This window comes from Microcaecilia unicolor, chromosome 7, assembly GCF_901765095.1.
Source record: "Microcaecilia unicolor chromosome 7, aMicUni1.1, whole genome shotgun sequence".
Taxonomy (NCBI): Eukaryota; Metazoa; Chordata; class Amphibia; order Gymnophiona; family Siphonopidae; genus Microcaecilia; species Microcaecilia unicolor.
In genome coordinates, this window is record NC_044037.1 from 112,686,607 (window position 1) to 112,758,695 (window position 72,089).

Here is a 72,089-nt window from a genome sequence, read left to right on the forward strand (position 1 = left end):
TATAATCGGAAAAAAAAAAAAAACAGATAAACATTTCCTTATATAAAAAAATTGCAAAATAGATGTATGGAACTAGAACGTCTCTAACCAGCGACAATAAACTTCCCCACTGTTCGAAAATACACACCGTAGAATGTCTATAGTCACTAGATGTCATTCATTCATTTTTAAGTATTTATATAACACTTAGACCTAAGCGGTTTACAGTTTCATTTTACAGGTACTGGGTCTGTCCCTAGTGGGCTCACAGTCTAAGTAGTACATTGTATATGTACCTGGGGCAATGGAGGGTTAAGTGTCTTGCACAGGATGTCCCCTTCATGTGCAGCACATCTATATATAGCTTTGCATGTGGAGGAATGTCCATATCTGTACAAGTTGTATAAGCATTAAGCATGTCTCTAAAGCGAGAGCCTAATTACTCCCCCGAGGAGATCTAGCTCCTGGTGTACCTGTGCTTAAGGCACAGAAAGCACCTCTTGAAGAGGCACCACCACCTGCCCCCCCCCAGGAATGTGGCCATTAGGGCCTGGACTTACATTAGAGACACCATGGCAAGGTAAGTGTCCAGCAATGGCTGGCCCCTTCCCTCCCAGGTCACAGCACAATTAATGTTATCTCCTTTTCCACTTTCTACCCCCAGGTTGCCAGCATTTCCCCTTCCACTCTCTACCTCACCCCACCAAGATCAGCATCTCCCATTTCCCTCTTTACATCCTTCCCATGGCCAGCAACTCCCTTTACTCTGTCTACCCCAACCACCCAGGTTGTCAGCCTCTCCCCTTCCCCTCTCTACCCCAGTACCAAATGTGGCTAGCATCATCCATTCCAATTTCTACCCCACCCAAGTTTCCAGCAACTCCCCTATTAATAATAGATCTGTATTTTTATTTCTGAGTTCTTTCAGGACCCTGAGGTGTATACCATCCAGTCCAGATTATTTGCACTTTAAGTTGTTGATTTGGTCTATTACATCACCAAGATTTGTTTTAATTCCTCCAAATCATCACCTTTAAAGAACATTTCTGGTATGGATAGCTCCCATATAGTTAAAATGTGTTTATTTGTTCTGCTATAGCCATGTCCTGGCTCCCACATAGGCTTCCTGCTTCTAATATATTTGAAAAGTTTTTAATATGAGCTTTTGCGGCTACAGCAGAGGTTCTCAACCCAATCCTTGGGACACACCCAACCAATCTGACTTTCAAGATATCCACAATAAATATACATGAGATAAATTTGCATGTGATGCCTCCATTGTATGCAGATCTATCTCATGAATATTGATTATGGATATCCTGAAAACCTGACTGGCTGGGTGTGTCCTGAGGACCGAGTTGAAAACCCCTGCTCAACAGCAAGCTTCTTTTCAAATTATTTTTTTGCTTTCCTTATCAATGCTTTACATCTAACTTGGCAGTGCTTCTGGGTTAACCCAGTTTGGGCTCAGGCCCACCAAGCAGCAGTGCACCTTGCAGGATCATGGAAGCCCAGCCGGCACTGTCATCTCCTCCCTAAAGTGTCTCTTCCATGGGTCACCACACGCTGCCTGCGCTAACCCAGAAGCCTCTCCTCTGCTGCAACTTCCTGTTTCTGCCAGAATAGAACGCGGCAAAGTGGAGGGGTGGATGTTTAAAATAAATATGTACTTCCTATTTTACAAGGGGAATACATGTATGTTTGAAAATATTTCTCAGTTAATATTTACACCTCTCTAGGTGAGAAAAGAACCGGCTCTGAACGACAGATCTGAAATTACCTGCTGGTATCATAGATTTAAACTTACTCAGCAAACTAAATCTAAAACATCAGAGAGTGAATTTCTCCTTTAAACCATTTGTTTTAACACAGAGATCCCTCAGTTTTCAAGGTGATAGAATGCATGTACTTTCAGTTTGAAAATTAGTGCAAGGTCTATAAGTAAAAATTACCCATGAATTTTGCAACAATCTGGCCATTCTTAAAATTACTCTCAAATGAAGTAGGTAAAAACAGGGCCGCCGAGAGGGAGGGACAGGGGAGGCAAAATTCCCTGGGCCCGGGTCCCCCTTGGCGGCTGGGGGGGACCCAGAGGAGCAACTCCAATGCTGCTCTTCTGCCCAGCTGAGCGGCGGCTTTTCCTTTCAGGACGCATGCTCGGTTTTCCTCTCGGAACGCAGGGGCAGGCAGTCAGCAGAACAGCAGCGCTGGGGGAAGACGTCTTCTGCTGGTGGAGCCTCGGGATCCACACCAGCCAACAAGGTATTTCGGCAGCGATCAGGGGTGGCGGCAGCCACCTGGGGGGGGGGGCAGTGGTAATGATTGTGGGAGAGGGCGGCCGCGATCCGAGTGGAGGGGGGCCCGGTTCAATCTCTTAGCGGCCCTGGGTAAAAACAAAATTCCAGAGCAGTTAAACTTTTCTGAATTATTTTACATTTTGATTTCAATTCTGCTACTTGAAACTTATAAGGAACATAGTGATTTAAAAAAATTGATTATTTTTCTCTTTCTGCAGTTAACAGTCGGATTGTGGGAGGAGAAGATACTATGATTGGGCATTGGCCATGGCAGGTTAGCGTGACCTATCAAAATAGTCCTGTCTGCGGGGGATCCCTAATTGGCAGGCAGTGGGTGCTGACAGCAGCCCATTGCTTCCCCTTGTAAGTATTTGCATTCTGTTCTTTGCTTGGGCATTTTCTCCTTAGATTGGGAGAGTGGTAGAGGTTAGATGATCTGGTTTCCACTCTTGGCTCAAGTTTCTGCTCTTTGACCTGGGAATGCTGCAGAGGTTAGGAGGCCTGGGGTCTACTCCTAACTTAGGGCTTCTTTTACAAAGCCACACTAGTGATTCCCGTGAGCAGGGCTTTTTTTGAGGGGGTACTTGGGGGTACTGAGTACCAGCACCTTTTCCATTGTCTGCTAAAATTGACCCATGGACCCCAAGTTTTAATGAAAGATCTCAGGCTCTACACAACAATTCTGATTTGTCATAGATTCTGTGACTGGTTGCAGGGGGCCTGGCTATTGTGGGGTGGGCCTATCAGTGATCACCTCACCCCTGAAGGGGCCTATCATTTGAGTACCTGCACCTTTTTTGCTAGTAAAAACACACTGCCCGTGAGGCAAATAAAAGGAAGCACATAGGAATTGAATGGGCTTCCTCTTATTTGCTACACCGAGAATCAGTAATGTGGCTTTGTAAAAGAGGCCCTAAGCCTCCTGTTTATGGGCTGGGAATGCTGCTCATACAGCTTGAAGTATAGGAAGATGAATTTTATTCTTGTCTGTCCATTTTCTTTCTTTGAGCCTGGCTAGACCAACCCTTACCAGTGGGTTATATCCCCCAACCAACAGTTGGAAGTAGAGAAAGGGCAGATAGTTTCCAGTGACCTTACCAATATAACAGCAGGTGCATCCTGAAACTAGTCAGTATTATCTAACATAGGCCCAAAACAGAAAGAAATAACCATGAATTCTCTGACTTCTATGGAAATCAAACTCAAACTTGCAATACCAGACTGTAGTGAAAGGAAGCTTCAATAGGAGTATGCTCAGGTCCACTGCAGTCAAAATGAACAGTGGAGTACTCCCCAGCACCCCCCCCCCCCCCTTCCCCCAGTCTTCTGGGACAGTCGGACTCAAGGAAAGGAAATTAACAGGTAAAAAAAAATTTCACCTTCCTTATCATTCAGCTAGACCAGTCCACACCAGTGGGATATACCAAAGTTCAGATATCAGGCAGGAGGAAGACAGAACTCTCTGCATTACCTTGGCCCACAGATTCAATTTATAAACACAAAGGGATGAAGGGAGGCCCAAATCACAGCTTGAGAGATGTCCTTTGGGGAAACCACTTGGCCTGGACCCTATTCAAATGAGCCCCCAGGCCAAGCAAAACCACTTTATTCACCATAACATAGGCTGCCTCAATTACAGCCTTTGAACCAATTGACACCTTAGAAGCCACCTCTCCTTTTTGCAGCCCATAAAATGGTCTGACTTCCTGTATTTGTTTGTGACCACAAGGCACTTCAACAAAACCCTCCTTACATCCAGTTTGTGTAGAGCATGATCCACTCCTTCCCTAGATTCCTATGGAAAGGCAGCCGGTGAAATCACCTGGTTCAAGTGAAAGTGAGAAACAACTTTCAGAAAGAAGGGAGGGTAGGGCCAACGCAACCCAGTAAGCGCGGTAAGCATGGCAGGGGGGGTGCCAACCTCTGGTGGGCACCACAAGTCATGCTTTCCGCCACTGGGCAGCTCATAATTACAGTTCTAGCCCCAGCCCCAGCAGCAGGCAGCTCTCGTGTCTGTTTTTAGGCTGCTTGTATCTCCTCCCAAATTAGCTTAAACCAGCCATTCTCTACTGGAAGGACTAAGACAAACCAAAACTACAAGATAATGAGAAAGGCAATTCTTTTTTTATTATTTACCAAGAGTAATTTACAATTACAAATGCTAGTTTCTCATGGAGGGGTGCAGGGGACCCAAACATGTGGTCTACCTCGGCTTCTCCCCCAAAGTAATGCTCTGATACAGCTGTTTATATACCTTTTGTGTTAAGCAAGGCTTTAGCACGTATCCTCCTGAAAAATCATTCTGTTCTTACCATCTATCCCACCTCACTAAATCTCACATTGTTCTGTTCATCCATAATTGCACCTTTCCCAGGCCCATTTGCATATAGGAATGTCTTATCAGATCATAAGTCCCTGGGCCTCACGATTTATAGCTTTTATAGTGTTTACTTAGGTGCTAGCAGACCATGAGCTCTGATTCAGTACAGAGGTCAACTAAAAGAGACACTCAAGGCCTGCTTTTACAGGTCTTAACCATGGTTCATATTTCATAGGTCATAACTAGCACTATAGAAATGATAAGTAATAGTAGTACCCATAATATACACTCCCCAACAGCCCTGCTTTCATTCCTGCCACCCTGAATTTAAATCTTTTATTTTACCTCAAATTGCAGCAGTGGCTGTGGCAGTGAAAGCAGCAGGCTCGCCTCCAACCTTCCCTTCCCTCTCAGTGTCCTGCCTTCCTCTGATGTAATTTTCTGTTTCCACGAGGGTGGGACTCTGAGAGGGAAGGGAAGGCTGGAGGCGAGCCTGCTGCTTTCACAGTCACCACCACCACTGCAACTTGAGGTAAATTAAAAGATTTAAATGCAGGGCAGCAGGAATAAAAAGGGGATGTTGTGGAGAAGAGGGCGGGCAAGTGGGGCTGGGGTTGGAACTGGAACTCGGGGGCTGAAAAGGGGGGTAGGTGAGGGCTGGGGTGAGTCACTGGACATAGATGGGAGGGAAGGATAGGGGCAAAGGAGAGTCGCTGGACATAGATGGGAGGGGAGAGCAGGGGAGAGAGGAGAAATCACTGGACATGGAGGGGAGGGCAGAGGAGAATCACTGGACATGGATGGATGGGAGGATAGGGGCAAAGGAGAAGTGCTGGACAGATGGGAGGGGAGGGCAGAGGAGAATCGCTGGACATGGTTGGGAGGGGAGGGCAGGAGAGAGAGGAGAAATCACTGGTCATGGAGGGGAGGGCAGGATAAAGAGAGGAGAACTGCTGGACATGGAGGGATGGAAGGGGGTAGGAGAGAGGAGAATTGATGGATATGGATGGATGGAGGAGAGGGCAGGGGAGAGAGGAGAGTTGCTGGACATGGATCGATGGAGAGGAGAGCAGAAGAAATGCTGGGCATGGATGGAGGGAAGGAAAGACAGAGGAAGAGAGGAGAAATGTTGGACAGGGATGGAGGGAAGGAAAGACAGAGGAAGGAGATGCACATGGATAGAAGAGGAGAAATGTTGGACAGGGATGGAGGGAAGGAAAGACAGAGGAAGGAGATGCACATGGATAGAAGAGAAGGGAGAGAGGAGAAATGCTGGACATGGATGGAAGCAATGTGTTTCTTTCTGTTTTTCTGGTATTGTACTGCAAGCATGTCTAACATCTTAGGATTTCAGGTTAATTTTTGAAGAGGGCTATCTCTGTTTTGCATTTGTGACTGCAAGGCCAAGTGTCTGAATAGGGATCTGTTTGTTAGGTTCTGAGATTTTGCTAACATATTGTTTCAGATTTGGCAAGACTGTACTAATTCCTGGTCTGTATGCTAATTTTGGTTTGTGTCATTTTGGGTATACTGGAGCTGTAATAGCTTACAGAAATTATTTATAATGAAAAAAAAAACACAGTTATTTTTCTTTTCCTATACTGGTATAATATTTTCAATGATACCTGTTTATATGCACCATGGCTGGTAAAAGAGGCATGGCTATTGTGGGTGTGGCTACTGTAGGAGCAGATCCATAGTGATCCCGCCTCTGGATGGGTAGGGAGCGCCGACTAATAGACTGCAGGAGGGCACCAGAAACCCTAGCACCAGCACTGAGGGAGGGTACCAGTGGTGTTGCTAGAACTGAATGGGCCCTGGGTGGAAAAACTGAGATGGGCCCTCTATAATACAATCTCTTTCAAGTTTTGGGACGGGGGGGGGGGGGGGGGGGGAGGAAACACCCTTTCAGAGCTCCAGTAAACAAAGCCTGCATAAAGCAAACACATTTCAGACTATATATAAATTGAAATGCAAGATAACAGAGATGTGTATTTCCCACAAAGGAAACAGCAAAGATGACTTAATAAAACGATGATGCTGTATGTGGTCCAGAAGGTTTATTGAACAACAATAACAACTCTATGGTCAATGCAATGGCTCGACACAGCCGTGTTTCAGCCCATTGGTCTGCCTCAGGAGTCTTTTTGTGTTATATATAAATGAGTAGATGGATGTTGCTTGCTATGTATGTTTCAAGCTAAATCACTGTGGATATGCTTCAGTCTCGTAGCAACTGGTTTTGAATTCTAACAAGACCATAAGAAATTGCATCAGAGAGGCAGGACACAGTCAAGGAAAGGCTCTGCTGGCCAGAGAGGCAGCTTACAGTGCTGTAAGCATTTGGAGGACTGGCGGGAGGGTGAGAAGCTGGAGAAATGATGGACCTAGGTGCATGGAGAGAAGAGGATGGGAGAGTTAAGCTGCGGGTGGTCCCTACCATTGGGTGGCCCTGGGCATTTTGACGAGCTTGCTCAATGGTAGCTACTTCCCTGGAGGGTACCGTACATAGAGTCATCTTTAAAGGATCAGAAGGGGTCCCAACATGAAAGAGCCTGGAAATTTGAGATGTGATGAGCTGAAGCAAATGGCAACCAGAAGCGCTGTCTTCAGTATAGGTTCTTAACATCAACCTGAGGGACTCAAATGGAGTCTTCGCAAGATCCTTCAGTATGAGAGAAAGATCCCACTGGTTTATTATTGATCTGAGTGGCAGTTAAGCTGTTTGCCCCCATCCTCCGGCTAAAATCAGACTATGTCTGGTAAGACCACCATGGACCTGCCCCCCAGAAACCTCAAAAACAGGCACCTGAAACTTGAGGGAACTCAGGGCCAGCCCTTGACTGAGGACATCCTGGAGGAAAGAAAGAATTGCAGAACATCAGTCTTCAACAGGGATAACATTTTCCGATCATACCACAAATCGAAGGACCTCCAAACCTGAACATAAGCCAGGAACACACGGAGGCCTTTCCTATATCATAACAGCATCACAAATGCCTGTGCTGGATAGCCCCTCCACTTCAAACGCTGCCTCTCAAGGGCCATGTCATAGAAAGGATCCAGATGTTTCATGACAACTGACCCCTGGTATAACAGTATGCATCCTCTTGGAAGAGGAAGAGGCTGCCCCACCAGGAGTCAGACCAGATTCATGTACCACAGTCACCTGGGCCAGTCTGGAACCAGGAGGATGACCAGAGAGGGGTGCCATGTAACCTTGTCCAAGATCCAGTCCACCAAGGGCCAAGGAAGAAAGATGTACAAGACACCCTGGAAGGGCTAAATGTACACTGATACATCGATCCCCTCAAAGCCCAACACCACCCTCTGAGTGAAGAAGTGGGGACACTTTGCATTGTCTGGGGAATCTGCTAGCATTGAACCCAATTCAAGAAAATTAAGATTTTTTTTTAATGGAGGAGGGACATGGAGAGTGGGTGAGTGGGGTAGGGGGTAGGGGGTGACCATCCCAACCTGGCCCTAACTGGCAAGTGCCCCACAGGGCCTGTACCAAAAGCAAGAAAGGCACCAGCCCCATGCAAGAGTACCTGACCACAGGGGCTAACACATCCCAAGCTCAACTGAGAAGTAACATAGTAACATAGTAAATGATGGCAGATCCAGTCTGCCCAACAAGATAAACTTTATATGTATACCAGAGTTTGATTTGTCCTTGCCATTCTTAGGGCACAGACTGTAGAAATGTGCCCAGCACGCTTCTTGTACTAAGATCTGAAGCTAACATCGAAGTCCCTTAAAATTTACACTCCAGTCCATCCCTATCTATTCAGTCACGATCAGGGCGTAGACCATAGAAGTCTGCCCAGCACCAGTTTTGTTTCCCAAAGTGTCTGGTAAAACCAACCCTAGTATACAAAACAAGCCCTAGGACTCAACAAAAGAACACCATGGCTGCACAAAAGTAGCAGATTCAACATAATATGTATTATAAAACCTTTATTAATCAAACTGAACACCGACATGGCTATATTTCAAAATGTATCTTCTTCAGGGTGAAACACTAAAAAATAAAAATATACATGCAAATAATTAATATAGGGGCTGATTTTCAAAACAGAAAAACATCCATAAAATGGCATAACAAGCAGATAGACATTTTTCTAGCAGAAAAATGTCTAAAGCATATAATTGAATAAAGGAAAAAAATGCTCAAGACTTCTAGTTGTTTACAAGAAAACGTTCCCAGTGGGGGAGTTTCGTGGGCATGACATGGGTAGGATTACCATATTTTGTCCTCTGAAAAAGAGGACACATGCCCCGCCCCCTCTTTCCTGCCTGGAGCTCTGTCCTTGCCCTGCATCCTGTTGCTGTGACGGTCTTGGGATTCAAAATGGCCACCGAGATTTGAAGTCTCGCGAGGCCGCTTCGACTCTCGGTGGCCATTTTGAATCCCGAGACAAATCCGGACAAACGGGCAGACTGGCAAAACCTGTCCGGACATGTCCTCAAAAAGAGGACATGTCAGGGTAAATCCGGACATATGGTAACCCTAGACATGGGCAGTGTTATGGTGATGAACGCCTCCAGCCCATAATGGATAGCAAAGTGAGCTTCCTGGAGGTGGGATTTAAAAGTGTCCAGAATTAGACCTGTCTTTAGACCCATTTGTGATTTTGCTGAGTTGGAGAGTGGAGAGGAGGAAGTGGTCGTTTGTGAGAAAGAGTGGAGAGTTGCTGAGTGCTTCGTTATCTTTGTCTGTTTGTCCCACTCTGAACCTTTTGACCTTTACATTTCCTGACTTGCCTCCTCTGTGTCTCATCTCTTCAACTCCTTGTTCACACTTGCTAACCCCTAAGCCACACCCATCCCTTCCTCTGTATCTCGCCCCCTTTCCTCATCCAAACCCTGACTGTCCCCAATTTCCCACACTACAGAATGACATGGGAACAGAATTTGTCCCCGTCTCCACCCCCGGTCCCCGCAGGCCCTGTCTCTGTCCCTGTCCCATCTTTTCAGGCCCTGTCTCCGTCCCCGTCATTGCCCAATCTCCGCAGGCTCTACCCTCATTTGCAGAAGTCTCAAACACTTGTGATTTTATATTTAAATCTTTTTTATTAAAGTATAAAAAGGAACAATATTTTGTGCAACTGTTGTTTATACATCAAAATAGAAAACAATAATAACAATGAGCAACTATAATAACCCCCCCCCCCCCACCTCTACTCTTCCAACCTTAACAACAGCTGACTTCTACTACCCCGAGGAACCCTAATCCACCCTGCTAAAATATCCAGGGGTACAAATACAACCGCTTTGTATACCCTAGCGGGGGAGAAATATTCTCTTCGAAGCTCTGTTATGATTTTTAATCTGTGGATGAATAATAAGTCATCCACAATCTCAGGATTCAGTCTAGCTCTCTTGTCTTCCACAGTCCTTACCTGCAATAAAAAATGTCTTCTCAGAAGATGTACTGGTAGTAGGAATGCACAGGATCCTCTGTGCCAATTTTGCCAGTTATGGCCAGCACTTTCGCTTGTTTTCCAAAAAATGAAAACATTGTCGTCTGCAACACTTGACATAATAACAGTCCAATTCGTTAACAGCCTTCAAAGTAGAGAATGACAAGTTTATCCCTGTCCTCATCCCCGCCACATCACTGTGGGCTCTGTCCCTATCCCTGCAGTCCTCTGTCCCCGTCTCCATCCCCATGTCATTCTCTACCATACACCTCCCATTCTACATCCTACCTGCTTGTCCTCTGCAGGGGCGTAGCTATGGGGGGCCATGGGGGCATGGGCCCCCACAAATTTCATCCAGGCCCCTGATTTGCCTGGCAGGGTCCCCAACCCCCGCCAGCCAAAGCCTTCTTCAGCACCAGTCTCCAGCGCAACTGAGAAGGAGCATCAGCGTGCACAGGAGGAGCAAGAAGAAAAGAAGAGCATGGCAGCGAACGCGGCCTGCACCGGAGACCGTGCTGAGAAAACTTCGCTGGCGGGGGTTGGGACCCCCACCAGCAAAGGTATTTGTGAGGGTAAGTGGCAAGAGGTGTGCAAGGGCTGTGGGGGGGCGGGGCGAGGAGTGAGGGCTAGGCGTTAAGGGGGCGAGGAGGTGAGGCGAGGCGGTAAGGGGGCGAGGAGGTGAGGGCGAGGCGAGGCTAAGTGTGGCAGTGGGGGGGGCGGTGGGCTGGCACTCAAATGTGCCCCCAAGTCTTGGGCTCTGGCCCCCTCCCACCGTGAGGCCTGGCTACGCATGGGAGGGGCAGGTGGTGGTGCTTTAAAATTTGTCTTCCATGCCTGAGGCACAGAAGAACCAGCAGCTCTGTTTCAGGGATGGAGAAATTGGGTTCCCAATGGATAGACATGACCGTGCCCACTGAGGGATGTTCCTCAACATGCAGAAGTATTTATGCATGTTTTGCATGTGGAGGGAACATCCTGGTGCTGCCATGGCAGTTTTTCTGGACGTGAAGACCAGTACCACTGATGGACATTTTGTGTAGTGTATTTTCGATTTCCGGAAAATGTTTATCGCCAAACATCTTATCTTATAGAGCAAGTCAGTGCTTGGTACAATTACAAACCCTATAAATTTATTTATTTATTATTTATATGGGTTTTGATATACCACCAAATAGATCCAAACAGGCGACTAAGCAGTTTACAAAAAAAAAAAAAAAAAAAAAGTCAAAACAAGGCCATGCAGAGGAGTTTGCCACAGAAAATAGAAGGGGAGGTAGAGAGAGAACCTAAGAAAGAGTAATCTGAGAAGGAGAAGGCTCAAAAGCCAAGGAAAAGAGCTAGGTCTTCAGAAGAACTTTGAATGAAGGCAGAGAAGAGGTGGACCTAGAAGAAGAAGGAATAGAATTCCAAAGTTTGGGGCTGAGGTAACTAAAAGCAGTGTCACAGGAGATGGTGGTGGAGGGCAGAGGAAGAGGGGACACACAACAGGTGATCCGAAGAGGAGCGTAGAAGACAGGATGGGAATAAGGGATCAGAAGCTGGTGCAGAAATGCAGGAAAATCACATAAAGACACATAAAAATGTGTTTAACATCTGGAGAAAAGGTGATATAGACTAAGGACTATACCAAATATTCATATTCAATTTGATTCGGCCACGAATAATGCCCCAAATACATTATTTGTATTTGGCCTAATAGTGATTTAAAATTGAATACAAATAATCCGGGGCTCTACTGTGCCAAATCCTACTGAAATAAACACTTGATCTCTAATTTCACATAGTTTTTTTTTATTATTATTTATTATGTTAAAGCTCATTGCCCGGTATTCGTATTTGTAGAGCTAAAAGTGGGTGACAACAGGGCAGATTAGGGCAGGTGAAAAATTAGGAACTTAGCACTAGTTTTTAGCACTAGACTCATGAGTTAGGCTCATAAATCTAGGCAAATGAATAGCTGGCTTAAATTTATAAACATACCATTAAAGCTCCTAAATTAAGATGAATTTTCAGCTGCAAAGTTATGTTCCTAAGGGCCCTGTTTACTAAGCAGTGTTATAGGCATGTTAATGTTTTTAAAGCGCGTTAACCATGTACGTGCATTAATCATTACATGCCTACAATATCTCTATAGGTACCTACATGGTTAGCGCACGTGCTAAGTGTAGGCGCGCTAAAAACACTGACGCAGCTTAGTAAAAAGGGCCCTAAGTTTGGTGTGAAAATAGGGCACAAATTTATAAGCCTAATTTAGGAGTTCAGTGTTTTCTGAATATTGGCCCATAATGTAAATACTTTGGGGTCCTTTTACTAAGCCGGCAGCTAAAGCCCACCGTGGGCTTACCATGTGCCAATCTGGAACTACTGCCAGCTCAATGCAGGCGCCATGCAGTTAGTTCCACCCCCAGTGCACAGCATTTCCGGCACTAGCGGAAAATATTACACAAAATATTTCTGCTGGGGTTATCCGGTGGTAATCAGGCAGTGCCAAGTGCTACCCGGTTACTGCTGGGTTAGCGCGGGAGCCCTTACTGCTACCCTCAATGGATGGCAGTAAGTGCTCTCCCCCTCCCCCGCCCCCCCCCCCCCCCCCCCCATGGCCACGCAGTAAGAGCAATCTTACCATATGGCCATGTCTTTTTCGGCCTTTTAACCCACTGTGGGAAAAATGGCTTTCAGCACGTGGCAAAAATGGCCCCACTGCTGCGCAGGCCCTTTTTACTGCAGCTTAGTAAAAGGGCCCCTTTGTGATGTGTATATGTATATTCTCTAAATACTATCTTATTAATTTTCATTAGGAATCACCCAGCACAAAGACTATCTAATCAAAATGGGGATCAGTCAGCTCAACTATCTAGATTATAACCTGGTCGTGAAAGGGGTTGCTAATGTCATTATCAACCCAAGTTACATGGATGTAGGATCAAGTGGTGACATTGCACTGGTAAAGCTGGATTCCCAGTAGAGTACAATGATAATATCAAACCTGTGGCTTTACCGTCATCATCTTCTCAGTTCCCAGCTGGCACAACGTGTTTATTACAGGCTGGGGATACACTCAGCAAGGAGGTAAGAAACTCTGCCTTATTACTTGAATGGCTTTCCTATTGGAATACAGTCATCCTAACTATGCAATTCCTTTCATTGATTTAAATAGTTGTAATCTCCTAACCATATCATTTCCCTGTTTAGATTTTGATTGTGCCATTCCCCTAATCATGTCCTTCACCTCCATAGTGTTCAATGACATGATATACCTCTGTCATTTCCCTTCAGAGATTCCAATGACATCATCTTATTGGCTACATTATTTAACTTGATAGAGTAGCCTATAACGCAATGTTAGGCATTGACTATGTACCAGCTTAGAAGCAACCAAGCCCCTATACCATGCTAGCTCAGACAGAAGAGTATTCCTCAAAATATGCTCTAACATTAGTTCTGTACAGACTCAGAAGTGATCCCAAACACTATGCTAGGACAACAGATTAGAAATGACTCAGAGGAAAGAGCGCTTCTAAGAGCACTGCATTGCGATTTAAAAATCTCTTTATCCGGTTTCTTTAGACCCTCTTAGTCCAGGGACTCTCCAGGTTGCTTCAGTCCCCATTATTGGGCAGAGAACATGCAACTGCTTGTATCATATTAATCCCAGTGACAGTGGACCTCATGAGATCTATCAAGATATGATTTGTGCTGGGTACCTGGATGGAAGGAAGGATGCTTGTCAGGTAAGTGATGTCATACATAAGTACATAAGTACATAAGTAGTGCCATACTGGGAAAGACCAAAGGTCCATCTAGCCCAGCATCCTGTCACCGACAGTGGCCAATCCAGGTCAAGGGCACCTGGCACGCTCCCCAAACGTAAAAACATTCCAGACAAGTTATACCTAAAAATGCGGAATTTTTCCAAGTCATTTAATAGCGGTCTATGACTTGTCCTTTAGGAATCTATCTAACCCCTTTTTAAACTCCGTCAAGAACCGCCCGTACCACGTTCTCCGGCAACGAATTCCAGAGTCTAATTACACGTTGGGTGAAGAAAATTTTCTCCGATTCGTTTTAAATTTACCACACTGTAGCTTCAACTCATGCCCTCTAGTCCTAGTATTTTTGGATAGCGTGAACAGTCGCTTCACATCCACCCGATCCATTCCACTCATTATTTTATACACTTCTATCATATCCTCCCTCAGCCGTCTCTTCTCCAAGCTGAAAAGCCCTAGCCTTCTCAGCCTCTCTTCATAGGAAAGTCGTCCCATCCCCACTATCATTTTCGTCGCCCTTCGCTGTACCTTTTCCAATTCTACTATATCTTTTTGAGATACGGAGACCAGTACTGAACACAATACTCCAGGTGCGGTCGCACCATGGAGCGATACAACGGCATTATAACATCCGCACACCTGGACTCCATACCCTTCCTAATAACACCCAACATTCTATTCGCTTTCCTAGCCGCAGCAGCACACTGAGCAGAAGGTTTCAGCGTATCATCGACGACGACACCCAGATCCCTTTCTTGATCCGTAACTCCTAACGCGGAACCTTGCAAGACGTAGCTATAATTCGGGTTCCTCTTACCCACATGCATCACTTTGCACTTGTCAACATTGAACTTCATCTGCCACTTGCACGCCCATTCTCCCAGTCTCGCAAGGTCCTCCTGTAATCGTTCACATTCCTCCTGCGACTTGACGACCCTGAATAATTTTGTGTCCATCGGCGAATTTAATTTACCTCACTAGTTATTCCCATCTCTAGGTCATTTATAAATACATTAAAAAGCAACGGACCCAGCACAGACCCCTGCGGGACCCCACTAACTACCCTCCTCCACTGAGAATACTGGCCACGCAATCCTACTCTCGCTTCCTATCTTTCAACCAGTTTCTTAATCCATAATAATACCCTACCTCCGATTCCATGACTCTGCAATTTCTTCAGGAGTCTTTCGTGCGGCACTTTGTCAAACGCCTTCTGAAATCCAGATATACAATATCAACCCGGCTCCCCATTGTCCACATGTTTGCTTATCCCCTCAAAAAAATGCATTAGATTGGTGAGGCAAGACTTCCTTCACTAAATCCGTGCTGACTTTGTCTCATCAGTCCATGTTTTTGTATATGCTCTGCAATTTTATTCTTAATAATAGCCTCCATCATCTTGCCCGGCACCGACGTCAGACTCACCGGTCTATAATTTCCCGGATCTCCTCTGGAACCCTTCTTAAAATCGGAGTAACATTGGCTACCCTCCAGTCTTCCGGTACTACACTCGATTTTAGGGACAGATTGCATATTTCTAACAGTAGCTCCGCAAGTTCATTTTTTAGTTCTATTAATACTCTGGATGAATACCATCAGGTCCCGGTGATTTACTACTCTTCAGCTTGCTGAACTGACCCATTACACCCTCCCAAGTTTACAGAGAATTTGTTTAGTTTCTCCGACTCCCCCGCTTCAAAATATTCGTTCCGGCACCGGTGTCCCCCCCAAATCCTCCCTCGGTGAAGACCGAAGCAAAGAATTCATTTAATTTCTATTCTCCGCTACGGCTTTGTCCTCCTTGATCGCCCCTTTAACACCATTTTCGTCCAGCGGCCCACCGACTCTTTGGCCGGTTCCTGCTTTTAATGTATCTAAAAAAATTTTTACTAGTATTTTTTGCTTCCAACGCTAATTGCTTCTCAAAGTCCTTTTTTGCCCTCCTTATCTCCGCTTTGCATTTGGCTTGGCATTCCTTATGATCTATCCTGTTACTTTCAGTTGGTTCTCTTCTCCACTTTCTGAAGGATTGTTTTTTGGCTCTAATGATTTCCTTTATCTTACTGTTTAGCCACGCCGGCTGACGTTAGTCTTTTTTCCCTTTTTTCTAATACGTGGAATATATTTGTCCTGAACCTCCAGGATGGTGTTTTTAAACAGCATCCACGCCTGATGCAAGTTTTTACTCTGCGAGCTGCTCCTTTCAGTCTTTTTTTCACCATTTTTCTCATTTTGTCGTAATCAATCTTTTCTATAGTTAAACGCTAGCGTACTTGATTTCCTAGTTTCACTTCCTTCAATGCCAATATCAAAACCGAATCATATTATGATCACTGTTATCAAGCGGCCCTCGTATCGTTACCCCCTGCACTAGATCATGAGCACCACTAAGGACTAAGTCTAGTATTTTTTCCTTCTCTTGTCGGCTCCTGAACTAGCTGTTCCATGAAGCTGTCCTTGATTTCATCAAGAATCTTATGTCCCTTGCGTGTACAGATGTTACATTAACCCAGTCTATATGTCCTAAAAATTAAGTACTCAAAAAGCAGTTAGTTATCTTTTTAGATGTGTTTCATCTCTCAGGGAACAGAAAGTGGGAGAGCGACCAAGGATATCAGAGACTGGAGGATGTTCTTAAAATGAAAGTTTATTAAGAGTTTCGAAACTCTTAATAAACTTTCATTTTAAGAACATCCTCCAGTCTCTGATATCCTTGGTCGCTCTCCCACTTTCTGTTCTCTGTTGTCTTTACCGTGGGGCGTTTGAGTTCTCCGCTTGCCAGCGGATTTTCTCTCACTTTCATCTCTCAGGGTCAGTGTCTCCAAATGGGTTTATTTTGTGCATATCATGACTGTAATGAACCCTCTCTCCTAAGCCAGGCTATATGATGATCTCAATCTTTCACATTACTGCTAACTTTCAATGTAGTACTTGCATCATGCCAATGAGAGCTTGTTTCTAGAGTCCATAAGCTGTAATATCTATAGGAACTTATCAAGATGTGCTTGGAAATTGCTTCTAATCAAGCCTGTGACACTCCGCGCAATAGGAAATATTTCTGTATCTCTGCCCCATTTTCTTGATCTCTGACTACATTGCTTGGTACTTGAAGATCTTCTGTTTCTCCACGTTGTGGCATAGAATAATTACTTGTATAACAGTACAGAGAGGGTCCATAGTACAAAACACACTCCAAAGTACAGCAAAAAAGCACCAGGAGCCTTCAGAAATGGTACACAGTTCTATTTATTGAAAAAATAGATATTCAAGTGTAGACCCAACATGGGCCGTGTTTCAGTGCACAGTGCCTGCGTCAGGGGTCAATTTTGCTCTAATAGGAGATGAATGCTATATGCCACAATCAAAATTTCTTCCTAATCAACTAGGAAGATATCCTGTCTTCTATAAAATAGTGACTCGATGCATTAAGGTCATAAAGTACCTCTGTTTCTAAATATTCAAAATTGACCCCTGACTCCTGGTGCTTTTTTTGCTTTACTATAGAATAATTACTTGGCACTGATATGTCTATTATCAATGCCACTCTCCTGGTTTTCACCTTTACAATATAGCTGGTTTTCTTGCATTGAGTTTGTTTATGTAAAATATTCATAACCCACCTCTCCTCAGTTTTAAGCGAGGCTTGAAGTAAACATATATAATAAAATCATGATATAAAACAATCACAATAAACCAATGACAAAACAAAATCACAAAACACATATAGTACAAATTAACTGCAAAAAATAAACATTCAGAATAAAAAATAAGATCAAAAATATAATAATGAATAAGGTTATAATGAAGGCCTCAAAAACATAAAACAAAGAACAGAAATCCTGGCCAAAAAAAACACAAAACCAAAAAACCTGTTTTCTAGAACCACAGTAGGTCTCCAAGACTCACACCTTAGTAGGCAATTTATTCCATTCCAATGGCCGAACAAGAGAAAATATTCTGTTGTATGTCTGTGCCAACTGATATGCTCATGCAGAGAGTAGCTGCAAAGTCCTAGTACCCTCAAAGTATAGGGCCCTCAATGATGTATACAACTGTAGTACCATAAGGCAGGCCTAGTCAAATTTTCTTAGGCTCTAGGAGCAAGCTCATAAGTCTAGGAACCAGACTCAGAACGACTGGAATTATTTATGTCCATTTATAAATTGCACATTCATAATGTACTCTTTGTGATGTACAGCAATAACTACTGCTCTTCTCCACCCCAGCCTATCTGGCAATGGAGAGAGGCTTTAGGTTGTGGTTGCTGAGGTTGAGGTTAAGGCTGAGACTGAGGCTGCTAGGGGTGAATGGGTGGGGCACCCACCACCCCCAAAAGCTATAACCTTAGCCTCTCTCCATTGTTCACCTGCCTCCAGCAGGTGCAGATTTTAACCCCTCCCCATTGCTCGTCCAGCTGCTCCCAGCAGCCATAGCCTAAAGCCTCTCATCACCTACCCCAGTAACCCCAGAAGCAGCCTTAGTGTCACGTCTGCACCCCCAGCAGTATTCTCTCTGTATCTCTCTTCTCTCTCCCACAAGCAGTAGACTTTCTCAATGCCTCTTGCCCTTCCCTTCCCCTGGCAAGAGCGTTACAGTTCTTCCTCCCCCTCCCCCCCCACCCCAGTTCCGGAGTAGCCTTTCTAGATACCAAATTATAGTTACCTCATTCCTAGGGTCCACCTTAGGGGTCAACACTCAAGAAAAAGATCTAGGTATCATTGTAGACAACACACTGAAATCTTCTGCTCAGTGTGCGATGGCAGCCAAAAAAGCAAACAGGATGCTAGGAATTATTAGAAAAGGGATGCAAAATAAGACCAAGAATATTATAGTGCCTCTGTATTGCCCCATGGTGCAACTTCACCTTGAGTATTGCGTTCAATTCTGGTCGCCGTATCTCAAAAAAGATATAGTGGAATTAGAAAAGTTTCATAGAAAAGCGACCAAAATAATTAAGGGGATGGAACTCCTCCCTTATGAGGAAAGGCTAGAGATTAGTGTTCTTCAGCTTGGAAAAGAGATGGCTGAGGGGGGATATGATTGAGGTCTATTACATGGAAATACTTTTAAAACAAATAGGAGGAAATTTTTTCACTCCAAGAATAGTTAAGCTCTGGAACTCACTGCCGGAGGATGTGGTAACAGTGGTTAGCTTATCTGAGTTTTTAAAACGTTTGGACAAGTTTCTGAAGGAAAGGTCCTTAGTCTATTATTGAGATCTGCATGGGGGAAGGCACAATTTGCCCTGGGATTGGTAGCGTGGAATGTTACTAGTAATTGGGTTTCTTGTGACCTAGATTGGCCACTATTGGACACAGGATACTGGTCAAGATGGACCATTGTTCTGACCCAGTATGGCTATTCTTATGTTCTTAACTCTTCTTTCCCTCCCCCCCCCCCAAAAAAAAAAAAAAAAAAAAAGAAAAGAGAACCAGACTTTAACATTTTAAATTGATCCTACCAAAAGGGCTGCTAGAGAATCTCCACTTCAGCAAGTTCTCAGCTCATGCTCCATGGACAATCCCTCCCCTCAACTTTCCAAGATGGACAATCCCTCTCCCCAACTTTCTCTCACTCACTCACTCACTCTCTCTCTCTCTCTCTCTCTCTCTCTCTCTCTCTCTCTCTCTCTCTCTCTCTCTCTCTCTCTCTCTCTCTCTCTCCTCTCTCTCTCTCTCTCTCCCTGTCCCCCAGCAGTGCCTCCTGCCTGCCTGCACCAGATCTATCTCCATTCCTGCTCCTGGCACATATACATATCCTACATGACTCTCTTTGCCTCTCCCAGCACCCCCTACCCCAGAGCTCTCTCTCTTTCAAATTCCCTTCCTCCAGCACATACAGTTCTCTCAGTCACCAACTCCAAAACCCTCCCCATAGTATATACCCTCATTGCTTTCTCTCTATGACCTCTGTAGCTGTCTCCCAGTGGCCATCCCCCATAACTGAATCCCTTCATACGTCTCTCAAGCTTTCTTTCTCCTTCATCTGCACATAACTCCCCAACTCCTGTACTCAAGCACAGATAATTGGTTTTGTCCCTTCCTGCTGTACCCAACCACCACAACAGGATCAGACACCCAGATATTTCTCCCTCCCTCTGACTCCTGCAGCACACAGACAACCAGCTCTCTCCCTCAGCACACAGATGCCCAAGTTATCCCTCACTGCACACATTCAACTCTCCTTCTTCCTCCACCCCCCCCCCCATGACAAAGACACCCAACACACTCTCTCTCCCCCCAAAACCTTGCAGCACACAAACACCCAGCTCTCACACTCCCCCCTCCCCCCCACAATGACACAGGCACTCAGCTGTCCCTCCTTCTCCTCCCCACCCCAGAAACACAGGGACCCAACCCTCACTCCATCTCCTCCCTACGCAGCAACACACAGGCACTCAGTTCTCCCTCCCTCCCCCCCAACAGCAACACAGATACCACAATCGATTAATGTAAAAGACTGACAACAAACATCAGGAGTTACACAATTAAAAAAAAATTACATAATAAAAAAAAAAATAATATTTAAATCCCCCAGGGTCTAACAAACAAGTATTTTTTCAAGGTTTTGCAAAATAAAAATTAACTCCCCATCAAGTGTAGTTCAGATATGATTAACGTCAGTCCTAGTATAAATCTCAGAAAGAACTGTATCTCCCCACATTAAAAACAGTAGCTCAAATTGCCATAAAAGACTGATGGTCTCAGCAGGCAAACTCAGGGGCAGAAAACACAGTAACACAGTAAATGACAGCAGGTAAAGACCTGCATAGTCCATCCAGTCTGCCCAACAAGGTGACCAGAGCTGCACCTGCCACTCTGTGCAGGTTAATGCCATTTATGTTTAAACACTGGCAATTTGCCATCATGCCAGACATATATAAGCAGTTAAATATTATAGAGTCTTGGGACAATATATGTTATAACTAAATTATTGCTAACAATATTTAACTTGCTATTTAAGATGATTCCCCCCACCTTGAGTTGTACAGCACCCTCACTCACAGCATATGATAATAAAGTGATATACAATACTGGAGTTGTTGAATCTTCATCTTTCTTTTGCCATTTGTGGGACACAAACCGTAGAAGTCTGTCCAGCATTGGCCTTAGTTCCCACTACTCTTGCCCAAGATAACACCTCAACAGTCATGTTGTGTTTCCATCCTTTTTCACTTTAGGCACCGTCTGTGTTTATTCCATGGGTTTTTGAATTCCCTCACCATTTTTGACTCCATCACTTCTGGAAGAACATTCCAGGCATCCATTATCCTCTCTGTGAAAAAGTATTTTCTGACATTACTCCTAAGTCTACTGCTCTGCAATCAAATCAATTCTTGTATACCACTAACATCCCCTTTCCAGGGTTCAGTGCAGTTTACTTTCTAGTTGAGACAAAAGCCAATAACGTTAGTGTGATTTATGAGAACAATTAGAGACCATTGGTGTAATACACGAGACCAAAAACATTATAAGAAAGGATAATGGATGATACTAGAAGGTAGAAGTCAATGGATTGTTATGAAGCAGTCTTAGGGAAGAGAAAGGTTCTTAGCTTCTTCATGAAGCTAAGGTAGCTGTTTTCTGTTCTGATGGCAATAGGTAGAGAGTTCCATATTTTAACTCCAAGTACAGGGAATAGAGAGCTGAAAATCTTCTGATTTCGAATTGTCTTTTGAAACGGTGATGCTAGCATCAATTGTTCTTGCAGTCTGCTAGACTGGACCAAACGTAGCGAAGCGGTCTTAGTCAGCAGTTCAGAGGTGAAACCCTTTAAGATTTGAAAAACTAAACAAGCATCTTTGAACCTGATCTTTCTGCTTTAGGAAGCCAGTGCAGTTTGTTAAGATGAGTTGAAACACTAGTATATCTATTCAATCTGTATATTAGTTTAACAGCTGTATTCTTTATGATTTGCAGTTTTTTTCAGATATTGACACTTAAAATACCAAGAAATAGAATGTTACAGTAGTCCAAGTGAGGTAGGACTAACATTTGGACTAGTAGTGCAAAGGCTTTTTGGTCGAAGAATGATCTGACTAGACGTAGCTGTCTCATTTTGAATAGTGTTTTCTTCCATAGCTGGTTAATATGGGAAGAGAAGGTGAGTGAAGTATCAAGCAAGATCCCTAATACTCTGGTTTCAGATTCGACTGTAAAGCTTTGACCATTGGACAAAGATATTGATGATGGGACCTGAACTCCCTGATTTCAGAACCACAGGACCTTGTTTTGTATGTTCATTCAGTTTCAGTTTATTGGTCAGAGCCCAGGTGCTAACAGCAGTCATTCAACTCACTACGGACTCAGTTGTATCTTTGTTTGATGCTGTCACTGGTAAGAGAAGCAGAGGATGTCATCCGCTTAGGATAATAGTAGCTCATTAAGACCCAGGTGTATTGAGGCAAGGGATGACATAAAGAGATTGAACAGGATAGGTGAGAGGAGAGATTAGGAGACCAGTAGTTGGAAAGTTGGTTGTTTTGCTTGACAGCATAACTTCGATTTGAAAGGAATTCATTGAACCATTTGAACACAGTCTCTGTTATTCCTATCTGATACAGGCATTTGAGTAGCAATGTGTGGTCAACCGCTTCATACGCCGCCGATATTGGAGAAGAATTACTTGGTCGCCTTTGCATAGGTGTTCTTTGACATATGTAGTTAGAACTAGAGACCTGCACGGGAACGGGGTTCGTGGGAATCATGCAGAACCCATGGGATTCCCGTGGGGATCTGGAAGTAGTTCCTGCAGGGTTCCCGTGAGGACAGAAGCAGTTCTTGTGGGGTTCTCGTGGAAGTGTATGCTGCACTTGCGCCAGACTCTCACCTATCGAGTACCAAGTTCTTTGAGTGCTGTCTCCTCCTCCTCCTTGCTTTAACAGCACAGATGCGGAAAGTCTCCATTAAGAAGGTGGTAGAGATACAAATGGTGATGAAATTCAAAAAGGCATGGGATGAACACAGAGAATCTCTAATTACAAAATGGAAGTTATAAAAAAACCTAAACTTAAATGGCTGCTTGTGTGTGGAATGTGTCGAGTGACACTTAGATGGCAACTGTGGCTGTGATAAACTAGGGCTGATACCAGGAGACCTGTACGGTCTGTGTCTCATATATGGCAATCTAGTTTAGGATGGGCTGGAAAGAGTTTAGACAGCAGCTTTATTGGCTGGAACATGAGGACAGTGCTGGACAGACTTTTATGGTCTGTGTCCAGCAAATGAGAAGATGAATAGGCTGGAGTGGGCTTCAAGGGCAACTCCAGCAGTTGGAATATAAGGATAGGGCCAGGCGGACTTTCAGAATAGGCTCTCCCTTCCCCAGAATGTTGCCCAGTTCCTAACAAATCTAAAACCCTCCTCCCTGCACCATCATCTCATCCACGCATTGAGACTCCGGAGCTCTGCCTGTCTCTTGGGCCCTGCGCGTGGAACAGGTAGCATTTCAGAAAATGCTACCCTAGAGGATCTGGATTTGAACTTTCTACCTAAGAGCCTAAATTTGGCTTCCAGAACCTCTCCCACATTTTCCTATGTCATTGGTACCCACATATACCAACACAGCCGACTCCTCCCCAGCACTATCTAAAATCCTATCTAGGTGACGCGTGAGGTCCACCACCTTCGCACCAGGCAGGCAAGTCACCAGGCGATCCTCACGTCCACCAGCCACCCAGCTATCTATATGCCTAATGATCGAATCACCAACTACAACAGCTGTCCTAACCTTTCCCTCCCGGGCAGCACTTGGAGACATATCATCGTTGCGAGAGGATAGTACATCCCCTGGTGGGCAGGTCCTGGCTACAGGAGTACTCCCTACTTCACCAGGGTGATGCTCTCCCTCTAGGAGACCTCCCTCCTCCAAGGTAGCACAGGGGCTACCAGACTGGAGGTTGGACTTCTCTACAACATCCCTGTAGGTCTCCTCTATGTACCTCTCTGTCTCCCTCAGCTCCACCAAGTCTGCTACTCTAGCCTCAAGAGAATGGACACGTTCCCTGAGAGCTAGGAGCTCTTTGCATTGGGCACACACATATGACATCTCACCAACTGGGAGATAATCATACATGTGACACTCAATGCAAAAGACTGGATAGCACCCCTCTCGCTGCTGGACTGCTGACTCCATCTTAGTGTTTTTAAGTTTTTCAATAATTTAAAACTTGCTACAGTATTAAGGATATTAGCCTAATATAAAAGAATCTTTTAGTTTATATAGAGGGGCATAATTGAACAAAAACGTCTATCTCCATGGGCGTTTATCTCCGAGAACGGGTCCGTGAAGGGGCGGACCGAACCGTATTTTCGAAAAAAATAGACGTCCATGTTTTATTCGACAATTTGTGAGCTGGGCATTTTTGTTTTTCAGTGATAATGGAAAATGAAAGCGCCCAGATCAAAAACGAATAAATCCAAGGCATTTGTTCGTGGGAGGGGCCAGGAGTCATAGTGCACTGGTCCCCCTCACATGCCAGGACACCAACCGGACACCCTAGGGGGCACTTTTACAAAAACAAAAAAAAAGGTAAAAGAGCTCCCAGGTGCATAGCACCCTTCCCTTGTGTGTTGAGCCTCCCAAATCCCACTCAAAACCCACTGCCCACAAGTCTACACCATTACTATAGCCCTAAGGGGTGAAGGGGGGCACCTACATGTGGGTACAGTGGGTTTGGGGGGGTTGGACGACTAAGCATTAAGCAGCACAATTGTAACAGGTGGGGGGGGATGGGCCTGGGTCCACCTGCCTGAAGTCCACTGCACCCCCTAATAACTGCTCCAGTGACCTGCATACTGCTGCCAGGGAGGTGGGTATGACATTTGAGGGTGAAAATAAAAAGTTGTGAAACAGCATATTTTGTGGTGGGAGGGGGTTTGTGACCACTGGGGGAGTCAGGGGAGGTCATCCCCGATTCCCTCCAGTGGTCATTTAGGGCACTTTTTGGGGCCTTATTCGTGGAAAAACAGGGTCCAGGAAAAGTGCCCTAAATTCTCGCTAAAAACGCATATTTTTCTTCCATTATCGGCGAAAGGCGCCCATCTCTGATCGCCCGATAACCACGCCCCAGTTCCGCCTTCACCACGCCTTCGACACGCCCCCATCAACTTTGTCCGCATCCGCGACGGAGTGCAGTTAAAAACGTCCAAATTCGGCTTTCGATTATACCGCTTTATTCGTTTTTTTGTGAGATAAACGTCTATCTCCCGATTTGGGTCGCAATATAGGCGTTTTTCTTTTTCAATTATAAGCTGGATAGTATATTGTATGATTTATTTAGTGTTTCCTTCTTAGATGGTAATGAAATGTATTTAAAACTCTGTAAGAGCACTCCTTGCTTGTTACCCTAATTACAATAACTGACTATAAATGAAGAGTTGTCCTAGGGGTGGGTGGGAAGACTAAACTAGATCCTGCAGTGCCTGTTAGATTCTATCTGTTAATGCTGTGGTACAAAGTTTTTTAAAACTAAGTGGAAAAGACTATGGAGATTAGTTGATAAAATTTGCTTTTTATATTTTTATTTTGCCTAACACTAACCTACAATTCCTCCTTTAAACCCCAATCTTTAAGTTCCCAAAGCACAAAGCAAAATAGTGTTCACTTACCAGAGAAATGTTCTCTTCTCTCGGAACTTCTCAGAAAGAAAGTTCAGTGGGACCTTTCCTCTTTATATAGTTTTGAATCTAAGGGGCCTCTTTTAAACAGGCTCTTTGAAGCTGACTCAGCAACCTATGCAAGTATTCTACTTCCCCACACCTTAATTAACACTTAATTGAGGTCGCTGGATGAGTTACCTCTCCAGCAGCCAAGGAACAGAAAATAACTGCCTTTTAGAACAAGAGTTTTTGGCTGTTTAGTTTCTACATCTAGAAAAGGTTTCATTTTAAAACTAAGGGAAAAATGCCTATTTCTAGAGAAAATTTCAGTTTAAAACTATGGGAAAAGGGTTTGTACACTATGAGGGGCATAATCGAACACGAATGCCCATCTCCATGGGCGTCTATGTGCGAAAACGGGTATGTGAAGAGGCGGGACAGACCGTATTATCGAAAAAGATGGGCGTCCATCTTTCGTTTTGAAAATACGGTTTGGATGGACCAAATGCCATGGATTTGGCCCCTTCTGAGATGGGCATTTTTTTTTTTTTGCGATAATGGAAACTAAGAACACCCAGCTCAGAAACGTCCCAATCCAAGCCATTTGGGTCGTGGGAGGGACAAATGTACAACACTACCATAGCTCTTAGGGGTGAAGGGGGCAACTTCATGTGGGTACAGTGGGTTTTAGAGGCCTCCCATTTACCACCACAAGTGTTACGGGTGGGGGGGATGGGCCTGGGTCTGCCTGCCTGAAGTGCACTGCAGTACCCACTAAAACTGCTCCAGGGACAGGACTTGTTGCTGGTGTATAACCTTGGCACAGCAGTTGACACCTGAAGACTAATCTTGCTGAAAACGTCCTTTATTTGAATAAGCACCTTTACTCACAGTTAACTGCAGATCAGAGGTTGTACCCCACTGGCAACAAGTCTCGCTGGTACTGAGATTAGCAGTAGGTCCGAGCTGGCAGAATGGTGTACAATGCCCTCTTTCAGCAACATTCAAGGTAAGAACTAAGTGCTGTAAAGTGGCTAACACATGAAAGGGTTCTAAAAGTGTCTTACACAAATGGCCACTACCTCATGAACTACCGGAAACAAAACAGGGCGCACACTGACCCAGTAACCAGAGGGAAAAGCACCATAGGAGTAGAGCCTACCAACTACCAACATCGTGAGCATTTAACACAAACTAGTGGAATCACAGAGCCCAATACCCTACACCCACCACAATGCATTGCTGATGTGACTCTGCAGTGCCCTTAACAGAAAAGGTGTCACACTCAACCGAGACCCACATCAGAACCAGGGAAAGGCTGACAGAGGATAGAACACATTCTGCTGTCATGGAGGTGGGTACGGCATTTGAGGCTGGCATACAGGCTGGGAAAAGTGGGGTTTTTTTGTGGGAGGGGGTTAGTGACCACTGGGGGAGTCAGGGGAGGTGATCCCCGATTCCCTCCGGTAGTCATCTGGTCAGTTGGGGCACTTTTTTGGGACTTGGACCTGAAAAAAAGGGTCCAAATAAAGCGGACCAAATTCTCGTCAAAAACGCCCTTCTTGTTTCGATTATCAGCTAAAGACGCCCATCTCTCCTCGGCCGATAACCACACCCCAGTCCCGCCTTCGCCATGCCTCCAATAAGCCCCCGTGATCTTTGTTCGTCTCCGTGACGGACTGCAGTTGAGGACGCCAAAAATCGGCTTTGAATTATACCGATTTGGGAGCCGACGGAAAACGGACGCCTATCTCCCGATTTGGGTCAAAATATGGGCATCTTTCTCTTTCGAAAATAAGGCGGTATGGCTACTAGTTAATGATGCTTGCTTTTCTCTCTCTCTCTCTCTCTCTTTTTATTCTCCTTAATACTAAACTAGGTCCTGTTTTCCTTTGTTGGAGTTGCTTTAGATAGTTCAGACCTAATTTGGAGGATCTTATTGGCGAAATGATCAGTTAGACTTGGGCGGTGGAACATGTTTTCTGTGAATGTTCATCATCATTAGTGGAAGATAGTTTTTTAACTAACGAGAAAAGTTTTTTGTTGTCAAGATCATCTTGACCTATTAGATTGCTATGGTACTGACATTTTGAATCAGCTACCTTCTTTTTGTAGCATCGGAAGGTTGACTTCCATTTGGATTTGTCAGTAGTATCTTTGTGCTTTCTCCATTGATTTTCAAGGCATCAACATTTCCTTTTTACGATGGATACTTCCTCTGTAAACCATGGTGAATTTCTGGACATCTTGACCTTTTTAGTGGTAAATGGAGCAATTTTGTCTAGTATTGCTTTCACTTTGGTATCCTAGCAGGATTTGATCGAACCATGTGTAGGAATTGAGGTAGTGAGGGAATCTGTTAGCTCAGACCAGAAAGTGACCTCGTTGATTTTACCTCTGTTGGAGATGAGTTTGGAGGACTTGTGCCTGGTTAACCTTGACATACAGATATCAATGGTGAAATCCAGTTGGAAGTGGTCAGACCATGGTACTGGCTTCCATTTGAATGAACTGATAAAGCTATTAGGATAGGAATTCATGAAGTTTAACGTATGGCCTTTTTCATGAGTTGCACCCTCGGAGAATGCAGTTAGTTCGCAGTCCTTCAGGAATGATTTGAAGTTGTGGACATTGGTGTCCGCATCATTTTTCAAGTGTAGGTTTAAGTCTCCCAGAAAGATCATCCTAAAAAAAATGGGACATGGCAGCGGAAGTAATCTTTACAAGTCGAGGTTCTGCCTTGGACCAAGCAAATAAGGAATAGGGCAATTTGATTTGTCTCTTTTGAATCATCGCAGAATTTGCACAGCATATATTCCAGTTCAGAGAAAACCCCAGAACTAACTAAAGACATGTGGAAAAAACTCTAAAACATAAGAGCAAGTCCGCCACCTTTTCTATCCTGTCTTGGAGAGTGAAGAATGCCATAATCGAGTGAATAGATGTGAGGCAATACTGGACTATCAGCTTCTGTGAGCCATGTTTCTGAGATAAACAGAAAGCCCAGATCTGAAGATTCTAGCAGATCCCTGAGTAAGAGTGCTTTGTTCCCCACAGACCTGGCATTGATATAAATGGTATGGGCAGGAGTGAGTTGAGACTTGTGTTCCAAAGGGGTGACTTGTTTGGGTAATTTCAAAAGGTAACAAGTTTTTTTAGGCCATTGAATGTTAGCCATTTGGTTCTGGTCTGAAACCATAGAAGTGTTCTGATGGTATATATTGGCATTGTCTAGCAGGTATCTGACATTACAGTTAGGGTGTTTCTTAGTACAGTGTTTTCTAGGTGGATTATAGATTACAGGGATAGGGTTAGGCACTGAGTTATATGGTAAGTTGCTGCCTGACATGCTCAAAAGGGCTAAGCAAATCCATGTGAGCCACTTCATGGGGATAGCTTTTTGAGCCAATTTAAGTCAGTCGGGTTTAGCGCTCTTTATCAGTCCTAAATGTGCGCTGTTAAAGACTTCAGAACAGAGTCCTCCCTGAGGGTAGAAGCCACTGATGGTGAGGAGAGGTCATGGTGTCTCAGGAGCTCATAAGGTGGGAAAATGTGGATGTGCTGTTGTGGCAGACTTCAAAATGATGCTATGACTTGCTGTTATTAGGTAGGGTTCCTCTTTCAAGCTGCCATTCTTGCAGCAGTAAGGGAGAGTTTAGAGCATGTGAGAGGCCACAGTGTAGCTCTTATGTTATAGAATTGTCACGGCTTGATTATTCGTTGAGTGAAAACCCAAAAATACTTGTTTTAATTCTGTTGCTGATTTCATGACACAGTGAACTTCCGTAAACTATTGAAAACCTATCTATTTAAGAAAGCATACAATAACAACTCATCCTAAATGCCAACCAACAAAACATACCTATACAAAATGTATTCGAGTCTAAATTGTTTATGCTAAATTATCCAGATTTATAGTTTGAATGAAACTTAACCTAATAACTTTCAGTTCTTATCACTAGACGAACTTTTCCTTCCTATAACCTACTCCATTCTGTCTCTTCCTCAACTATGTATTTCTCCTCTCCGGAACTGGTAATCACCACTTACGGAACTATGTAAACCACATTGAGTCTGCAAACAGGTGGGAAATTGTGGGATACAAATGTTATAAATAAATTTCCTTTGTTTGCTGTTTGAATTATGGTAACAAGTACAGAGCTCAGCAGGACAGTTATTTGTATGACAAAGGAGAGTAATTGACCTTAAGCACTCCTTGGGTTCCTCTTTCAAGTTGCCATTCTTCCACAGCCAGTCATACAGCTGTGAGAGGAGAGTTAAGGGTGGGCAACAGGCCACAGTGTAGCTCTCATGGTTACAAATCCAGGTAATTCTTTTTATTCAAGTTGCAGGCTTGGAATTACTGCAGGCAATGAAGAGGGAAAGAGGAGGGGAGCTGAGCAGTTCAGGTGATTGAAAGACAAAAGAATATTGCTTTTCTTGGTTAAGAATTCACTGCATGCAGACTTGTAGAGTTTCAGAGTATAGCAAAGGGCAGTTTGTCTTTGGCAACAGTTATCAATGGTGTGTTAATAATGCAGACAGTGATTGCTGAGGGTCTGAGTCCTTTTGAAGTATCAGCTTCCTAGGAAGAGGAGCTCTGTTGTTGATTCAATAAAGACTTTTTATTTAGAATGAGATATGAAGTCAGTCAGCTAATTCTACCTATATTTTGTACTTTTAAAACTTGAAACAAGGTAATTAACAGGCACTTCTTTTCACTAGAGACATAAATCAAATGGTTGTGTTTCACGCCTGTGAGACTGTTTGGAACTTTTAATGCCAAGGAAGCGTCGACAGGATATCAGAACTTTAGAGATAATATAAGTTATACATATGAACTTTAATTCACAAGTTGTAGTTATGGTTTCAGTTTGCAGTTTCTGATCCTGATGTCCTTTGTTCCAGTTGATGCAGATCTCTGGAGGCTTTTTTTAGTTTTAGATCCAGCTCATATCACAAGCAAAGAAAAAGGATGCTTGCTTGAAAAATGCAAAGAGGCAAAAAGTTGCATTTTGTCCAAACAAAACAAATGAAATTAACTAAGTGAAGGAAGGAAGTTCTAAATAAAAATAGCACTCAGGTCTGGTTCTCTGATGTAGACAGAGCAATAAGCGAATAGTGGATTATATGATCTTGATGTGAAGACATCCTCTCCCTGTCAGCAGGCAAACGTGCACTATTCAATCTCAGTTCATGTCTTCTAGTTCCACTGCCCCTACATCTCTGGAAGAAGTTTGTTTGTATATTAATACCCTTTAAGAATGTGAATGTCTGTATAATATCTCCTTTATCTCTCCTTTTCTCTAACATATACATAATTAAACATTCCAGTATCTTCTCATATGTCTTTTGGACAAATCATGTACCTTTTTTATTGCCTTCCTCTGGACCACCTTGAGTTTTTTTATGTCATTGGAGAAATATGGCCTCCAAAACTGGAAACAATGCTCCAAGTGGGGCCTTACTAGCGACTTATATAGGGGCATCAACATTTTCCTCCTTCTGCTGGTTATGCCTCTCTCTATGCAGCCTAGCATCCTTCTGGCAACAATCGCTGTCTTGTTACATTGTTTCGCAGTCCTAGATCCTCAGACACTATCACCCCAAGGTATCTCTCCTGATCTGTGTGTGCCAGTCTCTCGCCCCCTAGCACATATGCTGTTTTGGCTTTCTACACCACAAATGCATCACTTTGTACTTCTTCGCATTAAATTTTAACTGCCATGCATTAGACCATTCTTCTTATTTTTGTAGATCCCTTCTTAGGGTGTTCACTCTGTTGCAAATATTGGTGTCATGTGCATAAAGACAAACTTTTCCTTTTAGCCCTTCAACAATGTTGTTCACAAATATGTTAGTACATAAATACATAAATATTGCCATATTGGGACAGACCAAAGGTCAATCATGCCCAGCATCCTGTTTCCAACAGTGGCCAATCCAGGTCACAAATACCTGGCAAGATCTCAAAAAAGTACAAATTATTTTATGCTGCTTACCCCAGAAATAAGCAGTGGATTTTCCCCAAGTCCATTTTAATAATGGTCTATGCATTTTTCCTTTAGGAAGAAGTCCAAACTTTTTTAAAACCCTGATAAGCTAACTGCCTTTATCATACTCTCTGGCAACAAATTCCAGAGTTTAATTACATGTTGAGTGAAGAAATTTTTTCTCAGATTCATTTTAAATTTACTACTTTGTAGCTTCACTGAATGTCCCCTAGTCCTAGTATTTTTGGAAAGAGTAAACAGATGCTTCACGTCTACCCGTTCCACTCCACTTGTTTTATAAACCTCTATCATATCTCCCCTCAGCCATCTTTCTCCAAGCTGAAGAGCCCTAGCTGCTTTAGCCTTTCCTCATAGGGAAGTCGTCCCATCCCCTTTATCATTTTTGTCGCCCTTCTCTGCACCTTTTCTAATTCCACTATATCTTTTTTGCGATGCGGTGACCAGAATTGAACACAATATTCAAGGTGCGGTCATACCATGGACTGATACAAGGGCATTATAATATCCTCATTTTTGTTTTCCATTCCTTTCCTAATAATATCTAACATTCTATTTCCTTTCTTAGCTGCTGCAGCACACTGAGCAGAAGGTTTCAACATATCATCAACAACGACACCTAGATCCCTTTCTTGGTCTGTGACTCCTAACATGGAACCTTGCATTACGTAGCTATAATTTGGGTTCCTCTTTCCCACATGTATCACTTTGCACCTGCTCACATTAAACGTCATCTGCCATTTAGTCGCCCAGTCTTCCAGTCTCGTACGGTCTTCTTGTAATTTTTCACAATCCTCTTGCGATTTAACAACTTTGAATGACTTTGTGTTATCAGCCAGGGCTGCTGAGAGACTGGGCCGGGCCCGGGGCAAGGCCGCCCCCCTCCGAAGTTGCCGCCGCCGCTCCCCCCTCCGTCCGCCCCCCTCCGTCCGCCACCTAGCCGAGCCCCCTGCATTGAAATCACAGCTCCTCTCACCTCCATGTGAAAGCGCTGCTGGCAGCAGCAGATCGCCTCCCTTCGGGCCTCTTTCCCTCCCTGTGTCCTGCCCTCGCGGAAGTTACATCAGACGAGGGCGGGACACAGGGAGGGAAGGATGCCCGAAGGGAGGCAATCTGTTGCTGCCTGCAGCGCTTTCACATGGAGGTGAGAAGCGCTGTGATTTCAATGCAGGGGGCCCGGCCCGGTGGCAGATGGTCGACGACAGAGGGCGGGTGGGACTGCGGGGCCGGGCCCCCCTGGAGGCCCGGGCCCGGGGAATTTTGTCCCCCCTGTCTCCCCCCTCTCTGTGGCCCTGTTGTCAGCAAATTTAATTGCCTCACTAGTTAGTCGTATCTCTAAGTCATTTATAAAAATGTTAAAAATCCGGTTCCAGCACAGACCCCTGGGGAACCCCACTAACGACCCTTCTCCATTGAGAATACTGACCATTTAACCCTGCAATTTCCTCTGAAGTCTTTCATGAGGTACTTTGTCAAACGCCTTTTGAAAATCCAGATACACAAATCTGCTTATTTTCGAAGGAGAAGGGCGGCCATCTTCCGACACAAATCGGGAGATGGGCGCCCTTCTAATGGCGGCCAAATGAGCATAATCGAAAGCCGATTTTGGCCAGCCTCAACTGCTTTCCGTCGCAGGGCTGGCCAAAGTTCAAGGGGATGTGTCGGCAGTGTACCAAAGGCGGGACTGGGGCGTGGTTAAGAGATGGCCGTCCTCGGCCAATAATGGAAAAAAGAAGGCTGGCCCTGACGAGCATTTGGCCGACTTTACTTGGTCCCTTTTTGTTCATGACCAAGCCTTGAAAAGGTGTCCGAACTGACCAGATGACCACCAGAGGGAATCAGGGATCACCTCCCCTTACTCCCCCAGTGGTCACCAACCCCCTCCCACCCAAAAAAAAATTTTTTTAACATTTTTTTGCCAGCCTCAAATGTCATACCCAGCTCCATCACAGCACTATGCAGGTCCCTGGAGCAGTTTTTAGTGGGTACTGTAGTGCACTTCAGGCAGGCGGACCCAGGCCAATCCCCCCTACCTTTTACACTTGTTGTGGTAAATGTGAGCCCTCCAAAACCCACCTAAAACCCACTGTACCCACATCTAGGTGCCCCCCATTACCCTTTAAGGTCTATGGTAGTGTTGTACAGTTGTGGTTAGTGGGTTTTGGGGGGCTCAGCACACAAGGTAAGGGAGCTGTGCACCTGGGATCAATTTGTGAAGTCCACTGCAGTGCCCCCTAGGGTGCCCGGTTGGTGTCCTGGCATGTCAGGGGGACCAGTGCACTACAAATGCTGGCTCCTCCCACAACCAAATGACTTAGATTTGGCCGGTTTTGAGATGGCCGTCCTTAGTTTCCATTATCTGCGAAAACTAATGGCGGCCATCTTTAAGGTGGACCCAAATGTTGAGATTTGGCCTTCCCCGGCTGTATTATCGAAACGAAAGATGGCCTTAGAGATGGGCGCCCCCGTTCGATTATGCCCCTCAATATCAACCGGCTCACCTTTATCCACGTTTGTTCACCCCTTCAAAGAAATGTAATAGATTGGTGAGGCAAGATTTCCCTTCACTAAATCCATGTTAATCCATGCTTTTGAACATGCTCTGTTGAATAGAATAGGCCCCAGTACTGATCCCTGAGGCACTCCACTACTTAACCTCTCAATCCTCTGAGTAAATTCCATTTACCACCACCCTCTGCCATCTATCAGTCAACCAGTTTCCAATCCAGTTGTCCTAACTTTAGCCCACTTTGTTCATGAGCCTTCTATGAGGAACTGTGTTAAAGACCTTATTGAAATCCAAGTAGATTATATCTATAGCACATGTCTACTATCCAGTTCTCTGGACATCCAGACAAAGAAATCAATCAGATTCATTTGGCATGATTTTCCTTTGGTAAAACCATGTTACCTCAGATCTTGTAACGCATTGGATTCCATGAAACATGCTATCCTTTCCTTGAGCAGTGCCTCCATTATCTTTCCAGCCATTTAAATAAAGTTTACCAGCCTGTAGTTCCCCACATCTTCTCTGGCTCCATTTTTGTGATCCCAGCTGCATAGAAGTTAGTTCAGTCAGGCAAAAAGGACAGTTGACAAGTTCTCAGCGGGCAAACAGGGGCAGATGGCTGGAACTCTGATAATTGGTTGGAATGGCAATGCCCTAGGCCAGTGTTTCCTAAGTCCGTTCCTGGAGTACCTCTTGCCAGTCAGGTTTTCAGGATATCCACAATGAATATGCATGAACTTGATTTGTATACACTGCCTCCATTATATGCAAATATATTTCATTCATATTCATTGTGGATATCCTGAAAACCTGACTGGCAAGGGTTACACCAGGACTGGACTTGGAAAACACTGCCCTAGGTAATCACAACCTCTTTGTTCTTTATAATTCTCTTAAGGTTATGGTCCCAGTGCATTTCTGGTGGTTTATTTCATCAATGTGAAGTGTCTTTTGTCATCATTATGTTTGTTCACCTTTCTGTACGTCCATACTTTATGTATATACTAAAGGCTTCATAAGCTGATGGGCAGAAATTTAACAGATGGATCTCATTCTTATGTGGGACTAATTTTGATGAAATTGGTGAAATAAGATAGCCCTGATACATGTATTTGGAAAAACAGAGAAAAAGGAAACACATTATGAGGGCCATGCCAAGCAGGTAATTGTGAATGGGGATAAGAACACGATTCTCCAACTGGGTCAGACCAAGGGTCTGTCTAGCCCAGTATCCTGTTTCCAACAGTGGCCAATCCAGGTCACAAGTACACAGTAGAAGTCCTAATATGCCATGCTATTTAACCACAGGGATAAGCAGTGTCTTTCCTCAGCTCTACTATAATAACAATTTATAGACTTTTCTTCCAGGAATTTGTCCAAACCTTTTCTTAAAACGCAGCTTCATTAACTGCTTTTTTCCATTTGCTCTGGCAATGAGTTCCAGAGTTAACTGTACATTTTTTAAAACAGATGTATTTTCTCCTATTTGTTTGCATTTTGCTACCATATAACTTCATGGACTATCCCCTAGCCTTTGTATTTTTTGATAAACAATCAGTTTGCATTTACCATCCACTCCATTCAGGATTATATAGATCTCTATCATACCTCTCCATAGCCATCTCTTCTCCAAGCTAAAGAGCCCTAACCTCTTTAGCCTTTCTTCATATGAGAGTTGTTCGATTTCCTTGATCATTTTGGTTGCCCTTTTCTGTACCTTTTCCAGTTCCACTATCTTTTTTTTTTTTTTAATGTTAGATGAGGTGATCAGAATTGCACACAGTATTCAAGGTGCAGTTTATCACAGAGTGATAGTGGCATTATGGGTTTTTTTTTTTTTTCGTTTTATTCTCTATTCCTTTCCTAATCATTCCTAGCACTCTATTGCTATGAGGAAAGGCTAAAGTGACTAAGGCTTCGACCTCCTAACCGAAGAAACCGTCACCCAAGCAATCCATAAGCTCGCCAAATCCCATTGTAAACTGGATACCTGTCCTAACAACCTAATAAAATCCGCCCCCAACGCTACATAACAGACCTCACATCACATCTAAATTACATGCTACAACATGGATTCTTCCCCAAGGACAAAGGAAACATACTACTTACCCCCATACCCAAAGACTTAAAGAAAAAAACAAGTGACACAACCAACTACCGCCCATCCCTCTAGCAGTTAAATTAATGGAAAGCATGGTAACCAAACAACTTACCGAATACTTAAATAAATTTTCAATACTACACGAATCACAATCAGGATTCTGATCCAACCATAGCACAGAAACAGTACTAATCACTCTCCTAACCAAATTCAAACAAACAATTGCATCCGGCAACAATGTACTCCTCCTACAATTTGACATGTCTAGCGCATTCGACATGGTCAGCCACCAAATACTCACAAACATCCTAGAGTACTTTGGAATAGGAGGAAACGTACTTAGTTGGATCAATGGCTTCTTATCCACAAGAACATACCAAGTGATTTCAAGTTCAAGAACATCATCACCATGGAAACCTGATTGCGGTGTACCGCTTTCACCAACCCTCTTCAACTTCATGATGACACCACTAGCCAAAACCCTAGCCAACCAAGGATTGAACCCGTACATATACGCAGATGATGTCACAATCTACATCCCGTTCAAAAACGATCTAACTGAAATCACAGACGAAATCAAACAAAGCCTCCATATAATGAATTCATGGGCGGACGCGTTCCAACTAAAGCTCAACGCAGAAAAGACACAGTGTCTTATTCTCTCATCACAATACAATACGTACAAACCCACTAACATAACCACTCTAGATTACATTCTCCCTGTATTAGACAGTCTGAAAATCCTTGGAGTTACAATTGACCGAAATCTCACACTTGAAAATCACGCAAAAAATACGGCAAAGAAAATGTTCTACTCAGTGTGGAAACTTAAAAGAATAAAACCTTTCTTCCCAAGGGAAATATTCCGCAGCCTAGTACAATCATTAGTACTAAGCCACCTAGACTACTGTAATTCCATTTATGCCGGATGCAAAGAATACATCATCAAGAAACTCCAGACCACCCAAAACACAGCGGCCAGACTTATATTTGGAAAAACGAAATATGAAAGTGCCAAACCTCTAAGAGAAAAACTACACTGGCTCCCACTAAAAGAACTAATTGCGTTCAAAGTTTGCACCATGGTTCACAAAATTGTTCATGGTGAAGCCCCGACCTATATGTCAGATCTCATAAACCTGCCAACCAGGAACGCAAAAAAATCAGCACGCACATTAATGAGTCTTCATTACCCCAATTGCAGAGGACTTAAATATAAATCCATGTATGCATCAAACTTCTCCTACATTAGTGCAAAATTGTGGAATGCACTACCAAAGGCCATAAAAACAATGCACGACCTGACAATTTTCCGCAAACTACTGAAAACCAACCTGTTCAAGAAGGCATACCATAAGGATACATCCCAAACATTAGAAACTTAAAACTCTACATGAACTAAAAAAATCAGAATGCTCACAGTTAACTGTTCCTAACTCTACGAACGAAAACACGCAATCCTTGCTCTACTACCTCATCTCTAGTACAGGATACAAATTTGATACAGCTAATTAACCTATTGTTATTACTCACTATACAATTCAGGAACTTCAATATAACATCACTATGTATGTGTCTTCCCTTTAATGCAATACTACTTGTAATCTGTCTTCCCTTTAATGCAATACTACTTGTAATTTCTTTCCGAAAATGGCGATCGCCATTACGGTATAATGTAAGCCACATTGAGCCTGCAAACTGGTGGAAAAATGTGGGATACAAATGCAACAAATAATACATAACTAGTAAAAAAGGCCCGTTTCCTAAACCAAAGAAACGGGCGCTAGCATGTTGTTTTTTTTTTTGTGTGTGTGTGTGTGTGTGTATGTGTCACAGAGTTATTTTGTGTGTGAGTGTGTGAGGGTGCGGTGTGTGTGCAGGTTGTTGATGTGTGTCTTTTTTTGTTTTGTTTTTTGCTTGGGGGTTGGGGGATGTGCTGTGCTGGCAAAGTGGGTTGGATTGGTGTGTGGCTTTGAGGGTGTGTTTCTGTTGTATTGTGTATGTGTGGTTTTGTCTGTCAAGGAGGTTTGTGGAGGGGGGTCTTTCTGTTGGTGAAATGTAAATGTGGTTGTAGGGGGGTCAGCCTTTGTTGAGTGTTGTTTTTTTTTTTTCCATGTTTTTTTTTTTGTGTTGTGCTGAGGCAGCAGTGTTGTTTTAGATGGGCGGAAGGTAGAGGAGCACGTTCTTTGTCTGTCGGTTTTTTTGGGCCGTTTCAGGGCTGCTGTAGGGGAATGCTGGAAGAGAAATGTGCTGTTGGAAGCAGCGCCATCTTTTTCCATTGGGCTGGGGTTCTGGGCATCCTGGAGGTGGGTGACGGCTTGCCTGAGGACGGGGATGGTTGTTTTAAGTTGGCAGAAGGGAGAAGAGCACGGTCTCGGGCCGTCGGGGGGTGATCCGGTATGTTTGGTCCATTTCAGGCCGGCTGCAGGGGAATGCTGGAACATTTATGCGCTGCAGGAATCAGCGCCATCTTTTTCCGGGTGCTCGGGGAATCCCCGAGGTGGGAGACAGCTTGCCTGAGGCTGGGGATGGTTGGGCACGTCCTTGGCCACTTTGGCAAAAGGGGAAGAGGAAGGGGGTGAGGAGTTACCTGCAGCCACCTGAGAAACCATGTATTCTTTGTTTGTTTTGTATTATTAGTTTGCATTCTGTTGAAGAAAGAGTGGATGCCTTTCGAATGATGGAGGTGGTGCGTCGGTGTGCGGTTGTTTCGTTAGTTTGGCAACCAGTCTCCAGCGATTCCTAGGCAGGGAAGGAGTACTCCTCCCCCTTCCTTGGTCGCTGTTTGCTGCTGGCTGGGTCGCGGGTAATCCTTCCAGCTGGGCCGCAGCTTGTCCTGTTCGCCCACGTCCAAGATGGTGACGGGCACGTTGTTTTCCGGCTCCTCTGATTCCATGTCAAGTGATCCCAAATATAGTCTGTGCTATAGGCCCTCTGGCACTCTTCAGTACTGGCATTAGGCATTTAAAAATTTCTCCCCCCTCTCCCCCAGTCTATTTTTGCACATACCCACAGCAGGAATATTCTTCTCTCGTTCCAGCGGTGGTTCTGTGCTCTCCGTGCTGCACAGATAATGAGCCATTCTGCTGGGGAATGCTCCTCCCTTATTGTCACGTAGTTTCCTCTGATTGGTCCGTCTTACGTTGCCTAGTGTTGCCTGGGAACGGTGTTGTGATGGTCCTTTGTGTTCAGAATGTTGAGGGTGTTTTTTCTGATTGGTCCGTCATGCGAGGGCGGGGCAGAGAGACATGGTCAGTGTTGTGGCTTCACCACCATGAATCCATGAACCCTTCAGTGAGTGACTGAGTGACTTCAGAACGTTGTCCTCAGAACGTTGAGGGTGAGTTTTATTATAGTAGATAATAATAGCTAGGAGAACAGATGTCTATAAAATACTGAGTGTAGTGGATGGGTAGATATGAATTGCTTGTTTACTCTTTCCAAAAATGCTAGGACTAGGGGGCATGCAATGAAGATACTAAGTAGTAACTTTAAAACAAACCGGAGAAAATATTTCTTCATGCAACGTGTAATTAGACTCTGGAATTCATTACCAGAGAATGTGATAAAAGCAGTTAGCTTAGCAGGGTTTAAAAAAGGTTTGGGTAATTTCCTGAAAGAAAAGCCCCATAACCCATTATTAAGATGGATGTGGGAAGATCATTTATAAATGTTACAAAAAAGCACCTTTCCCAGTTCAGATCCTTGTAGCACTCCACTTTTCACTTTCTTCTATTTAGAGAACTGACAATTTAACCATATTCTTGTCTTTTAACCATTTCCTAAATCCATAATAGAACATTGCCTCCTATCCATTGCTTTTACATTAGAGTTTCAGGTTGCATAATTAACCTACTATGCTTTGTGCTGCACATAAAGAACACTGCAAAGTTTTGTTTGTTTGTTGTTGATTATTTAGCCTATGTTTTTCTTTTTTCTTAAGGCAGCCACCTGACTGTTTTGAGGCGCTGATCAGTACACTGCATTATTTCTTTATTTATTGGAATTTATGAACTGCTTATATGAAGAGATTTAGCACAGCAGTTTGCTCAAGGTTTTCTCACACTAGTGTTACTCCCGAAGCAAAAAAGACTTGTAGTGCAGGAAAATCTCAAGTACAACCACTCCGATAAAGGATAGTGGAATGGGTATGCAAATTGCATGCAAATGAGTACACAAAAAATTGATCCCAATGTAAAAGGCTGCAATGAAACCTTGTACAATTTTTTTAACCTTTCTCTTAATGCTGATTTTTATGACAGCTCAAATACATGGCATGGGGTTAGATACTCTCTAATATTAAACAGGAGAAAAACAAACTCTATTGGAATATTCTAACTCTCTAAAAGGAGTGTGCAAAGTTTATATATAGTTAGTTTGTGAGTGTCCCTTTAACTGTGGAAAAACCTCCACTTTAAATATATTACAAAACAATTGACACCTCAGACCTCCAAACAGGAAAAATACAAAAGTATTTAATATATCCTTGTTTTATCAGGAGTAGGTTAATATCATTGGTTCCCTAAGAAGGAAAAAGAGAAAAAAAACCCAGACGCAAAAAACTCATATTTGGTGAGAAAAAGCAAATGAGATGAAAAACTCTCTTACCTTCTTTTATTATAACTAATAAAGGGGCACTCACCCAAAACTAAACTATCCCAGACTAATCCCAGCCCAAAACATGCAAAAAAAGGCTACCTAGGGAAAACAACCCCTACGGGAGGGCACAGCAATTCTTATAGTTCATTAAACAGGCATTGTGTTAAACATCCTCATACTAGCTTGTACTATCAAACAGCAAACTAGCCCCTAAATGGCTGGTACTTAGCTTTGATTAAGCAGACAGTCTCTAATCCACAAATCTTGACGACATCTGCTGCTGTAAATTACTATAAACAGCTCTGTGCTGCAAATCGCTGAGAGTTCCTGTGAGCTGCTGTGAATGCTGAAAACCGACACTCTTCCTGGGGGCTTCGGAGCCCTACAAAAAATCTTTCCACCAACGAAGAAGACGTCAGCCCTTCAACAAGAGCGCCTTGTTAGATACTGCCATTTTTCAAAAGTGGTCATCATTCCAGCCTCCCAACATTGGAGGTGTGACTGGGTTTCAGGTGGAGTGAGAATGGGGGTCAGAGGGCTCTGAGGGGAAGGAAGGTGTATACCTGGGCCCCCAGCATATATGTTTGTCGGAGGGGGAGCAGGTGGGGCACCATTTGGGCCACCAAAGAAAATTGTCAGGGTTCAGGGGCTACAGACCACTAGGTACATTGGTGGGAGTCAGGAGTTCCAGAGCACCTGGGGTAGGAGGATTGGAGGGGGTAAAATGGGGAGCATTCAGTCTGCACTAGTGGAGGCCTTGTGCATACCCATGTGGACATGTGTCTGGTGCATTGTTCCATGCTTATGCACATTTTTTGCACTAGGCCTACTTGCATATTATTTGATTACTGCAATAGAGAACAAAGCCTTGGCATTACTCTTGCATTAGTAACCCATGTGTTAAATATGAGTACAAGGCTCTATTCCAAGGTTTCTACATTGGTCTCTGAGTGAAGGGAGCTCCTGCTCCCTGACAGCAGCTGTGATGAGGCCCTCCTATTTTAAGTGTCTTGGGGGAAGGGAGCATCAATCTCGTTCTTCACCTTAGGCAACATTTGGCAACTGGCATCCATTCTAGTATCTTCTAAGAAAGACCACTTACTTTGGGGACCCTTTCTAAAATTACTACTTTAGAAGCCCTGAATTTGAAGTTATGCCACAGTCCTCAGCAGCCTTCTAGTGAGGGGCTATTGAAGTCAGTACCATAAAACGAAGAAAGGGACGAGGAAAACCCAAAAAAGCAGAATAGAATAAATATGCAGTCCAATCAAATAAAAAGTAATCAGGCCTAGGACAGAAAGCAATTGTATTTCAATGAACTGTTAATGATTTTATTTTTGTTACATTTGTACCCCGCGCTTTCCCACTCATGGCAGGCTCAATGCGGCTTACATGGGGCAACAGAGGGTTTTTTACAGTAACATTTGTCTTTATTTCATTAGGGTGACTCTGGAGGTCCTCTCTCATGCCAAGTTCAAGACACCTGGTACCTGGTAGGCGTGATCAGCTGGGGAGACAAGTGCGGTGCCAAGAATCGTCCTGGTGTCTATATCCTGACCAGTGTCTATGCAAGCTGGATACAGAACAATGTGCCAGATGTGAAAATGTATGATGTCACTGTGCCTGCCACATCTGCTTCAGAACTGGCAGATGGTTGCTGGGCTTCTGATGGGACCTTTTACCCGAACGCAGGCAGTAGTCTTTTTGTCATGGCTTCCCTAACACTCATTTGTCTACTTGCACATTTAATGGGTACTTTTTAAACCAGGCAGTGCAAGCAAGGAGATACATAAGTAAAAGTCCGTTGCTCTTTGAACTGAACCTCTTACCACAGAGGGAGAAGGGATTAGCCTTTTAAGGAACATTTATTTGTCGGAGAAATCTAGAAAGTGTTCCTAGATTTCAGTTCTCATTCTCAACTATAGAATTTATAAGATGGTGCTAGAAAGCTGATTCCTTCTAGCACCTGTTAATACCTGTAGGCCACTCTATTGGATGGGAGCATTAAACTGGTCTAACCCCATTTTTATTGGGCATGCAAATGCTAATCGAGTGAAACTCTACAATTGTTCACAGGAGCCAATTTTTCAAAATGGTTGAATGTGCTACACACAACATAAAATTACCAGTCACCAGATACAGTAAAGAGATTAACTCAATACGAGAGGCTTTGACTATCCTTCAAATGTTATTCTTAAACATGATGAAGAGCAACAAGTCAGGGTTTGCAAGGTGGGCCCCAAGGCTGATTTGCCCAGTGCACCCGGTACCCCTTGCACTGGCCCTGATCCTACAACCCACTGACTCTGCCTCAGGGGTCACATGCAATTCACCTAGGAAAGCTGCTTATCACACAACACTGAGTCTTCCATGACCAAAGGCTTTGCAGAAATCTACAAGCCAGCTCTGCCTGTTGCCTCCCCTGTGCAAAACCGGAACAGTGAAAGCCTGTTGCCTCCCCTTTGCAAAACCTGAGCAGTGAAAGCAGAATCCTCCTACTGGCTCTGCAGTCTTACTGGACCATAATTCAGTGACTTTCCATTGTATTTGGCACTCCTCACCCCCTCTTAGTGTTCTCTGTTATTATTACTTCAGTTCTTGCAAAATCCAGACCATAGCATGCCACACGAGAGAAAGAATTCAGAAACAGTGGGCAATGGCAGTGCTGAGAGCCAGTAGAAGGATTCTGCTTTCACTGCTCCGGTTTTGCAGAGGGGAGGCAACAGGCTTGTGGATTTCTGCAAAGCCTTTGGATTCCCAAGTCTATTGAATCTATCAGATTTACTGACAATTTGAGAAACTTTTTGAATTTTGTTGCATATTTGTGTTCAGTTGTTTTTTAAGGCAATGAAAAAAAAGTAGAGGAGACAAGAGTAGTAGCTTTGGGAGCATATGTGAAAAAATCACACACAGGTAATTGTTCAGGAGAAAACCTTTTGTTTGCACCAGTATGGACCTGACACAGGACTGTGTTTCGGCGGGGACTTTTTGATGTGGCGCCCTGTTGAGACTCCATTTTGTCTTACCATTCCCTGAGAGCAGCGTCTGTATACATTTGTATATGGTACTCTCTCCAGATTATTTTACTGTACTGATTTCCAGCATCCATCAGTGTCTCTACAACTCCTGAGGCAGGCGGATTTGCCCTGTGTCAGGTCCATACTAGTGCAAATAAAGGTTTTCTCCTGTGTGGGATTTTTTCACATATACTCACAAAGCTGATACTCTTGTTGTTTCTTCTACTTTGCTTTATTGCCTTTGTGTTCCTATAGAGGTGGTTTCCCGTTCTCCTCGCTTCAGTTGTTTTTTTTAATAAATCAGTTACCCTTGTGTTGGAATATGATTAGTCGACCCCATTTTTCTTTTTAATTTTTCTCTGTTGGTTTGTTTGAGGGTTTCTTCTTCTTTTTTTGCATTCAATTGACTCACTCACACACACACAAAAAAAAAACATTTTAATTTTCACACCTCTTTACCTCTCACATACCTGCACTTTCACAACATTGTACCTACAAGACATGCTGTGGCTATGGGTAAACAGAATCTGACACTTATGCAACTGTTCACCATGGAAACTGGAGTGAGTGGATGGGCATAAGAGTTTAATTAAAAGCTCTCTAGATTCTCTTTTCTTGTTATATAGGTCCTAGGCTTAGGCCTAATGGTAGGGTACTTGGTGCCCTAGGCAAAACCACCTTAGGCTCACACCACAGACCCTAACTTACCTGTTGCTTTCTACTACTATTCATCCTCCTCATTCTTAAAGTTAGCAACATAAGGATGTTGAAAATGCAAGATAAAACCAGCACTTCCTGATACCGATGTGATGATGTGCCAAACTTAAGTACAAAGTAAAAGTACTGGCTTCAAAAGTAGTGAAGTAAAAGAAGAGTCTTATCAAGAAAATAAAAATAAATACTCAAGTAAAAGTAATAAAGTACTGCTCTTAAAAATACTTTTTTTTTACTACAAAGTAAAAAGTATTCTTAACAAGTTGGACCACTGAATCTAGTATGTTTACAAGCAAACTTCCAGGGGGTCACACAAGAGCCTTCCTAGAAAAAACACCACCACCTTGAGCATTGCAGTGGGCAGAACATCATTAATACACCTATTGGAAAACAAAACAAGCTAGATTAGTACAGATTAGTCCTACACAAGACACATGAACAGGGGTAGCCTCTCAAGAAGTATAAAATAAGTAACCACAAACTAAAAGTAGAAATATGTAGACAAAAATTAAACTGAACCCCGAGGAGCCATACTCCTCACCAATCCAGTCTTGCCTAATTTCTCTCTCTCCCCTCCCATCCACTGTGGCCCTGCAGGACTGTCTCACTCCTTCCCTCCTATACACCTCCACCATTTACTACCATGGGAGACGTGCAGGATCTGGCTGTCTGCTGTCCCGCTAGTGCTTCCTGCGCCAGTCCCAGAGGTTTACATCAAAGGAGGTGGGCCTGGCACAGGAAGCACTAGCAGCGCTGCAGACAGCCATGTCCCGCATGTTTCCCATGGTAGTTTATTAGCTTGAGCCCGGTAGAGATGCTACGGGAGGGAGGGAGCAAGACTGTGCTGCAGGGCCATGATGGATTGGAGGGGAGAGGGAGTGGGTTCTGTATGCAGTGAAGTTGCTTCAAACTGGGGTAGGGTTACCATATGTCCGGTTTTACCCGGACATGTCCTCTTTTTGAGGACATGGCCGGGCAACCGGGTGGGTTTTGCCAGCCTGCCCATTTTTCCGGATTTCCAAACAAACGGGCAGGCTGGCGGGCGGGCCTAATGGAGTCCTATCCCCTCCCCTTACCTTACTCTACTGCCCTGGTGGTCTAGTGACCTCTTTGGGGCAGGAAAGAGCCTCCTCTTTCCTGCTTGGAGTGCTGCCCTGCATTCTCTCTCTTCCCCTTGCAATGCTGACGGTCCCGGCGCCGATTCAAAATGGCCACCGAGAGTTGAAGCAGACTCGCAAGACTTCTGCAGAAGTGTTGCGAGGCTGCTTCAACTCTCAGTGGTCATTTTGAATGGGCACTGGGAACATCAGCATTGCAAGGGGAAGAGAGAGAATGCAGGGCAATGCTCCAGGCAGGAAAGAGGGAGCTCTTTCCTGCCCCGAAGAGGTCATTAGACCACCAGGGCAGTAGAGTAAGGTAAGGAGAGGGGACTAGGAGATAGGACACACTTAGGGGGTGTGTCAGGGTGGGGGTGAAAGGGGTGGTGCGATACATGACAGGGGGCAGGGCATGGGTCCTCTTTTTGTGGGGACCAAATATGGTAACCCTAAACTGGGGAGGCAGCTGAGCCTGACAACAACAAAGTAATAACCAATCAACTGTTGATCTGGGCAGGTGTAGAGGCGGAAACTAGGGTTTTCAGGTGATGTTAGACCCTGGCTTGCATCTGATTGAGTCTGAACTTCCTGTCCCAGCTTATCTGTTTTTGGGACCGGAAGTTCAGACCCAATCAGCTGCAAGCTGCGTCTGACACTGCTTGGAAAGCCTGTAGAAGGGGAGAAGCAGAGGGATTGAAAATATATATTTTTTTTAACCAGTTTCCAAATTTGTACTTTGTTACTAAGTACAAAAGTACAGTTTAAATGTAAAGTTACAAGTAAAAGTACTGCTAATTGCACTTAAGTACTGTAACAAAGTACTTTGTTACTACTCACCTCTGGCACCAAATCAGCATATGCTGTCCTGAGACCACATGTTTTGAATGTTGTCATGGTGCCACCCAGAAGACTCAATACTTTCTTTGGCCAGCAGGATGTGGAAATCCTTCCCAGCTGGCTGTACTCACTGTTTTGCTGCCCCCCACCCCCACCCCCACCCCACACACACACATATTCAGGCACCCAAGGTGTGTAGAGTACTAAAGTTGAGAGCTATGGTCTCATTACATCCTTTACTTGCTAGCACAGATCACACCCCAAATACATTCAAACCTTGTTTGGGGGAAAATACATAGATCAATTTAATGCATAAAACACGTTTTAATGCTGCATCCATTGTTGTTAAATCCTCTTGTGGCAATTCGGTCTGGTTTTGACGTGAAATGGCTATCAGATAGGTCTGTCCATAAATAATTTAATACGTTCAACCATTATATAGAAATAGTATAAATGTATGTAGTGTACAGTAAGACATACTTTTATCATTAAGATATTGAAACAGTGCTTTATAACACAGTTTGAATTACATTACCATTTATGTATCTGGGAAAAAATTAAATTACTATATAGAATACCTGGAATCTTAAGATGAAACAACTGGGAAAGCATACTCTTAAAAAAACAAACAAATTTGGGGGGGGGGGGGGGGGGGAACCCCCAAAACATTTGCTTCCTTATTTGTACACTCATTCTGTGATCAACTTTTTAATAAAAAAAATAAGGTAAAATAAGAATTTTCATCAAAAGCACTGTTTTAATTTAATCTATTACTTGTGTTTCACTTTTCCCAGTGTGTTCCAGATCAATGCAGGGTTAGTTTATTACATGTTTTCACAATGTAGTCAGAATAGCTATTCTCCATTATGATACCGAAAAAGGTATGTAACCCAGTAAATATATTTGGCCTGAAAAGAGGATTGGATAAAGGTAAATGCACTAGCAACATTTCTAATACCTGCAATTTTGAGCTGTACATAATGGCATAAAATTGAGGGGTGTGGAATTTTGTAAAAAGGCATGAACAAAACAGAAGTTCCTTTTAGTTAACAGCCCTTCTTATATTCTCTGCTCCATTCTGTGCATGCTCCCAGACCTTTAAAAGTGCAAACAGGGTTACTCACTTGTAGCAGGTGTTCTAGAACCACAGGATGAATATCCACACTGATGGGTGATGCCAAAGATGGAGCCCTGATTACAAAGATGCTCCTCAGCATTCCATTTCCAGAAGCGAGCAATCATGCCTGTGGGCATACCTTCCCGCCTGCCATTGCCAATTTCCCACACAGGATCAGTCAGTCTATTACAATGCTAAGTTTCAGTCCTATGGCTCATTTTCAAAAGACTTCGGCAGCACTCTCAAAGTTCAGCCAAATATTTCAGGCTGGTGAGCTGATCTTTCCATTTCTTCGGTTCCTACCTTTAAGATGGAGACGTTATTGGGATGGAGCCGCATTTCTAAGCAAACATAGAGATGTTGTCTTAGTTCTTGCAAAAATATTCATTTCATCTCCATCATAAATTATCCAAGAAATTCTTTTCTACGATCAGATGAAGTTTTTTTTTGTTAAAGCCATTAGAGGGATTAAAGTAAATGAGTAAGCCTATATATTGTGGACACTGAATTATTTTTTGAGATACCAACTCCCTTTGGATTTTTTTTAGAACATCTTGGATCTCCTTAATGTGGACTAATAATTAGCACTTAGTGAAACTCTTCTTTAAAAATTACCTTATTTGATGAGTGTTATTTCCTCAGAGATTATGTATCTTTGTTATATATTGTAAATTATAAATAAATAAATACATAAAAGCTGCTCTTTTTACTACTACCCCAAATTATTATGTACCAGCCACCCATAATTTAGAGAGATAAAAGAATAGGAAAGCCAGCGTATGAGAAAAGCAATTCTTTAATTTCTTTACCAAGAGAAATTTACAATTACAAATGCTAGTTTCTCATGTGGAGAGGAGGGGACACAAACATGTGGTCTGCCTCTACCTCTTCAACGTAATACTCTGATTCAATCGTTTATATACCTTTTGTGTTAAGCATTGGTTCAGCACTTATCTTCCTGAGAGATCATTCTGTTTTCTGTTTTCACCATATATTTTCCCTTAATTCGCTAAATCACATTCTTCTGTTTATACTAGTTTATTTCCCAAGGCCTGCTTTGTCCTCTAAAGGTATAAATTCCTGAGTTTACACAGGCTCATGTTCTTTAATAAATTACAAGCTTCTCATTCTTTGATAGATTCCAGAGTGGCTTGTCAGCCTCTGCCTTTTTTTTTTTTTTTTTTTACCTGTGCTGGGGTACTGACCTGTGCTCATAATCCTACATCTCCCCTCTTGAAGGCCTCACAAAGGGAGGGCTTCACACTTGATAATAGTGTTAAGTATCAAATCAGGTCCTGCACCATGACTTGTGCTCACACCTCAGATTTTGATGATTGTAATCATAACTAGTGCTCCAGCCACAGGCTGTCTTAAGTTGTAGACTGTCCTATCTTACCATATTACCATATGACCTCATGAGCACTAATGGATGATCTCTCATTTTTCCGTTTAAGGGATAGCCCCTCATAGGTTCCAGCCAATTCAAGTAGGGAGATTGTGGGTGTGAGTCACAATGCCAAACCCTTTTTACAGGTATCGGGCTATAGATGGCAAAAGAATGTGATTATAGTGAGATGTAAGTTACCCCTCTTTAACCTTCCCCATGCCTTATGTTATTTACATTACCTTACCATCTAAATGATCCCAGAGGAAGATAATAATGCAAAACGAAGAGGATCACAAAGAAATTAAACATTATCTTCAACATTTTAAACCTCTGCATCAATATGTAGTCTTTCATATAGAACATATTCATGTCCTATAGGTTCTTTATTACATAAAGCAGTTTCAATTAATTGTTGCACTAAACTCCTAATGTAAGGTATTATACAACAGCCAAGATGTACAAATATAGCAAACACAATTATCATTGTTATTATGCATAAAGGAATCCTGTGCAGAAGGAATGGATCCTCAGAAGCTTAGCTGAAATTGGGTGGCGGAGCAGGTGGGGGGGAAGAGGGGTTGGTGGTTGGGAGGCTAGGATAGGGGAGGGCAGACTTATACGGTCTGTACTAGAGCCGGTGATGGGAGGCGGGACTGGTGGTTGGGAGGCGGGAAATACTGCTGGGCAGACTTATACGGTCTGTGCCCTAAAAAGGACAAGTACAAATTCAAGGTAAGGTATACACATATGAGTTTGTCTTGGGCAGACTGGATGGACCATGCAGGTCTTTTTCTGCCGTCATCTACTATGTTACTATGTATTGTGGTTAAACTAGATACTATAGAAGTTTTCCATTTCCCAAAAATATTATCCATCCACCCAGTCCAGGTGGTATCTATACCAGAATTCTCAGCAAGCTCATGTGGCATCTAATTGACCAGCAATACCTTTAAGTGCATCTCGAGTGTAATTAATGAAATGCTGTTGATTATAATAAATATAGTTAATCCAATCAACATTTTTGTCAATAGTGGACCACCTAAACAAAGAGGATTCATAACCTGCAGCAATTTGGTTGTGGGCCTTGAATTTATCTGGCACCCCCCTTGGTACACCTATAGAGTCAATATAAATTCTATCATCAAAGGAACAAAGGATTTCTCGCTTCTTTCTAGAAAGAACTGGATTATCAACTGATTGGGTTACTATGGTAAGTGGAATCACTAATTAGACTAGACCACATTTGCCTTGCCAGTTGGTGGGCAGCATTGAGTATAAGGTTTTGGTTCCACAATATCACCATATGTCCATCTGAGGACAAAACAAAAAGTCAGGAAAGTCAAGGGGGGATTAGACAGATCTCAAAATTGTCCTAGGGACTGGTGGTCTGAATACCAGGGGTGTTTTTGCTCCCTTGGGTAAGTCGGGGAACAGTAGACTGAGGGAAAGGCAGTGTGGTTCATAGTTTTACTGGAACCCGAAGCAGTTTTAACATGCACATGGTTCCATTGTAATCATTTACCAAATTTAAGGCAAAAGGGACTGCTTGAGACTCAGGGTGAGAAACAGAACAAACATAACAATCAGATACGTTTAAACTCTGGATAGTATACCAAATCCAATCTAGCCACACATTAGCTTCACCAAAACCAATCTCAAGAACAAAAGTTTCCTTAAGGCTGGTTACGTTGAGGAGCTTAATAGGAATCTTTGCTTCTGAAATTTGAGGTAGTAAGGGATTAAGTGAACCAGTATTAGATAATAAGTACAAGGTTACATTTTCCCTCTTCACAATTTGCACAGTCTACTGGTTGTCGGACAAGGGTTATATTATAACATAAGGGATTATTCCAAGCCAATTGGTATTTTTCTATGGAAATATTGGGTCCGGTATACCACCATACATTAGCCCATGTCATTCAAGATGTATACTGACTCATTTCAACATAAGTACACAAATAAACATAATATTGACAATACCATTGTTGCCAGTCTAAAGATCCACAATTGGCTATGTTACAAACATCCAATTGTAATGTGACTATCTCATTAGTTAAATTTAACTTCATTGTAGTCTTGACCAGATATCTTCCCAGAGCGTAGTATCTATCCACGTCTTGGGAATCTAATTCATTATTGCCAAAAAAAAAAGTTCTGGAGATTGAAGACGTGTGCTGATAGACGTAAAAGTATGAATAATAAAAAGCCACCTGCCTTCCCACCAGCCTACCCACCTTCTGTTCCAAATTGTTACCTGCTGCTCCAGTCCGGCTTTCCTGCCCTACCTGTTGCATAACACCTCAGTTACTACATATGCACCCGTAAACACTTCAGTCACTACTTATGGCCCCATACACATTCTCTTCCTTGCCCTGACCCTTCCTAATCTTTCCCCCCTCCCCCCACCGCTATATACAGCACGAACTCACTGCCCGTCCATGTACTCTTCCGTCCTGCTCACTACTGCAATACCCTACCCACCCCCGTCCCCCACCACCTCACCATCTCTACTGTCCTCCTCCTCCTTCCTAGCTCTCAACCTTCAACACCTCCTCCCTGCCATGAACCCTTCCCCATTCCTCCTAAGCGCATCCCATCTTCGTTGCCTTCGTCGCCCTACCTCCCCCACCCTCCTCCACACTCTCTTGCTCCTTCTCCTGCTATCTGCGGGAGACATCAATCCCAACCCAGGTCCCCCACACCTGTCCTCGTCTCATCCTTGCAAACGTTTCCGCGATGTCTCCAATCTCATCTCTATTTCCCTCCTTCTTCCCCCCCTCCTCCCTCCCCCTTCTCGTGTGCCCTGTGGAATGCCTGCTCAGTCTGCAACAAACTCTCCTTCACCCATGATCTCTTCATCTCCCATTCCCTTCAACTGCTCGCCCTAACTGAAACCTGGCTCACCCCTGACGACTCTGCCTCAGTCGCGGCCCTATGCCATGGAGGTTATCTTTTCTCCCATTCTCCCCGCCCAGTTGGCCGCGGTGGCGGCGTCGGGTTACTACTTTCGCCCTCCTGCAGTTTTCAACCTCTCCTCCTACCGCAGTCTCACTGCTTCTCATCCTTTGAAGTTCACTCCATCCATCTATTCTACCCGCTGCCACTCAGAGTTGCAGTCATCTACCGCCCCCCTGATAAGTCCCTCTCTTCCTTCCTTACAGACTTCGATGCCTGGCTCTCCGTTTTTCTTGAGCCCTCATCCCCATCTCTCATTCTTGGAGACTTTAACATACACACTGATAACCCATCCGACTCATACGCTTCTCAGTTCCTCACTCTAACCTCCTCCTTCAACCTCCAACTGAGCTCCACCACCCCTACTCACCAATCTGGCCACTGTCTTGACCTTGTCCTCTTCTCTACCTGCCCACCCTCCAATTTCTGCGCCTCAGCTCTTCCTCTCTCTGACCATCACCTGATCACCTTCACACTTCATCACCCTCCCCCCCAGTCCCGCCCAACACTAACCACCACTTCCAGGAATCTCCAGGCTGTCGACCCTCCCACCTTATCCTCTAGTATCTCTGATCTCCTCCCTTCCATCATGTCCTCCGAGTCTGTCGACAAGGCTGTCTCCACTTACAATGCCACTCTCTCCTCTGCTCTGGACACCCTTGCACCATCCATCTCCCATCCCACAAGGCATACTAATCCCCAGCCCTGGCTGACCCCTTGCACCCGATACCTTCGCTCCTGCGCCCAATCGGCTGAACGCCTCTGGAGGAAATCTCACACCCATACTGATTTCATTCATTACAAAGTCATGCTATCCTCCTTCCAGTCCTCCCTATTCCTCGCCAAACAGGACTATTATACCCAATTGACTAATTCCCTCAGCTCTAACCCTCGTCGTCTCTTCACCACCCTTAACTCCCTCCTCAAAGTGCCCTCCGCTGCCAACCCCCCCCCCCCTTACTCTCTCCTCAATCACTGGCTGATTACTTCCTCGACAAGGTGCAGAATATCAACCTCGAATTCACCACCAAACCATCTCCTCCTCCTCACCCTATAACCCACTCCCTCAACCAACCCAGGCCTCCTTCTCCTCTTTTCCTGATATCACCGGGGAGGAAACCGCCCATCTTCTTTCCTCCTTGAAATGCACCACCTGTTCCTCTGACCCCATCCCCACCAACTTACTTAACACCATCTCTCCTACTGTCACCCCCCCCCCCATCTGTCATATCCTCAACCTCTCTCTCTCTCCACTGCAACTGTCCCTGACACCTTCAAGCATGCTGTAGTCACACCACTCCTCAAATAACCATCACTTGATCCTTCCTGTCCCTCCAACCACCGCCCCATTTCCCTCCTACCCTTCCTCTCCAAGATACTTGAACGCGTCATTCACAGCTGTTGCCTTGATTTTCTCTCCTCTCATGCCATCCTCAATCCGCTTCAATCCAGCTTTCGCCCCCTACACTCAACAGAAATGGCACTATCTAAAGTCTGCAACGACCTGTTCCTTGCCAAATCCAAAGGTCACTACTCCATCCTCATCCTCCTCGACCTATCTGCTGCCTTTGACACTGTTAATCACAATTTACTTCTTGCCACACTGTTCTCATTTGGGTTCCAGGGCTCTGTCCTCTCCTGGTTCTCCTCTTAACTCTCCCACCGTACCTTCAGAGTACATTCTCAAGGTTCTTCCTCCACCCCTATCCCGCTATCTGTTGGGAGTTCCTCAGGGATCTGTCCTTGGACCCCTTCTCTTTTCAATCTACACCTCTTCCCTGGGCTCCCTGATCTCATCTCATGGTTTCCAATATCATCTTTATGCTGATGACACCCAGCTTTACCTCTCCACACCAGACATCACTGCTGAAACCCAGGCCAAAGTATCGGCCTGCTTATCTGACATTGCTGCCTGGATGTCCAACCATCACCTGAAACTGAACATGGCCAAGACCGAGCTTATTGTCTTCCCACCCAAACTCACTTCTCCTCTCCCTCCACTCTCTATCTCAGTTGAGAACACCCTCATCGTCCCCGTCTCATCTGCCTGCAACCTCGGAGTCATCTTCGACTCCTCCCTCTCCTTCTCCGCACATATCCAGCAGATAGCCAAGACCTGTCGCTTCTTCCTCTATAACGTTAGCAAAATTCGCCTTTTCCTTTCTGAGCACACCACCCGAACTCTCATCCACTCTCTCATTACCTCTCGCCTTGACTACTGCAACCTACTCCTCACTGACCTCCCACTTAGCCATCTATCCCCCCTTCAGTCCGTTCAGAACTCTGCTGCACGTCGTCTTTTCTGCCTGGACCGATATATCACCCCTCTCCTCAAGTCACTTCACTGGCTTCCAATCAGGTACCGCATGCAGTTCAAGCTTCTCCTACTAACCTACAAATGCACTCGATCAGCAGCCCCTCCCTACCTCTCTACCCTCATCTCCCCTTACATTCCTACCCGTAATCTCCACTCGCAAGACAAATCCCTCCTTTCAGTACCCTTCTCCACCACCGCCAATTCCAGGCTCCGCCCTTTCTGCCTCGCCTCTCCCATGCTTGGAATAAACTCCCTGAGCCTATACGCCAGGCCCCCTCCCTGCCCATCTTCAAATCCTTGCTCAAAGCCCACCTCTTCAATGTCGCCTTCGGCACCTAACCACTATACCTCTATTCAGGAAATCTAGGCTGCCCCAACTTGACATTTCGTCCTTTAGATTGTAAGCTCCTTTGAGCAGGGACTATCCTTCTTTGTTAAACTGTACAGCACTGCGTAACCCGAGTAGCACTTTAGAAATGTTAAGTAGTAGTAGTAGATGGTATCCTATGAGTCCCTAATCATAAACAGAAAGTAAAAATAACAACAGATAATACAATGTTTTTCTAACAGTATTAATACCAGCGCGAACACAGCTATGCCCACAAACAGTAGTCCCCAGATAGTAAACTTCTGTGGCTCCAGGCACTGTTGTTTCAGGGTTGGGGGCTGCACGAGGCAAAGATGTCTGTGCAGGAGACTGGTTGTCAGTTTGCTGCTGTGGCTGACAGGGCCTCAATTTGGAAAGGTCCAACATAAACAGGATCCTTCCAAGTTTTGTGGGTGTAGCGTTTGCGGTGTACTAGATCTCCTATTTTCAAGGCCTTGGTATTTGCTGTACCATCCCCCCTTCTACTACTACTACTACTACTTATTTCTAAAGCGCTACTAGACGTTCGCAGCGCTGTACACTTGAACATAAAGAGATAGTCCCTGCTCGACAGAGCTTACAAACTAATTAGGACAGGCAGAACAAACAAGAAATAAGGGAATATTAAAGTGAGGATGATAAAATAAGGGTTATGAACAAAGTGAATAAGGGTTAGGAGTTAAAAGCAGCATCAAAAAGGTGGGCTTTTAGCTTAGATTTGAAGACGGCCAGAGATGGAGCTTGATATACCGGCTCAGGAAGTCTATTCCAGGCATATGGTGCAGCAAGATAAAAGGAACGGAGTCTGGAGTTAGCAGTGGAGGAGAAGGGTGCAGACAAGAGAGATTTACCCAGTGAACGGAGTTCCCGGGGAGGAATGTAGGGAGAGATGAGAGTGGAGAGGTACTGAGGAGCTGCAGAGTGAATGCACTTATAGGTCAATAAGAGGAGTTTGAACTGTATGCGGAAATGGATAGGAAGCCAGTGAAGTGACTTGAGAAGAGGGCTAATATGAGCATAACGACACTGGCGGAATATTAGTCGTGCAGCAGAATTTTGAACAGATTGAAGAGGAGAGAGATGGCTAAGTGGGAGACCTATAAGAAGCAAGTTGCAATAGTCTAAGCGAGAGGTGATAAGAGTGTGGATGAGGGTTCTGGTAGTGTGCTCAGAAAGGAAAGGGTGAATTTTGGTGATATTATAGAGAAAGAAATGATAGGTTTTAGCAGTCTGCTGAATATGTGCAGAGAAGGAGAGGGAGGAGTCGAAGATGACCCCAAGGTTACGAGCTGCTGAGACAGGAAGGATGAGAGTGTTATCCACAGAAATAGAAAATGGGGGAGGAGGAGAGGTTGGTTTAGGGGGAAAGATGAGAAGCTCGGTCATGTTTAGTTTCAGATGGCACTGAGACATCCAGGCAGCAATGTCAGACAGGCCTGGATTCCTGCTGAGATTTCTGGTGTGGAGAGGTAGATCTGGGAGTCATCAGCGTAAAGATGATACTGAAAACCATGGGATGAGATCAGAGTACCAAGGGAAGAAGTATAGATGGAGAAAAGAAGAGGTCCCAGGACAGATCCCTGAGGTACACCAACTGACAGTGGGATAGAAGTAGAGGAGGATCCACTAGAGTATACGCTAAAGGTACGCTGGGAGAGATAAGAAGAAAACCAGGAAAAGAACAGAGCCCTAAAATCCAAGTGAGGACAGCATATCAAGGAGTAGGCTGTGATCAACAGTGTCAAAAGCAGCAGATAGATTGAGAAGGATTAGGATAGAATAGAGACCTTTGGATCTGGCCAGGAACAGATCATTGGAGACTTTAGCAAGCGCTATTTCAGTTGAATGAAGGGGGCAAAAGCCAGATTGAAGTGGATCAAGAATAGCTTGAGATGAAAGAAAGTCAAGGCAACGGCGGTGAACAGCATGTTCAAGTATCTTGGATAGGAAAAGGAGGAGGGAGATGGGGCAATAGTTGGAAGGACAGGTAGGGTCCAATGAAGGTTTTTTAAGGAGTGGTGTGACTACGGCATGTTTGAAGGCATCAGGAACAGTCACAGTGGACAGTGAAAGATTGAGGATATGACAGATAAAAAGGATGACAGTAGGAGAGATAGTGTTAAGTAGATGGGTGGGAATAGGATCAGAGGAACAGGTAGTTGGTTTTGAGGAGGAAATAATATGTGTAGTTTCCTCTTCAGTGATTTCGGAAAAGGAAGAAAAGGAGGCAGGGGTTGGAGGGTTGAGAGAATGGACTAAGGGAAGGAGAGGTGGAGGTGACCTGGTTGAGAATTCAAGTTTAATCTTGTGAACCTTATCATGAAAGAACTCAGCCAGAGTCTGGGGGGGAAAGTGAAGGGGGGGGGGGGGGTTGGAGGTGAAGGCACTTTGAGGAGAGAGTTCAGTGTGGCAAAGAGACGTTGAGGTTTGAAACCAAGAGAATTTGTCAACTGGATGTAATAGTCCTGTTTGGCAAGTAAAAGAGCAGACTGGAAGGAGGTCAGCAAGAATTTGAAATGTATGAAGTCAGCATGGGCACGGGATTTCAGCCAAAAGTGTTCAGCAAAGCGGGCAGAGGAATGTAGGTAGTGGATTCTAGAGGTCAGCCAAGGCTGGGGTTTGGTACGTTTTACAGAATGGGGAATGGGAGGAGCAAGAGTATCCAGAGCAGAGGAGAGAATAGTATTATAGGAAGAGACAGCCTTATTGACAGACTTGGATAACATAGTGGTAGAGAAGAGATTAGAAACATTGGAGGACAGAGTAGAAGGGTTAATAGCCTGAAGATTCCTAAATGTATTGGTTAAGATTGGACGGGACTGGGGAGGAGGGTGTTTAAGTATGAAAGTTATCAGATGATGGTCTGAGAGGGGAAGAGTTGAGTCACAGAAATTGGAGAGTGAGCAGTTTGAGGAGAAGATAAGATCAAGACAGTGGCCATTCTGGTGAGTGGGGGCAGTGGAGCACAGTTGAAGATTGAAAGAGGATGGTAAAGCAAGAAACTGCGAAGCATAAGAGTCAGAGGGATCATTAGCATGAATGTTAAAATCCCCGAGAATGAGGGAAGGAGATGAAGATTCAAGAACGAAGGAAAGCCAAGCATCAAAGTCAGTGAGAAAGGAAGAAAGGGACTTATCAGGGGGTCGTAAATGACTGCTACTCGGAGAGGCAGAGGAGCAAATAGACAGATGGAGTGGACTTCGAAGGAAGAAAAACAGTGAGACTGAGGTAGAAGAAGAGGTTGTTGCATCTAGAAGACTTCCATTTATAGGGCCGCATGGTGTCCAGGAAGGTAAATAGTCCATATAATAGTTTTCCAATTCATGAGGAACATGTCATTAACTTAAGGATGTTCTCAGATTTCAGTCATTGCATAGTTCAAGGTATATGTAGGATATAATAAAAATCTTATTATGTGAACAGAAACATTACCAAATATGAAACAATCAATAGTTTTAATAATATTAAAACTAATTGTGTTAACATATGAGTTTACACCTAGCAAGCACAAACGACAGAGTCAGAAGAAGAGAGCCAAAGAAAGAAATCATCATAACTCAAAATGTAACTTAATTAATTAAAGATTATACAAAAAGTGTAATATTCCGTCAAGTCAAACCAACAGTTTAAATACTAGAGTTTAACAATTCACTCAATAAATGGAGTATGTCTTTAAAGCACACAAATGAGTCCAACTAAAAGTGTCCTTCCAGCAATGCAGCTGTAGGTGTCACTGTTTGAATACTATACAGTCCCATATAGAGTGGGTCTTGCCACATTTTATGGGTAAAATTTTTCTTTTATACCAGCTAGTCAGGCTGATATTTGTAAACAGGACAACATGATGCTTCTGAAGTAAATAAGGGGACTTTGAATGAAAACAATAAAACAATGAAACAGAGCAATGTACTTAATATCTGTCCAGTTCCTTAACAAAAATGCCATATATTTCTCACCTCCTAGGATTTCAAAGGGACCCAGAGGTCGCTATTCCCCCACCCTAGAATTATCACTGTCTTTCCACTCTCTCTCCAGTGTCCCAAATATCCAATAATCAGTATTGTGGAGTGTTGAAAGACTAGTGGTGCTTAGTATTTTTACCACCTCTCTAAACTATAACATATAATATAAAGAAATTTACAATTACAAATGCTAGTTTCTAATGTGGAGAGGAGGGGACACAAACATGTGGTCTGCTTCTACCTCTCCAATGTAATACTCTGATTCAATCATTTATATACCTATTGTGTTAAGCGCTGCTTCAGCACTTATCTTGATGAGAGATCATTCTGTTTTCTGTTCTCACAATATATTTTCCCTTAAGTCACTAAATCACATTCTTCTGTTTATACTAGTTTATTTCCCAAGGCCTGCATTGCCCCTTAAAGTATAAATTCCTGAGTTTACACAGGCTTGTGTCCTTTAATAAATTACAAGCTTCTCAATCTGATAGATTCCAGAGTGTCTTGTCAGCCTCTGTCTTTTTTGACCTGTGCTGGGGTACTGACCTGTGCTCATAATCCTACAAGGTCTACTTAGAAAAACACAAGAGTCTGTGTAAATGTCATGCAAAAGGGAAGAATAAAGCATGTGCAGAAAAGTCACGGATTATGCTAATCTGTACAGGTCCTAGTTCAGATGTTTCCAGATGTCTAAATCCTGCAAAGCATCCCATGCAAAAACTGATATTCTCCGCAGGGCCAACTGTAAGAAGCTCTCCTTGGATTCTACTGCACCTTGCAGGCTTCAAGGGAACAATCACTCACTTATACTTGGTAGAGACATCTTTAGAGAATCCAACAATGTCATGGTTCTGGCCAGCATTACAAAGCTGTGAATTCTGTAGTAGGAACTATCCTTTTCAAGATAGGATCATATGTTTTTGAAAACTTGTATTTCTTGAAAGATATGTTAACAGACAGAAGTAGGAAAAGCTCTGACTCAACCCAAACCCTGCTTACCAAAACACAGGACAAGGCCCTAATGAGGGTTGAACTCATGACCCCTGGTATACAAAACCAGTGCTCTTACCACTGAGCTACAGAGCCAATAGGCAAACAGAGCTTGTGATTACTTTCTCCACAGTATACACATTTCCCCACTCCAGCTTCTGATTCACTTTTTAATTTATTTCCTAAAAGTAGCAAAGAAATATTATTTGAATATGGAAGAAACCAATGACACGCCCTGCTAACGTATTATTCTCACTCTATGCATTCTCTAGTCACAAATATAAACTTTATATTTCATGAGTCAAACAAGAGCAATGCAAACCAGTTCTGGTTCATCACATTTAACTGTGCATCCAGTAAAGAGAAACGGCAATGATTATGCACTGAGGAGAGGCTGGATGTGTTCGGGGTGAAAATTAGCAGAGAATGAGAAAAACAAATACTTATTATTTTCGGCACTTTAATGAGCAATATTCTACTGAAAAGAGAACTCAGTGTCTCCACAACATAGAGAAAGTTTCCAGAGCAAAATTGATTCAAAAAAGGGAAAAAGAATCATCTAATAATGCTGTCATATGGGGGGAATGGATTAGAAAAGCGTAGAAACTTCTAATTTCTCCTCAACATTAAAAGCAATTGCCCTTTTCCATAGGAAAGTGATCAGCCAGAATGGAGCTTGATTGCGAGATCGTCCTCACCAAATAGCACTGGATTTGGTGGAGTAGTCCAGAAGGCAGAGAATAAGGACCAAAGCACAGAATGAAGTTCCAAAACTTACCATATGCATCTGAGGGGTGTGTATTTGCTTCTAATGATATGGGAAAGGTCAGCCATGTTTCTCATGATGTTTCATATTATTTTTAACCCGAAACTATAGAGCTCAATAGGCACCTACTCCTTCAACAGAAGCCTATTGAGGGTATAAGTAGCACCTATTCCTTCAACAGGCACCTACTGAAGTTTCTCACAGGAGCCTATTGAAGAATAGCACGCTGACAGTGTACACTATTGCATGAAAATGGACAGCATTCATAAAATAGCCCTGAAGTCAAAATTTGAAAAGAAATGCATAAAACGAAAGAAAATCCTAAAACTCACAATCGAGACAGAAAAAAAGATGCCTTCTTTGTGTAACTGAAAAAAATGGAGGAGGAGACATGCTATAAATGTGGTGATAGTGAATCAAATTTGGGAGATGAATGAAGCAGGATTCCTAAAGGCTCTTCTGGTCTGGTACTTACACATTTGTCAGCCACTGGAGAAAAATGAACTGAGAAGGCTCTTGAGGTCAAATATTAGGCAACGTAAACTTACATGAGCATAAATGAAGTAGCTCATATCAATGTGATGTGCCATTATTCATCAAAGCTAGCACAGAAATGACTGAAATGGTGTTCTACTTTCGAGATGCCTGTTGTGATCCCTAGATGGGGACCAAGGTGTCATCTCATGGGCTGACCTTTCTTTCTCAAGATTAATTTGTTAAGTGACAGTGTTAGGTTCTCTGGGAGGAAATCCTATTAACGCTGAAGATCAGGTATCCTCCCTAGGTAGCATCAGAGAAGGAGATTTATTTATTTATTTATTTATTTACTTATGTTTGAAGGAGGAGGTCAAACTACTGGCAGAGGCTGGTGCTATAGCCAGCAATAAATTATGAGCAGAGACGTTCAGTCAGTGTAACACCCAAAGTAACCATTGAATTAGAGCATCTAAACTCCATGGTTTGTTTAATGAATCTGAGAGGGATGTGCATTCATTAGTGCACATTCGATTGGCTAGTGTACCTGTATTCCTAGAGTGTAAGTTACATTAATTTAAAGTGCGTTGACTTCGAATGCTCATTTTTTAATGCACATTCTAAAATGGTTATAAAAGCGAACGTGTGAAAAGAACAAAAAAGATATCTGAAAATCAGTGCAAACAGCCAGCAAACCAAAAGTGTTTGTACTGTACACTTCCCTAGGATCTGAAATCCAGAAGAAAATGCCAAGATTTGCACGCATTAGTAAAGCAGCCCACTGAAGTGTTGCACTTCCCTCAATAAGATCTTGGCATGAAAGCCATATAGGCATTGCCTTTAAGCTTTTCCCACTAAAATCCACCAAACCAAGGGATGACAGGAAAGTGTAGCTATCAGAGAGTATGAAATGTATGAAGAACGCTAATAGTAGCAGAAAGGAAGCACTGGACCTGAATAGGATAACACAGAGTACGTTCATTAAGGGAAGGAGTTGGCTATGAGTGACAGCAAGCTGCAAAATATAAGGTGCTAGCCTTCAGTTAAGGAAGCAGACACTGACAAGAAGAAGCAAGCTAGGCCCTGATGAGAATTGAACTCATGACCCCTGGTTTACAAGACCAGTGCTCTGCCACAGGTTAAGTATCTCCTTCTCCTCTGGTTACTTGGAGAGAGCACTACTTACAATCGTTTTTCAAAAACATACTTCTCAGAAAATAAAGTCACTGGCCTTTCTTTCCCCCTTTTGGTTTTTCATGTCTTTTTTGCTTAGCTATTCCCCAAAATAGATATCCAAGTATTCCCCCTCTTTCAATAGAAATGTGGGGGGGGGGGGGTTTATGCACATGTGGCAGAAGTCCTTTCTGTCCATTTGCTGCCTTTCTTGCTTAGTGAGCATCAAAAGAACTCTGGAAACACAGAGCATTACTAAGGCTTTCCAGGAAAGAGCCAAAACTTAGAATGGGTGCCCTTCCACATTTCAATGTTTAGGGGAAAGGAATGTAAAGATTACAAAAAAAGGTATAAGCCCAAACTACCAAGTTTCAGTCTTACGGCTCATTTTCAAAAGACGTCGACAGCACTCTCAAAGTTCAGCCAAATGTTTCAGGCTGGTGAGCTGATCTTTCCATTTCTTCGGTTCCTATATTTAAGATGGAGACGTTATTGGGAAAGAGGCGCATTTGTAAGCAAACATAGAGATGTTCTCTTAGCTACTGCAAAAATAATCATTTCATCTCCGTCAAAAATTATTCAAGAAATTCTTTTCTACGATCGTATGAAGGTCTACTTAGAAAAACACAAGAGTCTGGGTAAATGTCATGCAAGAGGGAAGAATAAAGCATGTGCAGAAAAGTCACGGATTATGCCAATCTGTACAGGTCCTAGTTCAGATGTATCCAGATGTCTAGATCCTGCAAAGCATCCCATGCAAGCAATGATATTCTCCGCAGGGCCTACAGGCTTCAAGGGAACAATCGCTCACTTATACTTGGTAGAAAAGTCCTTAGAGAATCCAACAATCTCATGGTTCTGGCCAGCATTACAAAGCTGTGAATTCTGTAGTAGGAACTATCCTTTTCAAGATAGGATCATATGTTTTTGAAAATTTGTACTACTTGAAAGATATGTTTACAGACAGAAGTAGGAAGAGCTCTGACTCAACCCAAACCCTGCTTACCAAAAAAACAGGACAAGGGCCTGATGAGGGTTGAACTCATGACCCCTAGTTTACAAAACCAGTGCTCTTACCACTGAGCTACAGAGCCAATGGGCAAATAGGCCTTGTGATGACTTTCTCCATAGTATACACATTTCCCACTCCAGCTTCTGATTCAATTTTTAGTTTATTTCCTAAAAGTAGCAAAGAGATATTATTTGAATATGGAAGGAACTGATGACACCCCATGCTAACGTATTATTCTCACTTTTTGCATTCTCTAGTCACAAATATAAAGTTCATATTTCGTGAGTCAAACAAGAGCAATGCAAACCAGTTCTGGTTCATCACATTTAACTGTGCGTCCAGTAAAGAGAAACGGCAATGGACTGCAATAATTATGCACTGAGGAGAGGCTGGATATGTTCGGGTGAAAACTAGCAAAGAGAATGAGGAGAAAAACAAATACTTATTATTTTCGGCACTTTATTGAGCAATATTCTACTGAAAAGAGAACTCAGTGTCTCCACAACATAGAGAAAGTTTCCAGAGCAAAATTGATTCAAAAAAGGGAAAAAGAATCATCTGATACTGGCTGGCATATGGGGGAAATGGATTAGAAAAGCATAGAAACTTGTAATTTTTCCTCAACATTAAAAGCAATTGCCCTTCTCCATAGGAAAGTGATCAGCCAGAATGGGGCTTGAATGCGAAATAGCACTGGATTTGGTGGAGTAGTCCAGAAGGCAGAGAATAAGGCCCAAAGCACAGAATGAAGTTCCAAAACTCACCATATTCATCTGAGGGATGTGTATTTGCTTCCAATGATATGGGAAAGGTCAGCCATGTTTCCCATGATGTTTCATATTATTTTTAACCCAAAACTATAGGGGGAAAAAACCCTTAAAATTGCATTTTTATCAATTGTAGTATGCACTATTACTCAACAGGCACCTATTGAAGAGCTCAATAGGCACCTACTCCTTCAACAGAAGCCTATTGAGGGTATAAGTAGCACCTATTCCTTCAACATGTGCCTACTGATGTTCTGAGTTGAGGCCTAATCCTATTCCTTCAAAATGCGCCTACTGATGTTCTGAGTTGAGGCCTAATCCTATTCCTTCAACAGGCACCTACTGAAGTTTCTCACAGGTGCCTATTGAAGAACAGAGCGCTGACAGTGTACTCTATTGCATGAAAATGGACAGCATTCATAAAATAGCCCTGAAGTCAAAATTTGAAAAGAAATGCTATAAATGTGGTGATAGGGAATCAAATTTGGGCGATGAATGAAGCAGGATTCCTAAAGGCTTTTCTGGTCTGGTACTTACACATTTGTCAGCCACTGGAGAAAAATGAACTGAGAAGGCTCTAGAGGTCAAATATCAGGCAACATAAAGGTTTGAGAAATTACATGAGCATAAATGAACTAGTTCAGATGTTTCCAAATGTCTAGATCCTGCAAAACACCCAATGCAAACAATGATATTTTCCGCAGGGCCTACAGTAAGAAGCTCACCTTGGATTCTACTGCGCCTTACAGGCTTCAAGGGAGCGACCACTCACTTATACTTGGTAGAGAAGTCTTTAGAGAATCCAACAATCTCATGGTTCTGGCCAGCATTACAAAGCTGTGAATTCTGTAGTAGGAACTATCCTTTTCAAGATAGGATCATATGTTTTTGAAAACTTGTATTTCTTGAAAGATATGTTTACAGACAGAAGTAGGAAAAGGTCTGACTCAACCCAAACCCCACTTACCCAAAAACTGGACAAGGCCCTGATGAGAGTTGAACTCATGACCCCTGGTTTACGAAACCAGTGCTCTTACCACTGAGCTACAGAGCCAATGGGAAAAAAACTGCTTGTGATGAAGTTCTCCACAGTATACACATTTCCCACTTCAGCTTGTGATTCACTTTTTAGTTTATTTCCTAAAAGTAGCAAAGAGATATTATTTGAATATGGAAGGAACCGATGACATGCCCTGCTAACGTATTATTCTCACTTTTTGCATTCTCTAGTCACAAATATAAAGTTCATATTTTGTGGGTCAAACATGAGCAATGCATCACATTTAACTGTTACTGGAGAAAAATGAACTGAGAAGGCTCTAGAGGTCAAATATCAGGCAACATAAAGGTTTGAGAGCTTACATGAGCATAAATGAAGCAGCTCATATCAATGTGATGTGCCATTTATTCATCAAAGCTAGCAGAGAAATGACTGAAATGGTGTTCTACTTTTGAGATGCCTGTTGTGATCCCTAGATGGGGACCAAGGTGTCATCTCATAGGCTGACCTTTCTTTCTCAAGATTAATTTGTTAAGTGACAGTGTTAGGTGCTCTGGGAGGAAATCCTATTAGCACTGAAGATCAGGTATTTTCCCTAGGTAGAATCAGAGAAGGAGATTTATTTATTTATTTATGTTATGTTATGTTATGCTATGTTATGTTTGAAGGAGGAGGTCATACTACTGGCAGAGGCTGGTGCTCTAGCCAGCAATAAATTATGAGCAGAGACGTTCAGTCAGTGTAACACCCAAAGTAACCATTGAATCAGAGCATGTAAACTCCATGGTTTGTTTAATGAGTCTGAGAGGGAAGTGCATTCATTAGTGCGCATTCGATTGACTAGTGTACCTGTATTCCTAGAATGTAAGCTACATGAATTTAAAGTGAGTTGACTTCAAATGCTCATTTTGGAATGCACATTGAAGTATTAATTTGCATTCTAAAATGGTTATAAAAGCGAATGTGTGAAAAGAACTAAAAAAAAGATATCTGAAAATCAGTGCAAACAGCCAGACAAACCAAAACTGTTTGTACTGTACACTTCCCTAGGATCTGAAATCCAGAAGAGAATGCCAAGATTTGCACGCATTAGTAAAGCAGCCCACTGAAGTGTTGCACTTCCCTCAATAAGATCTTGGCATGAAAGCCATATAGGCATTGCCTTTAGGCTTTTCCCACTAAAATCCACCAAACCAAGGGATGACAGGAAAGGGTAGGTATCAGAGAGGATGAAATGTATGAAGAACACTAATAGTAGCAGAAGGGAAGCATTGGACCTGAATAGGATAACACAGAGCATGTTTATTAAGGGAAGGAGTTAGCTATGAGTGAAAGCAAGCTGCCTGCCTTGAGTTAAGGAAGCAAACACTGATAAGAAGGAGCAAGTTAGGCCCTGATGAAAATTGAACTCATGACCCCTGGTTTACAAGACCAGTGCGCTGGCTACTGAGCTACAGCACCTGCCAAAGGATCAGTCTCTCCTTCTTCTCTGGTCACTCGGAGAGAGCACTACTTACAATCGCTTTTCAAAAAATACACTTCTCAGAGTCACGTGATGCACTGACAGCGCCAACAGCATAGCAGCTGAGCTCCAGGGCCCCCGCTCCTCGTTTAGCCCAAAAACCAGCTGAAAATTCAGAAACCGGCAGTTCCGGACCTCATGAGATGAAGTGCAAAGGTATATGGAACAGTTCCTGGTCTCCATGCCCATGGGAACCGCAAAACGAAGCGTTCAGGCCGAGAAAGGGAAATCACCACCCACGGCCGCAGAACCCAAGATGGCGGAAGGGGAGCTAGAGACGCAGGCCGAGTTCTCGGACCGCCAACTAGCACAGATCTCAACGGCGGTCGGGACAGCCTTAGAACCCCGATTTGACTCCCTAGCAACCCAACTGGGGAAACTGGACGCCAGCATGGCTGAAATATCGAAGAGCACGCAAGACCTCGAGCAACGAGTGTCTGATATGGAAGACACATGGGCCACAAACGCGCCAAAATTAGAGGAGCTGGAAGCGAAGCTCAATATGCAGGCTGAGAAAATTGACGACTTAGAAAACAGGGCCTGTTGCTCCAATATAAGACTGGTCGGCATACCTGAGTCTGTACCGGATAAATCGCTTGGGCCCATACTGGAAAAATGGCTCCAACAAGAGATTGCACTCTCAGACAGCAGAGGAGGCTTTTGTATTGAAAGGGCGCACAGGCTCAGGAGATATCAAGAGGGAAAGAAACCTCGGGTGGTAATAATAAAAATACATAACTTCACACACAGAGAGGAGATCATGCAAGGATATAAGCTTAAAAGGGACACTCTGAAATATGATGGAAATGCGATCCTGATCTTTCCGGATTACTCCGCTGGGTTACAAGAGAAAAGAAGGCAATTTCATCCCATATGCTCAACCCTGGTAGAAAAAAAAGATTCGTTTTGCTTTGTCCTATCCTGCAGTTTTGAAAATACAACTACATGGGAAATGGAATATCTTTGCATCAGAGAAATTGGCAATGGACTTTCTAAATAGAGAGCTGGGTAGCCATGCACCCACCCCATGAGGAAGGACAAGATGAACTGAACAGGTTGGAATATATCTGGGCAACTGTATGGACTGTCGGACCCAGAGACAGAGCGAGTGAGTGTTGCATGACTGGTTTTTGGGAGTTTGTTATTACTTCGTTTGTTACATCATATGTTCTGGTTAGAGGGGAGCGTGGACCCTAGCACACAAGCGACTCAGGTGACGCCAAGTGGCAGCACACGTAGTTGGCTATTGGGGGGGGGGGCAGAGTAAGGGAGGGGGATGGAGCAGGGGGGCGGGGGGATGGACGGGATGGGGGGGAGAAGACAGTGTGGGAGGGGTAAAGCTCAAGAATGATAACAGGGGTGCGCTAGTAGAGGAGAGGACTGAAGGCAGCATGGGAGACGATCAGAGGGGAAGAGAAGGTTGATGGTTCCCAGGGGTAGGGCTGGGCTCCCGGGAAATACAAACAGTACGGGTTCAGAACACTCATGCAATGGGGAAATGTGATGTCACAACATAAATTCTTTAATTAGAATTGTTTCCTGGAATGTGTCTGGCATCACATCCCCAATTAAGAGGTCCAAGATCCTAGCACAGCTTAAACACCATAAAGCAGGTATTGCATGTATTCAGGAGACAAAGTTAACTGATCTAGAGTATGAGAAACTGAAGCAACAGTGGGTGGGAGAATGCTACTATTCCTCATCGGGGGGGAAGAGAAGTGGGGTGGCGGTCCTGATTAGAAAAGGACTACCATGCCACACGGAGCTGATTTACACAGATAATATGGGAAGGGTACTTTTGTTGAAACTGAACATGCAGGGGCAGAGCTATTATTTATGTATGGTATATGGACCTAACGCCCTGGCGTCCCCCTTTTTTCAAGACCTCATAGCGTTGGGACTAAAACACTCAGATGCGCCATGGATATGGGCGGGTGATTTCAATGAGGTCATGGATCTGCAGGCCGATCAGTCGGGGACAAGGTGAAGATCAGGGGGGGTGGGGAGCTGGATTCCATGTGCACGGCATTGACTTTAGTGGACCCCTGGCGGCTGCTGCACCCCCTCACGAATGATTACACCCATCAATCCAAGGCCCACCAAACATGGTCTCGCTTAGACTATATACTAATGGCCCAGACATTGTTCTCGAGAGTAACAGGGGCAGAAATAGGGCCCCTGGAGGTGTCTGACCACTCGATAATTTGGGTGGACGTGGATTTTGATGGGCCAGGGGCATGGGAAAGACCATGGAGATTCCCGTCCTTTTTGTACAAGGATGAACACTTTGGGAAGTATATCAGAGTGCAGTGGGAGTCTTACGGTGTTCTGGGAAGCCTCGAAAGCGGTGCTCAGGGGGAGCATCATAGCGAATATGTGTGCCAGGGGGAAGAGAATAGTGGCGGGAATACTCAAACTAGAAAAGGAATTGAAACAGGCAAAAGCTAAATACCTGAAGGCCCCATTGAGAGAGCATAGGGAAGCCATGACAGTGACCTCATTGGCCCTCAATTTGCTAATCCATGAGCAGACACAGAAAAGATTATGGGCGAGGGTAATGAGATTTCGGCGATTTGGGAACAACGTGGAGAACCTGTTGGCTCAGGTGGCACGTGCCCAGGAGCGGAGGAGGTTGATCACATTGGTTATCCCTCCCACCGGAGCTAGGGTAAGGACCCCAGAGGGAATTGTAGAGACCTTTCATGCATACTTCACTAAGTTATACGCGGGGGGGGAGAGAGGAGGAGACCCCAGCGCAAGACTACATAGATGATGCGGGGCTATCCACACTGCCTCTGACCGTCCGTGAGAGCTTGTCTAGACCAATACAAATGCAAGAGATACAACAGGTGCTTAAGTCACTCCCACAGGGCTCGGCATCAGGCCCTGATGGTTACACAGCAGAGTATTATAAACTTCTACCTGCTGACTTTGGGGCACCGCTGCTGGAATATTATGAGGCGGTAGTACAGAGAGGGAGCTTTACTCGAGGGGAGAATGAGGCATGGATAACGCTAATACCCAAACCAGGGAAACCAGAGGATCGGGTAGAATCCTACAGACCCATCTCACTTATAAATGTAGATCTCAAGATTCTAGCCCGGGTGTTAGCAAACCGGCTTGCATTACACATGCCGACCTTGATAGGGCAATATCAGGTGGGATTCGTCAGGGGGCGACACTCAGTGCTTAATGTGAGGAAGGTCCTATTAACCATTGCTCAGTGCCCGGCAACAGGCACTCACCTCTTACTGACAAGCCTTGACGCCGAAAAGGCTTTTGATAAAGTGAGATGGAGTTTTTTGTTCCGGGTGTTGGAGCATGTGGGCATATCGGGCTGGTTCCTGGCTGCCATAAAAACGTTGTAAGCGACACCCACAGCTAAACTGTTAGTAAATGGAATGAGGTCTGAACCTCTAGAGATACAGGCCGGCACCAGGCAGGGGTGTCCCCTCTCCCCCTCTATTGTTTCTCTTGTACTTAGAGCCCCTGCTGCGTACGATCAAATTGGACCCCGAGATATATGGAGCTCCCCTACCAAGCCAAACGGTGAAGGTATTAGCCTTCGCAGATGTCCTGTTTTTGACGCTGGCAAGGCCACAAGAATCATTAAATCGGTTGCTTGAAGTACTAGATGAATTTGGGTTCCATTCTGGGTTTAAATTGAACCCCCAGAAGTCGGTGGCCCTGCCCTCGGAGATAGGCATAAAGACGGGATGGGAGGGACCCTTTCCATTGCAGTGAGTTCAGGATGCCATGACATATCTGAGGGTGAGAATCCCACTTGATCTAACCCGCATTTATGCATCAAATATGGAACCACTAAAAAAACAAAGTGGAGAAAGCGTTGGGTAGGTGGCAGGCGCTCCCTATATCTCTGATGGGACGGGTAGCCCTATACAACATGATCTTGTTTCCAGCCTGGGTTTACACTTATCAAATGATGCCCATGTATCTCCGGGGTAAAGATGAGAGCTGGCTCAAGACAAAACTAACTAAATTCTTATGGCAGGGGAAGAGGGGCCGGATGACAATGTCTAACGCCATGCTGCCCCGGGAAAAGGGAGGCCTAGAAGTACTGAATTTGCGTTTATTGTCAATAGCAAGCGGGATATGTCACCTCTCAGACTGGTTTAGAAATACGGAATATTTCACACTTACATTTTCAGACACACTGGTTCCACGAGCAGCACTTTGCGAGCTGGTTGCAGGCCCCAGGGGGTCAGGCACAGAATCTGGGCCCAGCAACCCTGATATTTCAACCATTGAGATATACCTGGAAATGGTTATGCAAATTCTTCACACTCAATAATTCTAGTTCTCCCATGCTGCCTATTAGGGGGATCCCTCAATTTCCAGTGGGAAGCACCTCACGTGTTTTTCAGATTTGGGCAATGAAAGGAGTGAGATATGTATACCATGTGGTGAATGAGCAGGGCATGATAAAGACGTTTGCTGAACTATGCAGAGAGTTTAAACTACCTGAGAAGGACATGTTTGCATATTTACAGTTACAACATTATGTACGGTCCTTGCCGAGAGAGACTTTGACAATGGACACATGGCAAAGTTTCAATGCCCTGCTAGGCTTGGACACATAGGCTAGAGTGCCGCTGAAATATTTTCACGCCCACTTGAGAGAACACACCAAACCAGCGAACTACAACAATGGAACACGGAACTAGGAACACGAGTTACCCAAGAGCAATTGGAAATGTGCATCAAGCGGATTTACAAATTAATTGAAAATGTGCAGTGGTGGGAAACTCAATATAAATTTATATTCCGATTGTATATATCATCACATAGAGCATATAGAGCCACACTGAGAGACACGGACTCCTGCCTGAAATGTGGCCGCACAAATGCACATCTGGGCCATATGTTTTGGGCATGTCCAAAAATACACGGATTCTGGAAAAACATGGCGGAGCATGTATCAGGCATGTGGCGACTCAGATGGCAACACTCCCCTAAACAACTTTTCCATATATTTACCATTCAGGGACAAGCGCCGGCTGGCATGAGAGCATTTCTCCAGCGGGCAACCCTGATGGGGAAGAAAGCAATATTACAAGTATGGTTGACAGAGGAACAGCCCACAGTCAGCCGATGGAGATCGCTGATGATACAAATGTGTGCTCTGGAGTGCAGTAGTATAAAGGACTTTGCATCGGAGACAGGAGACTTATTTTGTAAAATCTGGTCCCCCTACTGGGATACCTTGACACCAGTGGCTAGGAGCAGAATTTTGAACGCTTGAGCTGGGGGGGGGGGGGGGGGAGGGAGAGGGGAGAAGGGAGGGATGGAAGGGGAGAAAATGGGAAAATGTTGGAATAAGAAATTGTTAACACACGTGATTGTAGATTGCAACATTGCATGTATACATTGTGTTCAGAGGATATAATAAAAATGATTTATAAAAAAAAAAAACACACTTCTCAGAAAATAAACTCAATGGCCTTTCTTTTCCCCTTTTGATTTTTCATGTCTTTTTCGCTTAGCTAGTCCCCAAAATAGATATCCAAGTATTCCCCCTCTTTCAATAGAGATGTGGTTTTCTTATGCATATGTGGCAGAAGTCCTTTCTGTCCATTTCCTCTCCTGTTCTACATGGTCTTTCAAAATAGCACCACCTCCTCGAGCGCTATGTTAGTGTATGTATATATACACTAACATAGCGTTCGAGGAGGTGGTTGTCTTTTGTAAGCTCCATCTGCCAGACTAGTGAGAGTTAGCCCTAGGATTATTGAGGTAGTGATGGTATAACTACTAAAATCCCTGGTCAGGAACATAATTTTAGTACATTGATATGGGCATTATTGTCTAAATACATTGTTTGTGTGGTTATAACTAAATGCATTATATATGACCATTCAGAAGTTGTACAAGAGCTGTCATTATTTTCAGAGGGTGTCACTGGTCCTGCTCCTCCTGTAAAAAGGTAGAGGAGAAAGTTCTCGTTTAGTGATGGAGCTGCTTCAGGTTCCCACGGGAGATATG

General features: G+C 43.8%; 1 protein-coding gene and 2 non-coding genes across 3 annotated transcripts; 1 reads left to right on the forward strand and 2 right to left on the reverse strand.

Annotated features, from left to right (window-relative positions):
• The first annotated feature begins 2,082 nt into the window (after positions 1-2,082).
• LOC115474408 (prostasin-like) lies at positions 2,083-44,530 on the forward strand. The gene is given in 8 exon segments (XM_030209861.1): positions 2,083-2,241; positions 2,495-2,639; positions 12,404-12,413; positions 12,832-12,976; positions 12,979-13,056; positions 13,059-13,091; positions 13,590-13,753; positions 42,055-44,530. Coding segments are annotated over 8 exon segments (1,053 nt in total). The 5' UTR covers positions 2,083-2,084; the 3' UTR covers positions 42,376-44,530.
• Positions 44,531-59,395: 14,865 nt separating this feature from the next.
• TRNAT-UGU lies at positions 59,396-59,468 on the reverse strand. The gene has a single exon. It is a non-coding gene; the product is annotated as a tRNA-Thr (tRNA).
• Positions 59,469-64,545: 5,077 nt separating this feature from the next.
• Positions 64,546-64,618, reverse strand: TRNAT-CGU. The gene has a single exon. It is a non-coding gene; the product is annotated as a tRNA-Thr (tRNA).
• Positions 64,619-72,089: the final 7,471 nt, after the last annotated feature.